The sequence below is a fragment of the Phoenix dactylifera genome, unplaced genomic scaffold (assembly GCF_009389715.1).
Source record: "Phoenix dactylifera cultivar Barhee BC4 unplaced genomic scaffold, palm_55x_up_171113_PBpolish2nd_filt_p 000100F, whole genome shotgun sequence".
NCBI classification, from domain to species: domain Eukaryota; kingdom Viridiplantae; phylum Streptophyta; class Magnoliopsida; order Arecales; family Arecaceae; genus Phoenix; species Phoenix dactylifera.
In genome coordinates, this window is record NW_024067682.1 from 1,258,854 (window position 1) to 1,330,942 (window position 72,089).

Below are 72,089 nucleotides of genomic sequence, written 5' to 3' on the forward strand. Positions count from 1 at the left end.
TTGTACCATCTATTAATAATAAGAATTTATCTTCTGCTTATATTATTGAGTCCTCAAATGTGTGGCATGGTAGATTAGGACATGTTAACTTTGATACTATGCGTAGATTGGTAAGTTTAGATTTATTGCCTAAATTTGATATTGATACTAGTAATAAATGTGAGACTTGTATAGAATCAAAACTAACAAGATCCTCTTTTCATTCAATTGAAAGTGTAAGAGAGAGGAGAGAGCACTTCTTCTATGCCCTAGGTGCCGCCCACAAGTCCCTTTTTATAGACATGTAGAGCTCCTAACATTTAGGAGCTCTTGATATCTTTCCTAAGAGGGGTATCCCCTTCCTCATGGTAAACCCTAATCCATATTAGGTAGGGATTGGAATGCCCTAATGTGGTCAAGCCCTAATCCAATTAGGCTTAGCCCAAGGGTGAACCAATTTGGATCCAATCTAGGTAAGTCCTAATCCAATTAGAACTTAAATCAATTTTGACTCAATTGAACTCTTCAATCCTAATCCAATTAGGAGTCTTATTGATTCATTAGATTAATAATTAATTGTGACTTAAGAAACTCTAATCCAAATTAGGACATATATAATTTTAGTCCTAATCCAATTAGGACTCTATTTGAATCCGAAGTCCTAATTCGATTAGGACTCTAGGAATCCTACTCCAAGTAGGAATCCAATTTTGATTCAAAACTCCTAATCTCATTAGGATTGCAGGAATCCTATTCCAAGTAGGAATTCCAGTCCTACTCCAACTAGGATTCCCAGTCCTAATCCAATTAGGACTCTAGGAATCCTACTCGAAGTAGGACTCTTGTTTCAAGTCCAATTAATTAATTCCCTTTGTTTCTTCTTCAACTGAATATCAATCGAATTGATTACTTGTGATTCATAATCACTTTTCAACCATCGGATCGGTCAATACTTCTAGTGTGTGTGACCCCATAGGTTCTACTCTGACTGGTAGTGAGATATATTATGATCTCTATCACTATATCATTGAAAACTCCTTTCAATGGGTTGGAACGATTCCAACTCAACTCATTAGGGTTTATCGATCATCGAGATAATCCCTGTGAGTCCCACCATCCACAAGTGACACCTAGCAGCATGTAGTGGCTACCCAGTAGAATAGAAAGATGAACCTCTAGGTGTAGTTACCATGTGATACAGTCCTACTATCGTGGATCCCTACAGGACGGAGGTCATGGACAACTCGTCAAACCCCATCGTCTGTCATATGTCAAAATTTATTCGACTCGAGTTCGATAGTGGAAAACTCTTTCTCCACTTTATATTACTGCCCTGGCCAAGATCTTAGAACTCAGTCTAACAAATCACATAGGATCACTCTTCTTCTATCAAGGTCGATAGATTCCTTGTAGGTGCATACCCTACTCCTACAGTGAACCTACTGCAGCCAATCTACACTGCATGGACCCATATAGCTAGAGACCATGTATGTGTGCAGTCAAACTACAATAACCTCACTGTGAGTAGCCGAAGCACCGCAGATCAAAGGACCAGTCACACTACTGCAACATCAAGAAAGTCACTGACGAGTGGATAGACATCCAAGTGACTTCTTGTCTTGGTCACGCTCAGTACCCTTGTTCTCTAACAAGCACATGCACTATCACTTCAGTGTCCCTACACTGTGGACTCAAGTCTCGTCCATCCAGAAGGAAAGTGATCTGTGCACTGATCGGATCGATCACCGTCCTCGTGATGATCCATTGATCAGGAGCATTTAGAAATTAATCACTAATGATACATGGCTCAAATTCTCAACTCTTGAGAATATGCATCATTATCTTATTAATTTCTTGGACGATTCATAGACACATAAATAATATGAATGATAAGATGCCTTTTATTTATTCAGTAATAAATAGTCAAGTACAGAATTATGTCCCTAGAATTAATAATGTGTCAGCCAGATTGGCTTCTAGGGCATACATCTAACAGAAAGAAGTACTGAACCTTTAGAATTGATACATACTGACATATGTGATTTGAAAAATGTTCAAACTAGAGGAGGAAAAAAGTATCTTATTACTTTTATTGATGATTACACAAGGTACTGCTATGTGTATTTACTTAGAAGCAAAGATGAGGCATTAGATATGTTTGTCCAATACAAGGATGAAGTTGAAAATCAACTTAGCAAAAGAATTAAGGCAATTAGAAGTGATAGAGGTGGTGAATATGATGCACCGCTTAATAAATTCTGTCAAGAACATGGCATTATTCACCAAACTACTGCGCCTTATTCACCTCAGCAAAACGATGTTGCTGAAAGAAAGAATAGAACTCTAAAAGAGATGATGAATACTATGTTGATAAGTTTAGGATTATCTCAGAATTTGTGGGGGAAAGCTTTGCTTTCTGCAAATTACATACTCAATAAGTTACCCCATAAGAAAACAAACAAAATCCCTTATGAAGCATGGAAAGGTAGAAGACCTTTCTACAAATATTTAAAAGTGTGGGGGTGTTTGGCTAAGGTATTGGTTCCTACTCCCAAAAAGAGCAAAATAGGACCTAAAACCATTGATTGCATATTTATTGGATATGCAAATAACAGTAGTGCTTAAAGATTTCTTGTGCATAAATCTAATATTTCTGAAATACATGTCAATACAATTATTGAATCTAGAAATACATCATTTTTTGAGAATATTTTTCCATGTAAAAATACAAGTGATACAAGTTCTCATAAAAGAACTTATGATGTTGCAACTAGTGATATGGATCATGAGTCCATTGAAAAAGAAAGAGGCAATGAAATTAGACGCAGTAAGAGGGCAAAGACTGCAAAGTCATTTGGTCCCAATTTTCTAACATATTTATTAGAAAATGAGCCTCAAAGCTTCAAGAAAGCGATGTCCACTCCTGAAGCACCTTTTTGGAAAGAAGCTGTTAATAGTGAAATTGAATCCATTATGCAAAATCACACCTGGGAATTGGTAGATCTTCCACCTGGAAGTAAACATTTGGGTAGTAAATAGATTTTCAAGAGAAAAATGAAAGCTGATGGATCAATTGATAAATACAAGGCTAGACTTGTGGCAAAGGGTTACAAGCAAAAGGAAGGTATTGATTATTTCGATACCTACTCGCCTGTTACGAGAATAACATCCATTCGTATGCTAATTGCTATTACAGCATTGTATAACCTTAAAATACATCAAATGGATGTTAAAACAGTTTTCCTAAATGGTGATTTAAATGAGGAGATTTATATGGAACAACCTGAAGGTACCATTGTTCGAGGACAAGAAAAGAAAGTGTGCAAACTTGTTAAATCCCTGTATGGTTAAAACAAGCACCTAAGCAATGGCATGAGAAATTTGACAAACACATGATCACAAATGGATTTAAAATCAATGAATGTGATAAATGTGTTTATATCAAAAATGATAGCCAAGCCTATGTCATTGTTTGCCTCTATGTGGATGATATGATCATTCTGGGTAGTAATCATGAAATCATTAAAACTACCAAGAGAATGCTATCCAGTAAGTTTGACATGAAGGATTTAGGTGTTGCAGATGTTATATTAGGAATTAAGATTTCTAAAACATCTGATGGACTTATATTATCTCAATCTCACTACATTGAGAAAATACTTGAAAAGTTCAACAAAGAAGATAACAATGTAGCTAGAACACCTGTTGACATAAACCTTCATTTAGCCAAAAATACTGGAGAGTGCATTTCTCAAGTGGAATACTCTCGTATAATTGGTAGTCTAATGTATGTCATGAATTGCACTAGACCCGATATAGCAATCCTGGAGTTGATCATTGGAAGGCAATTATTAGAGTGCTTAGATATTTGAGATATACTCTAAACTTTGGTTTGCACTAACAAGATATCCAGCTGTACTTGAGGGATACAGTGATGCAAACTGGATATCTGATACCAAAGATACAAAATCCACAAGTGGTTATGTATTTACACTTGGTGGTGGTGCCGTGTCTTGGAAATCCTCTAAGCAAATATGTATTGCAAGATCTATAATGGAATCTGAATTTATTACTTTAGATAAAGCAGGAGAAGAAGCAGAGTGGCTTCGACATTTTCTAGAGGATATTCCAATATGGCCAAAACCTATGCCAGCAATATATACATTGTGATAGCCAATCAGCAATAGGAAGGGCACAGAGTAATATGTATAATGGTAAATCTCGACATATCCGTCGAAGACATAATACCATAAGGCAATTGCTCTCAAATGGAATTATATCGATAGACTATATAAAGTCTAAAGAGAATCTTGCGGATCCGCTTACTAAAGGTTTAACTAGAGAGCAAGTAAATTGCACATCGAGGGGAATGGGATTAAAGCCTATAATTAAAGAGTCATCATAATGGCAACCCAACCTAGTTGACTAGAGATCCCAAGATCTAGGTTCAAAGGGATAACCGAATTATGTGTGGCTTAACATAAGCACTAGGGAGACAAGATCTCCAACCTATTCCTAAGATTAACTAGTGCTGCCTGCAGCGTTTATAATTAAGGGTAAGCTTCGCTTTTAATGAACTCTTATATCTTGAAAATCTAAGTGGGATATAGCAGGATATTCCTAATAAGAGTCACCTATATGAGTGTGAAGGGGCCGTTTCTATGAGAATTTTTATAAGGCTGAATTTTCTAGAGCACTCATGAATACCAGGAGTTGTTCAGGGCCAAAATGAATACAATCATGAGAACTAACTGTGTTAGAAAAGAGACTGTGTGAAGTCTATTTGATTCGATTTACTTAATCAGCTGAATAGTTCAAGAAATCTTTTTCACTATTTAGCCAGTAAATCCGATAGCCTTTCACTAGAGAAGGTTCAAGGCCAAAAGCTACCTATCTCGATGCAGAATCTTTTCGCAATGTACTCTCTTAAGTGTCTGCATTAACATTTACATGCATTCAGCCAATTTTCTATTCATGTGGGGGATTGTTAGACTATAATAGGTGAATGAGAAAATAGGCTGCAAAATGACCCACTTGAAATGGTGCTTCTTAGAAGAGGTATGTCTCTTCAAAAGAGTTGCATCTTTTCATTGTATCTTTGTAGGGATGCATCTTTTTATTGCATCTTTGTATGGATGCATCTTTTCATTTAAAAGACATGACTATTAGCATGAAAGACATAACTATTCATAGGGATGTGTCTATTCATTTGAATAGAAAAGACATGTCTCTTTACTTGGTGTCTATTCTGAAAAGTCACCATAAACTCTATAAATAGAGCCTTCCTCCAACCATTCTAAACACCGAATTTTTCCAATTCATCTAGTTCTCTCATTCTAGAGTTCTTAGAGGGCATAAGTGAGTTCATTCAAAGAGAGTACAAAAACTCAGTTTTTGGTTCGCCGTACAAACAAATTGGTGTGCTCCTTTTGTTTGTGAAGAACATTGTATCCTGGGAGGCAGACGCTCACAAGATCCAAAGCACCTGTGTGGAGGGCGAAATTTGTCTTAAGGATATAGTGTCAAACACTAGCCTTAATCTAACATAGTTGAATCTTCAGAGGTCAGATTTATTTATTCATATATTTATTATTCAATTTATTTTATAAATTCACAATACAAACAAACAACAGGAATCAATGATGATAGTACCTCCAACACTCCCAAGTATCTCTATGGTGTTAGGACTTAGGAGCATCGGATCCATTCATAGCATGCAATGAAATTTTCGGTACTTCATCATCTTCATCATGATCTTCCTCTTCATCATCCACGACTTTGTCTTCTTCATCACCTTGATATGCTTCAATCATAAAGAGTCGCTTGCAGCGATGCCCAGGGCCATATTTCTCATTGCAGCAAAAACATAAGCCCTTTTCTTGCCACTCCTTCAATTCTGCGAGTGGCAAGTGCTTCACAGGTAGACTGGAGCGAGTAACAAGGCTTTTTTGCTGGCTGAAATTGGCCTTCCTTGTGTCTCGAGGGTTGTTCTTCCTCAGCTCCAGATTTCGGGCTTCACACAGGCGAGCAAGGCTGATGGGAGTAGATAAATCGTGAGGTCGAGTTGCACGAACAACAGCTTTGATGCTCTCTTACAGGCCATTGATAAAGCAACTAACTTGCTTCTCTTGAGGTATGACCCAACTTAGCCAACAAAGCTTCGAACTTGTTTTGATAATCACGAAAACTTCCTTCCTGGAGCAATTAAATAAGTTCACCAAATGGATCAAAAAATTGAGTAGGTCCACATCTTATATGAAGACCCTCAGTGAATTCTTTCCAAGAGATGCTTTTACCCTCTTGTCGGATCAGCTGGTACCATAGTTGGGGCCCTCCCCCCAAATAGAATGAAGCGATAGTCACGCGATTCTCCACATGGGTACACCCAACAATTAAACAAGTCACATATTTTCTATCAGAGCAGCATATCAGTGTTGTTGCATTATATATTCTCTCCTAAAAATCATACCCCTAACAGGCAATGGGGACATGCATGCAGAAGGGGAAAATAAAAAAATGATGTGCAATATATATTTACGGGCATATGCATGCACATCTAGTGAACATATATATATATATATATATATATATATATATATCAGAAAGAAATGGTGCAAAATGTATGACCAATGCAGGGAATCACATGAATTGTCATAATTTGATCCTTGATTACATCCCCATGCTTGTGAATACATCTAAATGCTGTTACCCGATCATCTCCCTCTAGCTTCTCACATCTTCCCCAGTTGTTGTGTTCAGATAAGAGACTACTGTATCAGTAATGGAAACTATGCTCAAAGAACCACCAAAAAAGCAATGGCCCATAGGAAAGAACAATCAGGTTAGGTCCAGCTGAAAATGAATTTGGAGACTTAAATGGCACTAAGTCATTTATACATTTAAAAACAGAAAGATTAATCTAAAGAGGCTGACTTTACCAATGCGTGCAATTTTCATTCCTGATCGAGCAAGGGCCCTGAGAGCAGATTGAGCACCAGGACCGGGTGTCTTGGTCATGTTCCCTCCTGTTGCACGGAGCTTTATATGTAAGGCAGTAATGCCAAGCTCCTATCCGATTTATCAAAATTAATAATGAAAGATACAAATGAGAGAAGAACGAATAAATCAGTACATGAGGCATAATAAATGATGCTAGCCAGGGCAAATAACAAGAGACAAGCTGAATGGTGAATATCAATTCCTCCAGATTCTACAAGACTCTGGAGGGTGATCAAATAGAAAGTTGTGTAATAATAGCAGTTCGAGCAAGGAAGCTTCCAACCAGCACGGGAATGTTCAGATCAATATAATCAGACAAGCATACTGTGCATACCTTGCATCGCTGAGCAACATCTTGAGCTGCAAGATGTTTCCTACTGTGGATTAGTTTAATTATTGGCATTGTGTAAATTATGCTCATATTTCAGGCCTAGTATATATCAGTCTTTAGAGCTCTGCTCTAGAAAGTATCCAGCCATGTCGCGTTTCGGACTTGAGTGATGGATCCAGGGTGTGACAAATAAGGACCTATACTCCAAATCCCATGGCATGCTAATCCTTGTCAGGGTTTTAAGAGGGAGGTTATAACAGGCCATCGAGTCATACCCCAAGAAGTAATTGAGATCTCCTCCAAGAAGAGCTTCCTACTTGAGGTGGTGGAAGGATAAGATGGGTATATCGTGACGGGCTTCTTTAATTCCGTCGGCAAGGCGGCAATAGGCTACCAAAAAAAAAAATAATACATGGTATCCAGGCCTCGTCATAACCCATGTTTTTTTTTTGGCTTTTTTATGCACCCGGAGGTTTCCAAAAAAAGAAAAAAAATAACGTGGGTATTCACGTCTCAAAGAAATCCATGATTTTTTCTAAAAAAAATTGTGGGAACACACCTCAAAGAACCAACGATTTTTTTATTTTCCAGAATTTTGGCCATAGGAGGTTTAAAAAAAAAAAAGTTTTTTTTAGTAAAAACGGCAGTTCATATAATTCTTGAGTACGGAAGTTTAATTTCTCGTGGGATACTCATCGGGAGGAATTTTGGTTTTCTGGTATTCTAACTGTTTGAAAGACTCTGAGAGTTTTCGGAAAAAAAAAAAAAAAGAAATCCTATTACGAGAGATACTTTTAGGAGGCTAATTTTCCTACGTGGAGGATTTGTGCATGGGAGTAAAGTGGAAGCAAATATTCTTTCAGAGAAAAATTTGAAGTGTGTGGGATGTGTGGCGCACCGTACATCAAAAAAAAAATCCACCAATCTTGGGAACTAGCGAAATGACATCAATAGTATAGCTGTATGTAAGGAGTGAATATTATACTTGAGACTTTTCCGACTGTCCTTTTATATAAAAAAATTTATTTTATTGTTATTTAGATTGACGTGGTGTGCACTAATGTCCCCACAATAATAAATAGTATAATTATGGTGCAGAAGTCAGTCTGCATGGACAGCGATGGTGGGACGCATACGTGGTGCTACCGGAACTATTATTTCTACAATGAATAAGTATCGTAGTATCACATCCTACCAATTAATGGTCACGAGAATGACCAATAGGTATCTTACACCACATCGATCATCTTGATTTTGGACTTGGTCTCCAACGCTCATCAAGGTTTTGTCCTTGGCCTCGTGTCTTTGACCCTCTTCCGTATCCAGGCAACGGTCTCCAACGGTCATTAAGATTTTATCCTGATCCTCATTTATTTCCGACGTCCTGGGGTCTCTTCAGCAACTAGGCAATGGCCGTTCAACACCACGCATTCCAACAAAGGCACTCTCATGGAAAAATATCCGCAGCCCTCGAACTGCTGTAAACCCGGTAACCGAGCCCCGGCTATTTGGCGGTACAGAAAATTTAGCCAAAAAAAAAAAATTATATGCTGCACACGTGTGAGAAAAAAAAACTCTTAATAAAAATTTCCTTTCTTCCAAATTTATTAGATGGAATGCTGACTATACATCGGACTTTCAAATGTAACTAAGCTCTATATAGAGCTCTGCCCATCCTCTTGTCCAATCCATCGGAGAACTAGCTTCAATTTAGTCACAAACTCATCCTGACTCGATCTGTTTAACCTGTTTAGCCCAACCCATCTTGACCCGACCTGTTTACCCTGCAGAAAATAGATGGATGAAATCACCTCTCCTATCCAAGAAACGATTTTCAACTCTGTTTTCCAGGCCGATCCGCCATCCGATCTGGCGATCCCAGGGTTCCAAGCTCTCATTCCACTGAAGAAGGAAGTCGAAATTGGAGAACACCGAGGACCAGAAGAGCAAAAACTTCACAAAGAAGGAAAAAAGGTAACAAAGCTCTTACTTCGTCGGAAGCGGTGGGAAATCCAAAATAAATTGCTGATCCAAAATAAAATCTTCAGAACCTTGTGAGCAAAAATCTAAATCAAGTGAGAAATCCTTGCAAACCTTGCTTAACCTAGATCGATTGAAACCAAAAACAAAACAAAAGGAAAATAAAAAATTGGGACAATAGCAAAATTATGAGAACATCAAAATACTAACCGCGGCGATCTTTGTCTTTCCCTCCTAACTGCGGCGATCTTTTCCTCTTCTTAACCGCGGCGATCTTCGTCTTCCCCTCCTCCTAACCGTGGCGATCTTCCCCTCCTAACCGCAGCGATCTTCGTCTTCCCCTCCTCTCGGACTCGCAGCCATCTTCGTCTTCCCCTCCTTCTAACCGCGGTGATCTTTCCCTCCTCTCGGACTCGTGTGTTTCGGCAGAGAAGGACTGCAGGAGCCAAGGCTTCCAACTCCAAGCCCTCGCACGGCACGGCCGCATGGCGCATGAAGAATAGAAAAGGGCTAGGGTTGTGAGACTGATTATAAACCGTCTGACCTAAGATGGACGGTGGCAGCTCAAATTACGACCTAAACGGGTTAAATGGGTTAAACGAGTCAGACATTTAAAATCTATATCTGACCCAATTAATAAATAGGTTAAACGGTTCAACCTGTTTACGATTCGAACCTGTTTAGGCCAAACCCAAATATGTTTATGGCGGGTCGAATATGAAAGTGAATCCTAGGTTCTTCGGTGTTAAGCATGCAATTTTTTTTTTTTTTGAAAACCATGGCTAAACCTGATCGGGTTGCCTACGTACCCCTTCACAAGGAGGATCAAGCCATACGTAGTTCTTTTTAAGTTTCAAAAATGCAGCGAAAAAATCGAATCAAACAATTGAATTCGTGCGTGCTTACATAATCAAATTTAGAAATCAGCACTGTAAGAACACATAGGATTATGCCGGAATTATTTAAACAATTATGCTAAAACTTTATGCGTGATTAACTATCAGATCTGAAAGTTAAACACTCTATTCCAATTAATCTCTGAATATCCATCGAATAAATTCTGGAGACAACTCCGTGAGGAGCCCCAAAGAAGGGTAAAACCTCAAAAAATCGGACCTAGACCCTGATACCAAAATAAAAGATTAATGTAGGATTAATACCTTTTATGATGGATGAAACTTGTGGATCTTATCCTTGACTTTGTAGCCACGTACACGAATAGCCTCTACGAGAAGTACACGCGGAGCCCTGAAGGATCTTCTTCTGCAATAGTGCTAGCGGCTGCAGAACATATGAAGCTAAAATCTGCTCACTCGGATTCAATCAACCCTTGATCAACGGTCTTGAAGCAGATGAAGGAGAGGTTTGTAGGGAGAGTAGAGGACTCAGATCTGATCTTGAATCTATCAGAGGTGCTCCCTAAAAACCCTAACTCAAAAGGAAGAAAGAAGAGAAAATGTGGCGTGTGGAGGAAGAAGGCTGCATGCATATCTTGCCGGCGCTCATGCTTCTCCCCTTTTAATGCCATTCATTAATCCATTCAAATTCAAAATATAGGTACTGAAAATCTCCTTTAGTTGGCGCATGAATAGGATAAGACAAATTAGATCTCAACTAAAGGTGATTTAAATTCAAATTTTTGAACTCATGCACATGGGGGAGATTTCAAATTTCATGCGGCATGGAAAGGGACTCTTCATGTTGTCGCATACCCTATTCAAAATCTTCATTTGAACCATTCAAATGTTCACACGCCACCTTCTGATGGTTTGAGAAATAAAAAATTATTTAATACATTGCTTAATGTTTGAATTTAAATTCAAACATCATACAATGTTGCCGAGTGTCATTCAAGGGTCCATGCGCCATGTATCGATTTTGAATTTATTCAAAATTCATGAAATCCAATTTTATGTCTTCACTAATTGCCACATCATCTGAACCTAATCCCCTTGGGTTGCACCTAATCGAATTTGGTCAAACCCGGATTAAAACAAAGCAATTTGGTTGAGCTCAATCTTATCAGGTCAAGTCCTGATTGAGCTCAAATTGAATCCAATTTAATTTGACTCATCCAGACTTTGTTAACTCAATCAAATTGAGTCAATTAGCAATCCAATAGCTAATTAGACCTCCAATAATTACTTTAATTATTTTATAGCAATAATTATTTAGGGTAATTTGTCAATCGAATTGACCATATTGCCTCCGAATGATTCTTGATCATTCATCAGCCTTCTTGATCAATCAGAAATCTTCTATGCGTGTGACCTCATAGGTTCAAACCTAAGCCGGTAGTATAGGAACGACTTCCTACACTAATCGATGTGACCATCTAGCAATGGTACCCGACATTCGGATAGGCCGAATATATGCGAAGTAAATATTCTGGAAGGACTATGGTTACCGTATAATTTATCCCTTTGACTCCTAATGCTAGGATGACTTCAGAGTTCTGTCAACTCTGTAATAAGTGCATCCATGATGTGATTCAACTTTAAAAATCCTGTGACTCCTCACAAGGATTACCTAGAACAGGATTTTGCTAAATTAAACACATGGTATTATCTCCTATTTTCAGGAAGGGTCAATTTCATCTTGACTCACGCACCGATTTCGCAAGTATTTGACTGCACCCAGTGACCTTCCATCCCAGAATTAAAAATTCTGCTAGTTCGGTACTAAAGTACAGTGAGTTGCTTGCTAATCACTGTGGTGATCTCAGGTCTGAGGGATACTTATACCCATATCCACTCGGAATATTTCTTGACAGTAGAGCATTCCAGTATTGGTCACGTTCAGTGAAATGTACTCCTACACTTCACCTGTGTGGCATACCAGTGTCTCCACACTCCTTGGTTATGAGGACAACCAACGTATATATCACACAACGACCTAATCTCGATAATGCTGTCGTCCTAGTAACAACATATCATTTGGTCACGAACAAGTTTAAGAACTCAAAGATAAATCCTCCTTTATCATAACATAATTCCTAAGGACTTCATCATATAAGAGTTCATTTGAAGATGAAATGATGAATAATCCCAAATAACACTTTATTAATTTGTCAATTCATTTACAAAATTTAATCATCAATATGCTGACGATTGACATTTAGGATACAAATCCCAACAACTCCCACTTAGCCTAATGCCAATCGGCATAGTATGTAATACCCATCTTCGATTTGTGTTCGTTGAACTCTTTGATGCCGAGGACTTTGGTAAGTGGGTCAGCCAGATTTTCTTTTGTATCAATCTTCTGAAGATCAATGTCATCTCGTTCTATTATCTTCCGAATCAGGTGATAGCGTCACAGAATATGCTTTGTCCGCTGATGTGCTTTGGGTTCTTTTGCTTGAGCTATGGCTCCACTGTTATCGCAAAATATAGGAATTGGACCATCGATGGAGGGTGCCACTCCAAGCTCGGTGATAAACTTCCGCAACCATACGGCCTTCTTGGCGGCATCAGATGCTGCGTTGTATTCTGCTTCGCATGTGAAATCTGCCACTATGTGCTGTTTGGAACTTTTCCAGCAGATGACCCTACCCTTAAGAGTAAAGATATAACCCGATACACTCTTGCTATCATTTCTATCTGATTGGAAACTGGAATCAATATATCCTTCAAGTTTCAGGTCAGAATCACCGTAGACAAGCCATTGGTCCTTAGTATTTCTCAAATACTTAAGGATAGTTTTTACAACCTTCCAGTGGTTGCTACCTGGATCAGACTGGTATCTACTCACTACTCCTAGTGAGTATGCCACGTCTGGTCTAGTACATGTCATGGCGTACATTATAGATCCCACTGCCGAAGCATATGGAATTCTATCCATATTCTCTCTTTCTTGAGGGGTTGTCGGACAATCCCTCTTAGAGAGGTTAATTACATGGCCCATCGAAAGATAGTCTTTCTTGGAATTAATCATGCTGAACCTCTTCAGCACAGTATCAATGTACGTAGATTGGGATAATCCAAGCAATCTTCTAGATCTATCTCTATAGATCTTCATCCCTAGGATGTAAGATGCTTCTCCCAAATCTTTCATGGTAAATTGAAATGATAGCCAGACCTTTATTCCTTGTAATGTAGGAATGTCATTCCCGATTAAAAGAATATCATCCACATACAAAATAAGAAGTATAATAACTGAACCATTTGCCCATTTATACATGCAAGGTTTTTCTTCATTCTTAATGAAGCCATACGTTTTAATTACCTTATCAAAACGTATGTTCCAACTTTGAGAAGCTTGCTTTAATACATAAATGGATCTTTGAAGCTTGCACACCTTAGACTCATCTGTAGATATAAAACTTTCAGATTATATCATATACACCTCCTCTTCTAAATTTCCATTTAGAAAACAGTCTTTACATCCATTTGCCAGATTTCATAATCCAAATGTGCTGCTATCGCAAGCACAATCTGAATGGATTTGAGCATTGCCACGGGAGAAAACATCTCGTCATAGTCAATACCATAGTGTTGATGATATTCCTTGGCAACCAGACGGGCTTTATAGGTCTCCACCTTTCCGTCTGTGCCCCATTTTCTTTTGAAAATTCACTTACATTCTATGGGTTTAATCCCTTCGGGTGGATCAATTAATGTCCATACATTATTGTCCTTTATAGATTTCATTTCGGATTGCATGGCTTTTAGCCATTTATCAGAGTCATACCTCTACATTGCATCCATATATATGATCGGATCTTCGCCGTTTTCATCAAGTTTGACAGGATCTCCGTCCCGGACCAAGAAATCGTAGTATCTGTCCGGCTGACATGATACTCTACCTGATCGCCTTAATAGTGCATCTAAGATGGGTTCTGTATCTGATCTAATCAAATCCGACTCAATTGGTTCAGTGGATGGTGTCGAGTCTTCAACATGTTGAACTTCCGTAAGCTCAACATTAGAGCTATTAGTTCCTTCACTAAGGAATTCTTTCTCTAAGAAAATAACTTTTGTTCTTCAGCAAAGTAGAAGTAATATCCTTTAGTTTCTTTAGGGTAACCAACAAAGAAATATTTGTTAGACTTGGATTCAAGTTTGTCTGTCTTCAAACGTTTGACGTACGCCGAACACCCCCAAATCCTAAGGTGAGAGAGCATCGGCTTACGTCCAGTCCACTTCTCATGTAGTGTTTTATTTACAGACTTACTTGGAACCTTATTAAGAATGTAACAAGCCGACTCAAGTGCATATCCCCAAAAGGATATGGGCAGACTTGCAAACCCCATCATGGATCGAACCATATCTAATAGGGTTCGAATTCTTCTTTCTGATACACCGTTATACTGTGGTGTACCAGGAGGAGTCCATTGGAAAAGAATCCCATTCTCTCCTAGATATGTCAAAAACTCATTGGAAAGGTATTCGCCTCCTCGATCTGATCGAAAAGTTTTAATACTCTTTTCAGTTTGTTTTTCTACTTCATTAAGATACAATTTGAACATTTCAAATGCTTCAGATTTATGTCTCATTAAATAGACATAACCATACCTCGAAAGGTCGTCTGTAAAAGAAATGAAATATGCATATCCGCCTCTAACATTTGTGCTCATTGGCTCACATACATCAGAATGTACTAAGATCAATAAGTCATTGGCTCGTTCACCCTTTCCAGTAAAAGGTGACTTGGTTATCTTACCAAGAAGGCATGATTCACAGATTGTTAATGTTTCACAATCATTAACATTGAGGATTTCCTCTTTATTTAACCTTCTCATCCTGTTCTTGTTAATATGACCTAACCTATGATGTCAAAGGTAGACATCCGTGATATTATCTATTCTAGGGCATTTATAGGACTTGTACATTACATGAATAGACTGTGACAAAATATAAATGCCATTACTCAGAATTTCATTCATTACAGCAACACTATTCCAAATGATATTGCAATAATCATTTTTTATTGATATTTCATAACCATTTTTGGCCAAAAGGCCTACAGAAATGACATTCAATAAAAAGCTTGGACAATAGTAACAATCACTAAGGACATTTACATGAGAGTTGAATACAAGTTTAAGAATTCCTAAAGCTAGAACTGGAGCAGATCTTCCATCTCCAATATTCAGGAATCTTTCTCCTTCTTCAAACCTCTCACTGACCTGAAGTCCCTGCAACGAATTGCAAATATTAAAAGGACTACCGGTATCCAACACCCAGGTCGAATTATCACAAATAGAAAAATTACAAGGCGTTATCATATAAATACCTTGATTGGCAACTGATTGCCCACTTTTCTTAGGCCAGTTCGAATCAAGAGATGCAATGTATAGAGGACAATTTCTCTTCCAATGTCCTAGCTTCTTGCAGAAGAAGCACTTTGCGTTACTCTGATCAGCATTTTTCTTCTTTGTCTGACTAGGCTGAGCATGATGCACTTTTCCTTTTTGATTTTTATTTTTTTTTCTTTCTTAAAGGGACGACGATCCTTGGATGAACCTCTTACTAAGTTCACTGACTTCTTTAGAAGTTGGTGATCATTCTCAAATATTTGTAGTAAACCCAACAATTAGTGATAATTCACTACAGATTTCGTCATACGAAAATGAGTAAGAAAAGGATGGTATGATCCAGGCAATGAATTCAGTATGACATCCTTCCCCAATTGATCATGAAGAAAAAAGCCAAGAGAGCTTAGACGCTCGATCAACTCAATCATGTATAGTACAGATAAGTTATCGAGGTCCCTTCTCTCATTTGGGCGCTAAAGATAGCACAACTAGTTTTGTGCCTCTCTACGTCATCGGGAACACTGAATGATTCATTCAACACTTGAATGATGTCTTCCGGCTGCATGTTCTCAAAACGCCTACTGAACTCATCATTTATTACAGCAAGCATAATGCAACGGACTGTGATACGATCACTGAGCCACTTCTGATAAGTGTCTCTGACCATACCCCGCGCATTAGCAGCAGGCTGCTCAGGTGCTGGATCCATTATCACATAAAGGATCCTTTCATGCTCTAGCACAATCTTCAGTTTTCTAAGCTAATTATTGAAGTTTGGACCGATCAACTTGTCATTATCCAATAATGCACGAAGTGACAGACTTGTGGCCATTTCTGCATAAATTTTTTTTTGGCTATTAGTGTATGAATTGACTAAACACATTAGACTTGGACTTTAGTCTAAAGGTACTCCCACTATTTTATACAAATTGGTAGCCTCTACCTCCAATTTGAAAAATTACTCTTAATTCTTTAGTGGGCACTAGAACCCAATAGATCGCATATAGGCCCGAGTGTGGCTCGGTCTACCCATATGCACCTATTGGTAGGTCCTTAACCAATTGCTTCACCAAGCAACTTTTAGTGATGATTTTGCCCTAGATTCTTCGGCAGGCATGTGGCGCCTCCAACGAATATCCTAGTTAGGTCCAACCATTAAATGATAGGGTTCAGTCTAATCAACTAATAGACGACCAAGCCCGAGTGTGGCTCGGCTCACCTGATCGCCTATTGAAGATACACTCAACTCATCATATATTGAATGACAATTCTAATGCTTGATAAGTATCAGGCGTGTCGCGCCTCCAATAGTTATCAAAATATTGGATCCATTATCACCCAACTTAATGGGAGGCTATGACCTAGTTATCCCCATAACCATTTCATTTTAAGGACCTGATAATTTTAAAGGATTTCATAATTAGGATAGATAAGAAGATCCGGTTAGTCTAATTCTTCCACAAACTTCACCAAATCAGATTAGACTCAAACCGGTTAAGGAGGCACCTAAATCAGTCACACTGATTTTTCTTAAGGCATGGGTCAACTCGAATCATTAAGTGATCCAATCAAAATGTGATTGACCATGTCAGCCAGGTAAGTGAGATCGTTGAAAGGGATATGCCATTAACTCGACAAAGATGAATCAGTGCGAGTAGCTCCCAATTAAAAACCACCGATCAAGTCTGCCAAACTTACCTTAGACACCGACTGGTTAATCAATTTTAATTTGATCACTCAAATGACTCGGGGTCTACCTCTGAGCCTAAATCAAGTTCCATCTTGGTCTAATCAAAGACATGGAATTGATCAATCTACAACTATTGTATTTGACCTAGAGTTGTCTTGACCTAATCTAGTTACTACTTAATTAGATTTGATCAATTAACTCTAATTTGACCATGTTTGATTCCAACCCTAGGTCTAACCCAATCCTAAGAACTTGATTTAAGCTAACCCATATGCCCAAAGAATTATGCAATGTCAATTAGTTGAGTCACAATTCTACTTCATAACACTTAATTCTCAATTAAGTATAGACTTATGAAAGTTTTGATCATTGCATATTTCTTTTTAACTACATATTAATTACAATCTTTCAGTTCTTAAATCTCATTTTCAGATATGAGTATTTGTAATTAATCATATATAATCAGATTTAATTCATGATTAAATCCTTATGATTTATGTTCATGTATCACATATACATAACTTCATGAATTAATTCAAACAACATATATCTTATGTATTTGTTTTTTTTTTAAGATCTGATTTGTTCTTTAAAATCAGAGATCAATTGAATCATTAATTTTATTTAAATCTAATCTAAAAATATTATGATTTTAGATTTGTTTATGTTACAAATCTTAACACAAACATGCATCATATGCATTCAAAATTTCAGATCTTTTAATCATGCATAATCAGCAATTAAATCAATCATAAAAAAATATACTTTAGATCTAATCTAAGCAGGTTCATGATTTCAGATTTAATTGCAAAGATTAAAACATAAAAGTTTAAACACGAACCTGGCTCTGATACCACTGAAAGTGAATCCTAGGTTCTTCGGTGTTAAGCATGCAGAATTTTTTTTTTAAAAAAACCATGGCTGAACCTGATCGAGTTACCAACGTACCCCTTCACAAGGGGGATCAAGCCATACATAGTTCTTTTTAAGTTTCAAAAATGCAGCGAAAAAATCGAATCAAACAATTTAATTTGTACATGCTTACAAGATTAAATTTAGAAATCAGTACTGTAAGAACACATAGAATTATGCCGAAATCATTTAAATAATTATACTAAAACTTTATGCGTGATTAACTATCAGATCTGAAAGTTAAACACTCTATTCTGATTAATCTCTGAATATCCATCGAATGGATTCTGGAGACAACTCCGTGAGGAGCCCCAAAGGAGGGTAAAACCTCGAGAAATCGGACCTAAATCCTGACACCAAAATAAAAGTTAATGTAGCATTAATACCTTTTATGATGGATGAAACTTGTGGATCTGATCCTTGACTTCATAGCCATGCACATGAATAACCTCTACGAGAAGTACACACGAAGCCCTGAAGGATCTTCTTCTGCAACAGTGCTAGCGGCTGCAGAACACGTGAAGGCTGAAATCTGCTCATCCGGATTCAATCAACCCTTGATCAACGGTCTTGAAGCAGATGAAGAAGTGGTTTGTAGAGAGAGTAAAGGACTCAGATCTGATCTTGAATCTATCAGAGGTGCTCCCTAAAAACCCTAACTCAAAAGGAAGAAAGAAGAGAAGATGTGGTGTGTGGAGGAAGAAGGTTGCATGCATATCTTGCCGACGCTCATGCTTCTCCCCTTTTAATGCCATTCATTAATCCATTCAAATTTGAAATTTAGGTACTGAAAATCTCCTTTAGTTGGCACATGAATAGGATAAGAACAACCCAAATCAGATCTCAACTAAAGGTGCTTTAAATTCAAAATTTTGAACTCATGCGCATGGGGGAGATTTCAAATTTCATGCGGCATGGAAAGGGGCTCTTCATGTTGTCGCATACCCTATTCAAAATCTTCATTTGAACCATTCAAATGTTCATACGCCACCTTATGATGGTTTGACAGATAAAAAATTATTTAATACATTGTTTAATGTTTGAATTTAAATTCAAACATCATACAATGTTGCCAAGTGTCATTCAAGGGTCCATGCGCCATGTATCGATTTGAACTTATTCAAAATTCATGAAATCCAATTTCATGTCTCCACTAAATGCCACATCATCTGAACCTAATCCCCTTGGGTTGCACCTAATCGAATTTGGTCAAACTCGGATTAAAATAAAGCAATTTTGGTTGAGCCCAATCTTATCGGGTCAAGCCCTGATTGAGCTCAAATTGAATCCAATTTAATTTGACTCATCCAGACTTTGTTAACTCAATCAAATTGAGTCAATTAGTAATCTAATTGCTAATTAGACCTCCAATAATTACTTTAATTATTTTATAGCGATAATTATTTAGGGTAATTTGTCAATCGAATTGACCATATTGCCTCCGAATGATTCTTGATCATTCATCAGCCTTCTTGATCAATCAGAAATCTTCTATGCGTGTGACCTCATAGGTTCAAACCTAAGCCGGTAGTATAGGAACGACTTCCTACACTAATCGATGTGACCATCTAGCAATGGTACCTAACATTCGGATAGGCCGAATATATGCGAAGTAAATATTCTGGAATCCTAGACTATGGTTACCGTATAATTCATCCCTTTGACTCCTAATGCCAGGATGACTTCAGAGTTCTGTCAACTCTGTAATAAGTGCATCCATGATGTGATTCAACTTTAGAAATCCTGTGACTCCTCACAAGAATTACCTTGGACAGGATTTTGTTAAATTGAACACATGGTATTATCTCCTATTTCCAGGAACGGTCAATTTCATCTTGACTCACGCACCGATTTCGCAAGTACTTGACTGCACCCAGTTACCTTCCATCCCAGAATTAAAAATTCTGCTAGTTCGGTACCAAAGTACAGTGAGTTGCTTGCTAATCATTGTGGTGATCTCAGGTCTGAGGGATACTTATACCCATATCCACTCGAAACATCTCTTAACAGTAGAGCGTTCCGAAATTGGTCACGTTTAGTGAAATGTACTCCTATACTTCACCTGTGTGGCATACCAGTGTCTCCACACTTTTTGGTTAAGAGGACAACCAACGTATATGTCACACAATGATCTAATATCGATAATGCTGTCGTCCTAGTAACAACATATCATTTGGTCGCGAACAAGTTTAAGGACTCAAAGATAAATTCTCCTTTATCATAACATAATTCCTAAGGACTTTATCATATAAGAGTTTATTTGAAGATGAAATGATGAATAATGCCCAATAACACTTTATTAATTTGTCAATTCATTTACAAAATTCAATCATCAATATGCTGACGATTGATATTTAGGATACAAATCCCAACAGAATACGGATCGGATTGGCGGGTCGGGTCATATTTTGCCACCCCTAGTCGTGGGCCCTCTGACCCCAGGCAGCACCCATAGCCATGCTCTCCCTTCGTTTTCCTTGGTTAGAGAAAGAGAAGCTTATTCTCTCTCTTTCCTATCATTTCTCTCTTTTATTTCTCTCTCTACTTGCATTATCTCTCTACTCTCCCTCTAAGGTTGTTGGACCTAGTAAGGATGTTTCTCAGTGACTTTTGGTTCGACTCTGATGAAGGGTCCTGATCTAGGGTCATCGAGCGACATGCCCACCCCCATCTTGCCTCCTGCTGACATTGTTAAATTTGGTCCCCTTCGATTTTATTGAACCACATGTACCCTAGCTTGAACATGATTAGATGAGTTTCACCTTAATTAGATCGACTGGGGTGTTGGGCACTTCCGCTTGGTCAGCCTTATAAGGATGTTAGAATTTAGAGATTTTATTTTTAGAATAATCATGCTAAAATTTTAATGAAAATATAATTTTTGAATATTAGGCTCTGAGAGAAATTTTTGAAATTGATTGGATCGGTTAATTATATTGCACCTACAAAGTAAGTAATATAACTTTTTTTTAGATTTACTAGCAAATTATATAATATTTATATTATTAAGTTTTGAGTCATATTAATTTGATTTATAAACTTGAAGTATAGTATTTATTTGTTGAATATCTCTTATTATGAAATATTAATTTTATAGCGTGGCTATGTATCGACAACTTGCTTGTGGGGCTTATGCGTTGGTACATCGATACCCTACCTTGCCATTGAGAGTTATACGCTGGTACATCGATATCCTACTAGTGGGGGTTATACGTTGGTACCCTATCAGATGTTATTCGTTCCTCATTAAATTGATTTTTAGCTTTTTTATCAATTTTTTTGGGCTTTGGATTAACCAAGATCATGACCCAACTCGAGGTTGATACCACGCATAAGCCCATGGTGGCTTCATGGTCCATCTTGAGGCTAATGTCGGATTACCCTCGTACGCGTTGCGACGATCGCAGCGGAAAGACACGCACGGGGTTGTTTATCTGATGAATGTTCTAGAAAACGTAGATTTCAAAAATTTCTAGAGTTCTCTAACTCAGAAATCTAAAGGAAAGATTAAAATTAAAAGACTAGATTAAATCTAAGGAAAAGATTAAAATTAAAAGACTAGATTAATTTCAGATCTACTACAATTTCTAATTGTATAGAATTTATAAAGATCTAATTTTTATCTTTGAGCAGGTAGAACTTCACCGCTATCTGATGATCATAGAATTTCTAGTTCTCTTGAAGCCGCACAAGCGTCCGGCGTTTACAGGTATCCACACGAGGTACAGATCGCTCCAAGATCTCACCGGGGTGCTAGCTCCCTTGCAGAGATCGCTTTTGATGGCTGATTTTCTCTCTTTTAATCAACTCTTTGATTACTTTGAGAGGAAGAAGAAGGAAGACGACGAACGTCGAAGAGGAGGAAGAAGAGGATGGCGGCGGCTCTTCTTCTTCTTCTTTTGCTCACGCTAAGGAGGGAGAAGGGAGAGAGGGTGGCGGCATCAAGAAGCTTCAATACATTATGCTTCACGCCAGGGCCCTTTAAATAGGCATCTCATGCCCATACAAAAAAAGAATAATTTTAGAGATCAATTACTCCTTGATTCATTCCTCCAAAATCTGCAACATTCCTTACTTAATTCTATCGCAACCCTTACTTAAAAGAGTTTGAAGAGAATCCAAGGGATGTGCATGTGCCATGTGGCAATCCTCATGAACCAGGAGGAGGAGGAGGGGCATCTGCCCCTCCACATGGCGTGGGGCCATTAGAGGAAAGGAGGGGCGGACGCCTCTCCTTTCTTTGTGCGTGTGAGAAGGAGGAGGGGCGGACACCCCTCCTTCTTTTCTTCTTCACTCCACATGCATGGAGGGAGGGTTCCCTCCCTTCCTTCCATGCGTGGGTCTCCTAATCAAATTAGGATTTACATGATCCCACCTGACCAATTGAATTCTAATCCAATTAGAACCTAATGTGTCCTCCAAATTGATTTATATGAATCCTAATCTAATTAGAACTTGAATTGGACTTCATGAATCAAGTTCCTTATCTAATAAGGAGTTCTAATTAATTAGGCCTTCCCATCCTTATCCAATAAGATTAAGTCTAATTTAATTAGGTCCAATTAAATCAATTAAATTGCAATCCAATTGCAATTCCTTCTTCTTTAACTCACTAACTCTTAGCGGGTTAAACCAATTATCAATCAAATTGACAATCAATTCTAATTTCAATTCCAAATTGTAATCCAACCTTCGGAATAATCAAAACCTCTAATGTGTGTGACCCCGTAGGTTCTATTCTGACTGGTAGTGAGATATATTATGATCTTTATCATAATATCATCGAAACTCCTTTCAATGGGTTGAAATGATTTCAACTTTACTCTTAGGATTCATTGATCACCAAGTGAATGCCTTCGAGTTTCACAATCCACTAGTGACACCTAGCAGCATATAGTGACAACCCAGCAGAACGGAAGGGATGAACCTCTAGGTGCAGTTAGCATATGATACAATACCTCTATCATGGATCCTGACATGATGGAGGTTATGGATAACTCGTCAAACCCCATCATTTGTCCTATGTCGAATTTATTTGACTCAAGTTCGAGATTGGAAAACTCTTTTTCCATAACTGCCCTGGCCAAGGTCTTTCGAACTTAGTCTCATAAATCACATAGGATAACTCCTAGTCTATCAAGGTCGATAGATCCCATCTAGATGCAATCCTAATCCGGCAGCAGCCAATCTGCACCACAAGGACCCTTAGGGCTCATGTTTATATGCTCGTCAAACTACAGCAACCTCACCATGATTAGCTGATGCATCGCAGGTGTAAGTACTAGTCATACAACTGCAGCATCAAGTAAGTCACTGACGAGTGGATAGACATCTAAGTGACTTTTTGCTTTGATCATGCTCAGTACCCTTGTTCTCTAACAAACACTTGCACAATCACCCCAGTGTCGCCACACTGTGGACTTAATACTCGTTCATCAGTGATCTGTGCACTAATCTTATCGGATCGATCACCGTCCTTCGTGATGATCCTTCGATCAGGAGCAGTTCAGAAATTACCTAATGACACATGTCTTAAATTCTCAATTCTTGAGAATATATGTTATTATCTCATTAACTCCTAGGACGATTCATGGACACATAATAACATGAATAAAAAGAAGACCCAATTTTATTGATGAATAAAATGATCAAGTACAATTGTTATGTCTTAGAATTAATACAATGCGTCTGCCATATTGGCTTCTAGGGCATACTTCTAATAGTTGATACCACGCGTAAATCGTGGTGGCTTCGTGGCCCAGCTCGAGGCTGATACCACACGTAAGCCCGTGGTGGCTATCCAATCTATGTTCTAGCCCGTGGTGGCTTCCCATGTGTCACCAAGGTTAGTCCAAACCATATCTTATCTATCTGATTTGCTTGTTACTCTTGTCAAATCAATTATCACATATACAATAATTTTTTCTCAAATTCATTTGTTCATATGATCATGTTCTCAATATTTGAAACGTATAATAACCACATAAATATATTTGTACTGAAAATCATATAAAAGCATATCGTCACATGTCAAACCGATACAAATCTTACGATGCAAATCCAGCGATATAACCAATAAACATGTATATATATATATGGTGATTCCAGTACAAGATTCTTACCTCTATCAAAATCCAATCCAACTACAATGTTACCAATTCACACCTAACATGCCCAGTCAATTTAATATCAATATAATACTAACTTATCCTTCATGAGACACTCGCTATATTAATAAATCAATTATTCGGTAATTACCTAATTTTAGAGTTTTAATATTACCCTATTCTCGATTCTTCTTTAATTGAAAATTAAAATGAATGGTTAGGGCTTTATCTCAATTTAGAAATTAGAGTATAAGATCTTGTTGGGCTTCTTCCTGCCTGGATGTCTACATCTCCATATGAAAACCAAGGCTGACTATGAAAAATAGAATCGTATAGAAAGATATATGAGGCCGGCTAGATGACAATGTCTAATTATTTGAATTGGTCAGCATAACATAACTTAATCCATCTGATCAAGAAATATTCAATCAAGACATTGATGATAAATCAAGGGTTATCAATTATGGGTCCAATGGTAGCTGGCAACGGTTGGGTGCATGATGGACAAGGTCAATTAGGTAGTAGGTTCTGATGATTCGGGTCGGTTTGCTCTAGCCAATCAAGCTAGTCAACTCATAAAACAAGAATCAGAAATAGTACAGGTAATACATTAGGGACTCATGATGATAGAGTTTAGCGGTGCTCAACAATGGTTAGGATAAAGCTAGCGCAATGGATGGTTGTAGCGACACTAGTCCAGGACTGGAGTCTACTGGGGTTCATAATGAAAAGATCTAAGACCCTCCTGCTGGGTCCATAGAATCATGCAAAGAGAAAGAAATAAAGAAAGAGAAATCAAGAGAGAGGATAGAGGAGAAAGAAAGAAGAGAGAGAAGCCTCTCTTCTTCTTCCTCAAAATAGGGGCTCTCCCTCTTCTTCTTTAAATTAGGGTGGTGGAGGCCAAGTCAGCCTGCTTTGGTGGTGGCAGCCTAGGGCGGTCCTTTGGGCGAAGCTTTGACGGTGACGGTGGTCGGTCGACACAAGGAAAAAGGGAGAAAAATCGAGAAAAATATGGATTGATTCATGGTAACTCAACCTAGATCATGGCCTATCTCTCTGATCGACGGCCACATGATCTCAGAGCTCTTGGGAGGTGGCGAAGCTTGGCCAAGCCCTGAGTTCGATGGCGGCAAATATGGGAGGAAGAGTCGCCGAAACAGGGTACCCCGTTTCGAGTGAGATTCCGACGATTCGCCGGCCCAAAAGACCATGAACAGTGGCAACAAACTAGGAAAAGAAGAAGAGACAGACGAGTGGCGCTAACCTCGGTCCGGCAACTCTTTTCGACGATGAATCAAGTAGAAGACTCGGAGAAGGATCGTCGAGATCGGCGACGATTCTTAGACTCATTGTGGACAACTTTCAATGGAGGAAGAGTTAAACAGGTGAAATCCTAGAGTTCTAGTCGAACTTAGATTGCTCGGATAACTTCGATTTCCGCCGGAATCGGAGGAGGAAGAAGACTCCTATCCTCTATGCTACATTGTGCCATAGGGCATGGTGGCCTTGGGCCTGGCCTCTTCAGGCCGACCCATAAGCCCAAGTGCCGGGCTGGGCCTGGTCACTTTAGGCCGGTCCATGAATCCTAAAAATCAGGATTATTACATGAATGCCTGATAAATTAAAATCTAGATTTATTATCCAGTTTAAAATTTTTTACAACTTGACCACTCAAAGTCTATGACCTCAACGTTAGGGCGGAGTCACATTGACAGGGAGGTCGATGGAAGACCAGTCAAGCATGGCCTTGGCATCTATTTAGGTTGTCCTCTGCTCTGCTCTTCCATGCCTCACCTGTTATTCAGTAGCATAGCAGCCCCGGCCTTCCTACTCTTCTGCTAAGCTCTTCCATAGCTTTCCTCTTATTCCATAGTATTGCAGCCATGAGCCATCCTCTGCTCTTTCCTTTCCTATTTATCTTCTTTAGCTCTCTAAACATCCCTCGCACTTTTGCAGCGAATTCCATCTCTACGAACCATCCTCTCTCTGGAAACCAAACCATAATCTCTCAAGGTGGCAACTTCGTGCTAGGCTTCTTCCAACCTGGTAACAAATCCAACCACAACTACTACATAGGCATCTGGTTCAAGAAGGTCTCACAGCTCACTCAAGTTTGGGTAGCAAACAGGGAAACACCCATCTCTGACCCAACCTCATCAGAGCTCAGAATCTCTGATGATGGCAATCTGGTCCTCCTCAACCAATTCAAGAAGCAAGTCTGGTCTACAAACCTTACCTCCATAGCTTCCAACTCTACCACTGCTGTGATCCTGGACTCTGGAAACCTTGTTCTTAGAGATGACTCTGACCCATCCAAAGTCTTCTGGCAGAGCTTTGACCACCCAACTGACACATGGTTACCTGGAAGCAAGCTTGGAATGAACAAGGTGACTGGAGAAAGGCAGCATCTCACCTCCTGGAAGAATTCTGACGACCCTGCTCCTGGGATTTTCTCCCTTGAAATAGACCCCAATGGTTCTAGCCAGTATTTCATATTATGGAAGGGAACCAGGCAGTATTGGAGCAGTGGATATTGGAATGGACATCTCTTCACTGCTATTCCAGAGATGACATCAAATTATATCTACAACTTCGAGTACTTCTCCAATGCAACAGAGAACTACTTCACCTACTCTCCTATCGATGAAAATATGATCTCGAGGCTTGTTATGGATGTCTCAGGGCAAGTCAAGGAGCTGACCTGGCTGGATGGATCCCAGCAGTGGATGCTTTTCTGGTCTGAGCCCAAACAGCAGTGTGATGTCTACTCTCTCTGTGGTCCTTTTGGCAGCTGCACTGAGAAGAGCCTGCCCTTCTGCAGCTGTGTGAAGGGCTTCAGTGAGGCTTCTCCAAGCAACTGGAATTTGGGCGATCAGAGTCAGGGCTGTGTGAGAAACACTCCATTGCAGTGCAGTACTAAGACCTCGGGTCGTGGGGATAAAGATAAGTTCTTTATAATGCCTGGCATGCGATTGCCTGTTAATAACCATTCTGTAGCAGTTGCTGGTAGTGAAGATTGTGAATTAGCTTGCTTGAATAATTGCTCTTGTACTGCTTATTCTTATAGTAATGGATGCACTGTATGGTATGGAGACTTGCTTAACTTACAGCAGCAGCCGGACGGATCGGCCGGGGAGACCCTTTACCTCCGTCTAGCTGCTTCGGAGCTGCCAAATTCCAAATCAAGGAAGCGACGATTTGTTGGAGTTGGGGTGGGCGTGGCAGTTGGCGTATTAGCTTTATTTGCAATTGCTTTCATTCTGATTTCAGTACATCAACGGAGACGAATGATTGCTACTACAAAAGCCATGGAGAATAATTTGGTGCTGTTCAAGTATGGTGACTTGCAGCGAATAACCAAAAACTTTTCAGAGAAATTAGGGGGAGGAGCGTTCGGTTCCGTCTTCAAAGGGCTGCTACCTGACTCGACTGTCATTGCTGCAAAGAAGCTTGAAGGTCTTCATCAAGGGGAGAAGCAATTCCGAACCGAGGTGAGCACTATCGGAAAAATTCAGCATGTCAACTTGGTTCGCCTTCGTGGATTCTGCTCTGAAGGGACTAAAAGGTTGCTGGTCTATGATTACATGCCAAATGGTTCTCTAGACACTAAGCTATTTCGAAGCAATTCCATGGTTTTGGATTGGAAAACAAGGTACCAGATTGCCCTTGGAGCCGCTAGAGGATTAGCTTATCTCCATGAGAAATGCAGGGAATGCATCATACATTGTGACATCAAACCAGAGAATATCCTCCTGGATGCCTCATTTGTCCCAAAACTAGCAGATTTCGGCCTGGCAAAGCTTGTTGGCCGCGACTTTAGTAGAGTTCTGACGACAATGAGGGGAACCAGAGGCTATCTTGCACCAGAATGGATCTTCGGGTTGCCTATCACTTCCAAAGCTGATGTTTATAGCTACGGGATGATGCTTTTAGAGATCATATCGGGCAGGAGAAATGCAGAGCAATCAGAAGAAGGAAAGAAGACCTTTTTCCCAGTGTTAGCTGTTAATAAAGTTACAGAAGGAGATGTTCTTAGCTTGCTGGATCACAAGCTGAATGGTGATGCTGACTTGGAAGAGCTTGATCGAGTCTGCAAGGTTGCTTGTTGGTGCATTCAGGATAACGAGTTTCACCGGCCATCAATGGGGCAAGTTGTTCAAATTCTAGAGTGTGCCATCGAAGTTAACATGCCTCCTATTCCAAGGTCACTTTATGCTCTTGCAGAGAACTCGGAGGGCTTGGTCTTCTACTCGGACTTGTCTTCAGGTCAAAGTTTCCAAATTAACGTCAACCAAAACTAACGTCTTCAGCATTCTAGGGGATAAGAAATTGGAGATATTTCATTTTCCCATGTTTAAGTTTGAATGAGTCTGTGCTAATGATAAAAATAAAAGGATCTCTTTTTGAAGAGAAGACTAGATTAGGAAAAGTCATACTCCAAAGACAAGCCGCTTATATATGATTCTCAAGTTTGACCTCAGTTGAATGAAGCTTCCATTTTGTTATAGTGTTGCTCAAAGAATGAATGTTTATAGTGTTGTGTTACGCAACTACAAATTTGTTTTTCCAACTGGGCCTTAAAGAAAACTTTCATGTTGACCGTTGTAAAATTCATTGAAGAATACGCACCAAAGCAAAGTTCTTCATGTAAGTGAGAAACTAGTAGGGTTGCATGAATATGTGTAGTTCGTCAAGTGTTTAAATTTTATTTGCCCGAGCTGTTTTACAAAAATACTAGTACATGGACGACAACACTATTTGATTCGCATTGAAAAAATTCAACAAATGTAAATAATATTTTTATTCCAGTAAATCTTATATGGGTTATAGGTTATTTAATTTGAAAGATTTGAGAAGAAGGGCTTGGTGATCAATTGTACCAAAGCCATATATTCATTCTCTCTTCATAGACAAAGTCATTTACATATTAAGAATACATTCCAAATATACATCCTTTGATATAGCAATCATACAACTAGAAGACTCCTAAAAATAATCCTACAGTTGCGCTACATCCTTTGATATAGCAATCATATAGCTAGAATTGGTGGGCTTGGTCAATCTCTATGTTGGCATCCTCATCTAAACCAAAAACTGAAATGAAAGGTTAAATGGAACGTTGTTGTCTAACACCCCCCCGCAAGCGAATGGGGAGGTCACAAACCATGAGCTTGTCCTTCAACAACTTAAATCGGAAGGATGTGAGGCCTTTTGTGAAAATATCACCAACTTGATCTACAGTAGAGATGTACTGAATACAAACATCCCTGTTTACCACCTTCTCTCTAATGAAATGAAAATCTACCTCAATATGTTTCGTACGAGCATGATAAACTGGATTGGCAGCGAGTGCAATGGCACTTTGATTATCACACCAAACAGTTGTTGGTGAAAGAAGTAGAATGTGCAAGTCCTTTAGTAACATGCGAATCCAATAAAGTTCAGCCACCACCATTGCAAGAGCCCGATATTCGGCTTCCGTACTCGATCGAGCGACAACACTTGGCTTCTTGGCACACCACAAGATTAAGCAAGGACCAAAGAAAATACCATAGCCGGTACTGGACAGTCCATCAGATGGGTCACCAGCCCAGTCCGAATCACAATATGCATTCAGAGTTAGAGGACCCTTGTTGAAATACAAACCATGTTCAATAGTACCTTTAAGATAACGCAAGACCCTTTTAGCATATTTCCAATGTATAGCAGTTGGAGAATGAAGATGTTGACAGAGTTGGTTGACTGAATAGGCAATTTCTGGGCGAGTAAGAATGCAGTATTGAAGTGCCCCGACTATTTGCCTATAATCAGTAGCATCTTCCACGGGTTCATCATGACCAAGAGACAATTTTTCACCAGATACACATGGGGTATGGTATGGTTTCGCCCCAATCATTCTTGACCGATGCAAAATATCTAGGATATACTTGCTTTGCCATAGATGAAGACCATTAGAGTCCCGAGAGGCTTCAATTCCAAAGAAATAATATCCAAGGTTGCCAAGAGTTTTGAGTGCAAAATCTCGCTGAAGTTGTTCAGTTACAGCTTGAATGAACTTAGGACGAGAGCCAGTAATCAGCAGTCATCAACATAAATTACTATAAAGACATCTATCTGCCCATGGTGATAAGTAAATAGAGAACTGTCAACTGAAGAACCTTGAAAACCAAGATCAAGTAGACTAGTAGAAAGTCTAAGAAACCATGCTCTTGGGGCCTACTTGAGGCCATACAGTGCCTTTTTGAGGCGACAGGCATGATTAGGAGTAGCAGGATTGAGAAAGCCCTGTGGTTGCTCGATAAAAACTTCTTCTTCAAGATTTCCATGAAGGAAAGCATTGGAAATATCATACTACAAAATAGGCCAGCCAAAAGAATCAGAGAGACAAAGAACCATACGCACAGTTGCCGGTTTGATTACCGGACTAAAAGTTTCTTTAAAGTCCACACCATCTACATATTGAAAATATTTAGCAACCAATCTCGCCTTGTAACGATCAACACTTTCATCTGCCTTCTATTTTATTTTGTAAACTCATTTGGTGCAAATGTTGTTGTGACCAGCAGGCTGAGGGACGAGATCCCATGTATCATTAGCTATCAGTGCATCATATTCCAGTTGCATAGCATTCTGCCACTCCTGAGACAACATAGCTTGAGAAAAGGTAGTGGGTTCAACAATATTAAGCACACTGTTATACGCATGTACATGATGATTAGAGGCATAGAACATTTGGAAATCAGAAAATTGTCTTGATCGAATAGAACCAGTTCGGGATCAAGTCACCATCTGATGTTGGGTCGGATTGGGTACCTCAGGAGATTCGGTTTCGAGCACAATTACAAATAAGGGGGATGTGGTTGCTGGCCGGGGACTTGGTTCAGGCGGGTGTTCGGTGTGGGCTGTTGAAGACAAAGTGGGTGGCATTTGAGTCAGTGAAGGTGGTTCTTCCTCTAGAGGCTGATTAGGCAGTATACTAATTTGAGAGCAAAAGGGTAAAAGGTCAGAGGACATACCTGACACAGAGGCAATCGGTGTAGTAGAGGAAGTAGAGGAGGTCCATTCTTTTGTTGGAAAGTTTTGTTCGTCGAAGGACTGGGTCTAAGCATCAATAGCCATGATGGTGGGAGGAATATCTAAGGAAAACACATTATTTACTCCTGAAGGCTAGCTTGTGATTTGTGTAGGGTCTCTATAATAGGTAACAGGCACATCTGAAGGTCCTCATTAAAGAACACTGTGGGTTTTTCTCAATCAATTTTGCATAGGAAGACGTATTAGTCAAGATAGGTGTGGAAATCCTGTTAATAAGGTACACAGCTGTCATAAAGGTATCAACCCAGAATTTTGTAGGTAAATGTGATTGAACTAAAAGTGAGAGACCGACTTCCATAATATGTCTGTATTTTCTTTCAGCCAAACCATTTTGTTGAGAAGTATAAGGACATGAAAGGCATTGATGGATACCACAATTATGAAGAAAATCTTGAAATTGGTTTGAGAGATATTCACCACCATTATCACGGTGGAGTTGTTTAATCGTTGTAGAGAAACAATTTTCAACAGAAGATTTAATGTGCAGAAAACATAAGAACACTTTGGATTTTTTTTTGAGAGGGTACAATCAAGTGAATCCAGAGTAATCATCTAGAGGGTCCAATTGCAGTAAAGATTTGGGATCTAGCAAGCCCCTCATTAACCCATGGCCCCTCAAGTTTTGGGAAGGAATTCAGGTAGAGAGAGCCTCATGAAAACTTCATCTATCTCTATTCCACTAACAGACGAGGTTTTCATCAAATGGTAGGTGTTGCATTTAAAAATTCAGGCACAGCTTGGATTAGAGGTGGGCATTGGGCCGAGCCGCCCATTGCCCGGCACGGCTCGGCACGAAGGGGGCCGTGCCAGGCACGGCCCGCTTGCTACAGTAACGGGCCGTGCTAGGCACGGCTCATAAAAGGGGGCCGGGTTGGGTTAAGGATTTCTGGCCCGTAGGCCGAGCCCGACACGGCCCATAAGGGCCTGGGCAGGCACAATTCGTGGGCCAAGCACGGCACGGCCCGCGGGCCAGCTCGGAATGGCCCATAAGGGCCTGAACTGGGCCCGGCACGGCTCACAAGGGCCTGGGCCGAGCCAGGCACGACTCGTCCCCCTTAAAATAAATGGAAATAAAATTTTTTATTTATAAATTTTTTTAATAAATTAATAAATGTTGGAAACTAAGTATTTATTAATATAAAGCCACCTTAATGGTGGAGGGTTTGGCATAGACCCCTACCAGTTAGTAATTTAAATCAAAATAGTACATGAAGGGAGGTTTGGTCTAACCTCCAGAATACAATAAGAAAGGAGAAAAAATAGAGATGACTCACTTTAACAATTATAAAAATAAAAATGTACAATTATAAAAAATTAAGAAATAAAAATAAATGATCAAAATCTTACTAATCATCAGTATTTACTATTCAGTAGTGTTTGTATCATCATCATCAGAGGATGTTGTATCATATCCACTTTTACCTTGAAGTCTCGCCTCAGCATCCAACCAATCTTTGAAGCAGAGAAGCATCTCATTCCATTTAGATTCCATTTGTTCAATAATAGGCATTAAAACATCATCATATCTATGTTCTGCAAATTTTTGACTAATCATATATGCTTGTTGTAAAAATGAACATGAAGTTGAATAATAAATACTAGAAAGAACATTAGTAGCATTATAAAAACTAACCAAAAAATCTTCCAAAATTTTTCCTTTATTCCAATCAATTTCAGTCAATGTAAAGCCTAATCCACGATCATTAATATATGCACTTAATAAGTTTTTATATGGGTATACTATATTGCTAGAAGAGAGAAATAGTAGTAGTAGAGGAGAGAAGAGTTGGTTTGGTGTGGTGAGAATGAGGGAGGAAAGGGGTATTTATAGGACTCCAATTTTTTTCCAAAATACCCCTCAAATTAGCCGTTTTATGAATGTTGGGAGGGGCAAAATGGGTAAAAGCCACAAATAGCCGTTATGGGTCAAAAAAATAGCCGTTATACCTAGCACGGCACGTCTGTTCAAAAAAAAATAGCCGTTATGGCTCGCACCTGGCACGGCCCGTTTGGTCTGTAGCCGGGTGGGCCCGACCCGGGCCGATGCCCATCTCTACAACTAATTTTCTTAATCACTCGAAAGGTTCATGTTTTTGTTTGCATTGTTAATTTAATGAAATAATTAAAAAAAATCGAACATGACGAATTGTATTGAGAACCAATACGCGACGTACGAAAACGCACCCGTTCAGCTATTCTAACGGAGTCGGCAGAGAAACAACTAGAAAATTACAACATATGATGGATGGATGAGATCTCAACATAATATCTTTTTTATTTGAATTACCAACAAACCAATTACATGATTCAAGTTAAATATACGGATTAGGGGCTGCAGGTGGGCATTGCGACCATATTAAAATTCTAGAGGACCTTAAATACAAATATGTACTCTTGAGCGGGCCAAGCACCTGTTGGTTACGCCTGGTGGAGCTAAAATATTTCAATGTTTACGACGACAGATTTGGCATGGCCTGAAAAAAGCTAACTTGATAACTTTTAAAATTAGAAAAAAAAATTAAGACAAGCGTTCGAATTTGATAGCATTATTTAAGAAATGTTTCTTCTGAAAGTTAAAAAGGGATTTTTAAAACTAAGGAAGAATTTTCTAAAATGCAGAAGCAACATCAAATAGACCGAAAGAGATTGATTATAAAATTTACTACAGAAACAATTAATACAAGAAGCTTCATATTGATGTTTAATCAGATCATACCATACCGAAATGGTCAAATCAGAATGATGCAGGAAGCAATTGAAGGCGTTCCAGTTTTTCCAATATAGTCGAAGACACAAGACACAATTCCTGGAACCTCAGCAATCTATATCTATAATTATAAATTAAACATATAATTTGATCATGAGAATTCTGAAGGTGCTTCTACTTGGAACAGTATTAGAGATAGTCATAAAAAGTAACGTACTTCTGTGTCCCCAAAAAAATACATGATAATGAGGATCCAAGATAGCGGCCCAAATACATGGTTACCATCACGGCTAACTCTAGGAGTGCAACCCGTCCACCATGGGAACAGTCCTGCTTGGATTCCCATCTCAAAATTTCAGAGATATAGCATAAAAATGTGACGAAAGGAAAACGAAAACAGGGGGGGTAATCACCGGACACACACCACCCAAACTCTGCTGTCCATCTAACAAGTGCATTGCACATATTCTTTACTAGTGGATTCAAAGCACATTTTACCTTGGGGTGCCTTTTTTTTTTCCTTCTCAATGACATTTGCTGTTAGCGCAACAAAATCTGGGGAATGTCATCATACTCTGGCAAGCACTAAGTTCAAGTACACAAGAACCAAGCAGTATCTAAGAAACAACAGTGCCAAAAGAGAATTAATTCATAAACTTCATAAAGAAATTACAGTCTCTACCAATTAGGCAATATAATCATAGGAAGTGACCAAAACTGCAAAATATCGCTCAAACATAGCAGCTATCCCAGAGAACCACAAGCATTGAGGAAAATGAAAAGGGAACTACAGCCTCCTTCCTCTTCTTCCACCCTTTCTGCGGGTACTGTCCGTAGGGACTGGAGTCACATCCTCTGGAACAATCAAAAGAATAAATGTTTGAATTATTGTCGAAAATGTTACTGTGCCAGCAGAACAAAAAATAGTTCAGAACTTTGAAAGATATCTACGAATTCAGTTTGCAGTCCTCACAAATTTTAAAGGACCACAAGGACAAAATGATATTGTTCATTTATAAAAATGTCATCGATAGGAGAAACACAACAACAACAATTAAACAAGCCACATATTTTCTATCAGAGCAGCATATCAGTGTTGTTGCATTATATATTCTCTCCTAAAAATCATACCCCTAACAGGCAATGGGGACATGCAGGCAGAAGGGGAAAATAAAAAAAAGATGTGCAATATACATTTACGGGCAAATGCATGCACATCTAGTGAGCATATATATATATATATATATATATATATATATATATATATATATATATATATATATATATATATCAGAAAAAAATGGTGCAAAATGTATGACCAATGCAGGGAATCACATGAATTGTCATAATTTGATCCTTGATTACATCCCCATGCTTGTGAATACATCTAAATGCTGTTACCCGATCATCTCCCTCTAGCTTCTCACATCTTCCCCAGTTGTTGTGTTCAGATAAGAGACTACTGTATCAGTAATGGAAACTATGCTCAAAGAACCACCAAAAAAGCAATGACCCACAGGAAAAAACAATCAGGTTAGGTCCAGCTGAAAATGAATTTGGAGACTTAAATGGCACTAAGTCATCTATACATTTAAAAACAGAAAGATTACCAATGCGTCCAATTTTCATTCCTGATCGAGCAAGGGCCCTGAGAGCAGATTGAGCACCAGGACCGGGTGTCTTGGTCTTGTTCCCTCCTGTTGCACGGAGCTTTATATGTAAGGCAGTAATGCCAAGCTCCTATGGAGGAAAAATATCCAATTTACCAAAATTAATAATGAAAGATACAAATGAGAGAAGAAGGAATAAATCAGTACATGAGGCATAATAAATGATGCTAGCCAGAGCAAATAACAAGAGATAAGCTGAATGGTGAATATCAATTCCTCCAGATTCTACAAGACTCTGGAGGGTGATCAAATAGAAAGTTGTGTAATAATAGCAGTTCAAGCAAGGAAGCTTCCAACCAGCACGGGAATGTTCAGATCCATATAATCAGACAAGCATACTGTGCATACCTTGCATCGCTGAGTAACATCTTGACTTGCAAGCATTGCAGCATATGGAGATGACTCATCACGATCAGCTTTGACTTTCATACCACCTAATGGATTAAAATAGTGATAATCATCAAATAATATTTCATAGTAACTCAGACTGAACATAAGTCGCATAAAAAATTACACCTAGTACGAGAAATACAGAAAGAAATAAATGACATAAGTTCTTAAAAACATGAATCTTTCACTGCTTTGTGTTCAAGGCATAAGTCTAATATGGTCAATCGATTATGCGACATAAGATGTTTCCTACCAGTAATCCGGACAATGGTTTCCCTTCCAGATAAATCAGTGACATGCTGCGACCAACATCCGAACATGTCAGCATACCACATAAATAAAGTGGAAAACAGGTCAACCAAGACAAGTGCCACTTACGATAAAAGTGTCATTAAATGATGCAAAAATATGGGCAACCCCATAAACATGCTCTCCTTCTCGTACATTAGGCCCCAATGTGACATTTTCCTCTTTAGGCTCCCTGGTCTTCCTCCTCGACTGTAACCAGGCATCATCAACATAATTATAATCACAATAAGTTAACAAAGAAAACATTCACTATAGCAATGCTCTTCAAGTCAATCCATTGAGGCAAATCAATGTTCACGAGGGAACCAGTTCTAGAGCAAGAAGACCTATTGAACAAATAAGAAGGAAAGTATTAAATATGGAGCACCCTGCTAAGCATCAGATAAGGACAAGAAAATCTACCAACAGATTGCATAAAGACACGTACAAGATTAGTTAAGCATTACTATTTTAATGGGAGAAGCTTCATGACCAGAATCTTCTTTTGGAACTGTATTATGTTTTGTAATCAGACTTTTTAATGAATAAACTTTGTAGAGTTCCAATACAAGCAAAAGAGGATCTTATTTATGGGTTTAGGAAATCTTTAGAAACCCAATCTAAGAACTAAGAGTTCCCATCTAAGAAATGCTCAAAATATAGAAATAAATATCCCCCTAGTTTCCTTTTTAAAAAAATAAAAAATATGAGGGTCATTAAACCTATTTGTGAAAGTACCATGGCCATGCTTTCATTGTTGTGCATTGATAGTAAGAACTTATAGTTAGATGAAGATTATTAATTAGTAATTATTAACAGGGATGTCACCATGCCCCCCAGAGCTAGATGCCATCCAGATCCAATCCAAACTCTAGACCGATCAATCAGGTATAGTCAGACAGATAGGCGCCCAAAATCTTTCAAATCCAATCATAAGTCTACTAAAAATTCACCTAGTTTGGAATATGGGATTGATTTTTTATGAACCATACATAAAACTTACTCATTATACTTTTAAGTTGTCCAGAAAGAGAACTTGATGAGGTTCAAAGACTTCAAACTCGAGATGTTGTCCATAATGGCAATCACATTTAAGATAGAATGACATATAAGTAGGAAAATTTTATAGGTCATCTCAAAAATCCTAACAAAATGCAGTGTCATTGTACAAGCACAATTGGCCTTCATAGACCAGTGTCATGATACCATCTAATTTGAGTCACACAGATCATTCAGATGAAAATGCACAATAATAAGAATCATTGGACCATTGGTTTTATACAAGAGAACTACTAACAAAACAACTTTGATCAAAAGCTAAGGCAAGGAAAGTGCTGAAGGTCAATATATTATATTATATGTACTGAATACATAATTGCTATGATGACATTAACAATTAACATATTTTATCTTATAAACATGCCTAGCCCAAAAAGAGAAAAAAAGAAGAATAAGTAGGGATGTCAACAGTGATGGATAATCAAATATTTTACCCATCCCCGAACTGAATTGTGTAATTTTAACCAAAATTAAATAGGGATGGTTTCGGTGATAAAAATTAAAAACCGTTCGGTTTTGATTTTGGTGAATTCCCTGACCCGAACCCGACCCGAAACCGAATCCGAATCGAACCAGAAACCGAAAATACCCGACAGTACAAATTCAAATTAGAAACTCCATGTAATAATCCGGACCATCCCCTATTCCACTTAATGACAAATTTGGACCGCTCAACGAAGTACGGTAGGTCTTTTTCCTCCCTTCAACTTTGGTTCTTCTTCATGTGAAGATCATGGCCTGGCTCCCTAATCCCACTCTGCCTCTCAAAAAAAGAAAATCCACTTCTTCAGTTCTTCGCATTAAGATCACCGCTCCCCAGCCAGTCCTCACTCCATCTCCACCTCTCAAAGAAGGAAAAACTCTTCTTCACGTTAAGATTGCATCTCCCCAGTCCATCCTCTCAAAAAAGGAAAACCACAAGCCCATTGGAAGCAAAGGTTTGATCTTTCTATCCTTTTTCGGTTTACTCTTGTTTTCCTCCTTCTAGGTTTTTTTGGGTTGGATTTCGGATGATATGACCACAACTCTTCAAACTGAAAAAATGGCACTTGATCTTTCGCCACTTGATCTATTAGGAGTAGAGCTTAACATTGTTTCAGTCGTAAATGTGTATTAAAATTGGCTTCTCCATGAAGATGTCAACTGATTGAGTTGGCAAAGTTGGTTAGAGTTGCGAGTTGCGACCAATGATTTAGGGATCTAAAATCTTTACCCGTTCACTCTCTCAAAAAAAAATCTCCAAAAAAGTACCTATCTTCTACACCAGTGCATCTCCCATGACCCCACACTAAAAATATCAATATGCAGATTTTCCAATATGCGGGCTGCATAGAGATCTCAAACATCCGGGTGCGATCCATCCTGCATTTATTCTCCTTCTTGCTATGATCTTTCTTTTCTACCTCTTTTTTTCATCTGCTCTTAGAACTGATTCTATATCCTTGTATATTCTTATGCCCTTCTGTAAACTTATGGAGTAAATATTCTCTTTATCAATAAAATTTGGTGGCTAATGGAGGTTTGGCCTCCTTTGCCTCCACTTACCTGAAAAAAAAAATGGTTAACAAGTTGTTTTAGTTGGTGGAATCTTTCTTTTGTTTATTTTGGGTCAGTGTGCATTGTTCTGGGCTATTTGCCAGGTGCATGAAGTTTTGTCTTGGGCTTCAACAGTTGAACTACTGTGATATACTTTGGCGTTGGTTTAAAAGTGGTGTGGTTGTAATTCAGCATTTAGTGATTCCGCCAGTGTATCTGAGAGGAAAGTTGTGGTTGGAGGTTATTGCATTGTAGTTGTTTGGTGGACAGTTCCATTGCTTCTGTGTTGTTATCCTTTGTTGTTTCTTTACGTTTGTCATTCGTGTTGTTGATAAGAGAGTCCAATGTGGGGGAAAAGGCACATGGATATTGTCCTTTCTTCTATGTTTTGGTGATTGCCTTGTGCTTTTTTGAAGTGATAGTTCGTTTGATTCTAAGAACTGCTAAAGACATTACTGTGAGAAGGATGCTAGTGCAATTTATGGATGCTTATGAGTTGAACTTATAGAAGGTGAATTTTCATATTCTTGTAGGTTGATATGGCTAGTCAACCAACCAACAACCAAAGCTCACAACCTTCCATGCCACCTCTCCGATGTGTAGCAATTCTGAAGAAGAAACTAATGAAACTTCAAAAAAGAAATCAACTTTTGTGGTGTGGAATCACTTTTTGAAGAAGAAAGTTGGTGAAGTGGTGCGGACACCACCAGATCTTTTGGAGTACTACCAGAGCTGCCCACTATCCCACTCAACGGGGTCGGGTTTCTCCCACCCCGGGAGAGTTGGTGCGGACACCGGCCCTAGATCTTCGATTAGGCACGTGTATAGTCGTAGACGCAGGAGAGCAGCCCACCACCCAGTGACACTTTGGTTGGGTGATGGATTGTGAGTGAGAGAGCTTATTTGTTGGGTATTTGGGTCTTTTCCCCTGTAAAAGTATTTTGGAGATTTGCTCTTGCCATGTTGCCTATATAAAGGCTAGTAGGGCTTGTTAACATTTTGGTTGTTGAATGAAATTTTTTTTCTTATATTGTCTTTGTTGGTGAATTCTGCAGGTTAGTTCTATTTTGAATATTGTGCTGCATCAACTTTGGTATCAGAGCTAGGTTGGCTTTGCCTCTATTGCCAAAGCTTTGAGGTCTAGTTGATGTACAGACCACCCCCGATCCCTCGTAGTCATTTGCCTCACGAGATTTTCGCCGAAGTAATTGAACCACGGACGTCGGATCGTGTCGAAGCTCACTGCACACAAAAAAGGCAACATTTCTTCCCTTCTTTCTTCGTTTTCGTCATTGTCTTTGCTTTCCGTTTCATCCCGAGCAAGTACAGAGGACCCCTTCATCGCTTCCCCCGCCTACCATCACCACCGCGCACCACCTTCGCCATGGCGTGCGGCCTCTGTCGTCGCCGGAGCTGACCCCAACGACGTTGCCGCCGCTCGCCAACGGCAACGCCGTCGTCCGCGATCATTACTGCCTGCCGTCGGCCGGATCTGAGGACGGGGGCCTTGTCCGGGCCGGCTTCGACCAGATCCGAGGAGCGGCCCACCCCCGAGCACCGCCGTCGCCCGGATCTAGGAGGTTTTGCCGCCGGGAAGCTGCGATCGAGCCGCAGAGCCGTGCCCGCCGGATTTCTAGCCTTCGTCGTCTTTGTTGACGAGCCCGACCGAGGTCTTCGTGTCGTCGCCGCAGGCCGAGGTCTTCGCATCGTCGCCGTGGAAGCCGCCGCCGCCTCCTTCCCCCTCTCAATCCCTCTTCGCAAAGGAGGCAAAGAAAACCTAACGGGTAAGTTCCGACCTATTACCCTCCTCTTTTAGCCCGAATCCGTCAGCACAAAAAAAAACACGTGATTCGCATGTGACCAGAAAAAAAAGAGGTGGCCGCACGTGACCCGTAAGTCCCGCGCGTGCCACTGTGTTTCTTCTTCTCCTGCTCCCGAGCCCTTTCCTTCTCCCGCCGCCAGCACCTCCTTCACCGCCGCCGCCTCCGGCCATTCTCAGGTCAGCTCTCCGACGGTCGTCGTCGTCCTCCTCCTGTTTTTGAGAATCCATCTCGGTCTCCGTCCTCCCCGCTTCGAAAAAGCTCACATCTTTTCCCTTTCCTTCCCTCGAGCCTTACCTTCTCCTCCCCGCCCTCCGCCGTGGCCCCGTCTCCCTTCGCCGCGGCCCCGCCTCCCCACCCCACGGCCCTACTTGCACTCCCCCCTCTCCACCACTTCGCCCCTCCACCATTTTTTCTCCCCGCCACAACTGTGTTCTCCCCCGCACCACCTCTTCAATTTTTCCGTCGCCGGTCTACTCTCTCTCCTTCCTCTAAAAGCCTAAGCTGAGAGAGCTATGGCTGAAGAAGCCCTCCCCCCCCCCCTTTTCATTGGGCCGCAGGCCTCCGGGCCCAGCAACCTCAGCTCACACACTCCCCTCTCCCCTTTGTGTCTGTGGACCCATTAGGCCTGAGCCGCAACCCCTAAAGTCCACATCAAAGCAACCGAACTCTTTTGGTCCAACCCACAAGTTGCTGAAAGCAGGTCCCCAAGCTCTGACGAGTCGACTCACCGCATTTTGGTCGTCGCCCTCCACCGGGCTAGGTTTGTTCTCCTCTGAAAGTTTCGTTTGCTTGTTTAAATTTGGCATTTAATAGTTGTTTTGTGCTTGGTGGTTTACCCCAAAAATCCAAAAAACATGCCTCACGCACCTCCACGAAACACCCACACACAAAAAAACCCCGAGTAGTAGCCCTCTTTATTATTAATTGTAGAGCTAAACCCTCGTTGGAAGACCTACGAGGCCCCATGCCATCCGACAAGCCACTGGACACTTGTACTACTTGACTGCAGTGACTTGCTAGCTTGCGTCACTTACTGGTTCCTAGTTTGAAATATTCCTCTGCTAGAGAATAGTTCTGAGCTGTATTGAGCATACACACCGAAATTTAGAATTCATTGCATGCAATAGGTTTGCCTCGGAGCGAATATTATCCTCACTTAGTAGGATAGTACATATTTGAGTTCATTCATCACATGGACCTTTATAGTGGTCGTGTCACCCCGCATTTCGAAATCCAATCTACCATGGATGTCCGCATCGACGCCCTAAGGAAGGCTGTCCAAGATTTGACCACCCAGGCCTGCGCCCGACTCGACTCAGCGGAGGCTTCCCTTCAGAGGATTATGGGATCCAAAGAAGGTAGTGCCTCTCATTTGGAAGGCCCAGAAGTTGAGGATGAAACACTAGACCATCTAGGGTCGATCCGAAGGGGCCAATTTGACACTAGCCCTTTCTCAGGCCGCTATCAAGCCTACCCTCGTCTTAGAGGACAAGGTCCTTTTCCTAATGTCAATAGGGGTTATCGATACAACGTAGAACCCAGAGGGCCTCGTGACCATGTTGAAGATGTGATGAAAGGCATTCGGGTTAAAGCCCCCACCTTTAATGATCGTTTTGACCCAAAGGTCTTCTCAGACTGGTTGCACGAAATGGACCATTTCTTTGAGTGGTATAATTTGTCTGACGAAAAGGTCTGGTTTGCCAGAATGAAACTCATTGGTCGAGCTAAGCTCTTTTGGCAAAACACCGAACAACTTCTAGTAAGGAGACGTCAACCGACAATAATTGACTGGATAGAAATAAAAGAAAAACTAAAGAAAAAATACTTGCCTATTAGCTACCAAGATGATCTCCTTGACCGATGGAATAACTTACGACAATGCACCTGATCAGCTACTGACTACATTGCCATATTTGATGATTACATGATGCGATGTAATGTGCTTGAGGATGAGAGGATGGTCCTGAGTCGATTTTGTCGAGGTCTTAATGACAAACTTAGAAAAGAACTCGTCCTCCGAGAGATGTCCACTTTAGACCAGACATATACATTCGTGCAAAACTATGTGCATGTCTCCAATTCCATATTTGTAAGGCGCTCTGACAATCAGGGCACTCCCACTAGTCCTCATTCTTCGGGGTCCAAACCTTCTGTAAGGTCCTCTGCCACTAAAACCCCGTCTACCGCTCCTGTCCCAAGCCGAGACACTAAAGATAAGAAAATCCTTGGTGAGCCTCCCAAACCACATTCTAAAATTAAGTGCTACAAATGCCAAAATTTTGGTCACGTTGCCTCCTAATGCCCTAACAAATCTTTCGTCATTGCTCAGCAAGAGCAGGGTGGTGACATAGATGACTTAGAGGAACAAGTCTATGAACCAAACATCGATGACATTCAGGACATTGATGAAGAAGCGTGTGAAGGACCTGATACCCTAGGATGCATCCGCACTACACCTATACCATTTGTGCCTTTAAAGAGAGGGTCTGATTGGTCCACCATGAGTGTAGTCCAGATCCTGTGTCCCGTTGAATTTGAGCGGAAAGAGTTCAATGACTCTTTGGTGTCCGCTCTAGTTATCCAAGAAGTTCATTCCCATAATTCAGTTAACAGGTTCCTAGGCATGCATCCATGTGAGGTAGTGCATATTTACAAAGTTAGAAAACCTTCAGGTATTTTACCCTTGTCACCCCATGTTAGGATTCCTGAGTTTGTACATGCATTTGTCCAACACATTCATGAGTTGCATCAGAAAATCCAGAAGCGCATTCATGCAAGTAATGCTCAATACAAATTGCAAGCTGATTCCCATGCTAAGGACTTTCAAGCTAGGGATTATGTTATAGTACGTATTCAGCCTGAGCGATTTTCGCATGGAACCAATATGAAACTGCAAGCTTGTAGTGCTAGGTCATTTAGGATATTGCATCGGATTAGCACGAAGCCTATGTTATTGATCTTCCATCTAATTTTGGTATCAGCTCTACTATTAATATTGAAAATCTAGTTACTTTCAAGGGTCCACCATCCATCCTTGATGACCCTTTCGCTGAGCTCTCTCTTGAGCCCAATGATTCTTCTATTCCTGGTTCCATACCATCCTCACTTTCTTTGCCTCTCCCACCAGCACAAAAAGAACTCATTGATGCCATTTTAGACGAGCAAATCATTTTATCCAGTGATGGAAGCATTCAATGCTTCTTGGTTCGTTGGCGAGGACGACCAAAATCCGACTATACTTGGATCCCGCGCAAGGAGCTACAGCAGATCGATCCGGATTTGTTGGAGTACTACTGGGGCTACACCGAGCCGCTTTCGTCGAGGTCGACTTTTTTCCATCCGAAAAAAGTTGGTGCAGACACCACCAGATATTTTGGAGCACCACCAGAGCCACCCACTGTCCTACTTGATAAGGTCTGAGTTTCTCCCACCCCGGAAGAGTTGGTGCGGACACCAGCCCTAAATCTTCGATCAGGCACGTGTATAGTCGCAAACGCAAGAAGACATCCCACCTGGTGACACTTTGGCTGGGTGATGGATTGTGAGTGAGAGAGCTTATTTGTTAGGTATTTGGGTCTTTTCCTCTGTAGGGATATTTTGGAGATTTGCTCTTACCTTTTTGCCTATATAAAGGCTAGTAGGGCTTGTTAACATTTTGGTTGTTGAATGAAAGAAATCTTCTCTTATATTGTCTTTGTTGGTAGATTCCAACACCCCGTTGGTGGATTCCGCGGGTTAGTTCTATTTTGAATATCGTGCTACATCATGAAGTTATGAAGGCTGTTAGCAATTATTGTGGTAAACACATTGGAGGGGAAAGAAAAAATGGAACTAGCCATTTGCATCAGCCTTTTAAGAATTGTCCAATATGTAAAGGTTGTGCTTAATCAAAAATAGTTGAAGTTTGAACAAACCGGAGAGGATAAAGTAAAGGTTGTCAACTTTTACTTTTGATCAGGTGTCAAGGAGGAAGTTTGCTACCTTGATCATTATGCATGAGTATCCAATTTCTATGGTGGAGCATATTGGTTTTAGGAGATATTCAGCTTTCCTCCAACTGCCTTGTAAGACGGTCTGTAGAAATACAGTTTGGAGTGATATTTTGAAAGTTTATGATCATGACAAGGAAAAGATAATGAATTTGCTGAAGGCAAATCGGAGTAGAATCGCTATCACTGCTGATGTGGATGGCTCAAAATCAAAAGAGAGGCTTTATGGCTATCACAGCTCATTTTGTTGATGATTCTTGGATATTGCAAAGTCCAGTTCTAAGGTATATTTCTTTCTACTTTACATATTATTAGTAATATACTTTATATATTCTTATTTATTCAGGTACATTATTTTTGGTTTTAGGTTTGCATATGTACCTTATCCACACACTGCATATTCACTTTCTAATGTATTGATGAATACTTTCATTGATATGGGATCTTGATAAAAGGCCCTCCATATTAACAGTGGACAATTGCACTTGTAATGATGCTATTGTAGATAACCTATTGGATAAACCTGATAGGAGATTGCTTATGGTGCATGGGTGTTTCGTTCATATGTGCTATTGTGTGAATATTCTAAATTTGATTTTTAAGGATGATTTAGAAGTGATTGGAGCTGGTCTCGAGTGGATTCAAGATAGTGTTCCATTTGAAAGCAACATCAAAAAGAGAGGAAAAATTTGAAGAAGCAGCTTGCCAGCTGCAAATTTCAAGTACTAAAAAGTTGGTACTTGATTATAAGACATGGTGGAACTCTACTTTCTTAATGCTTCAATTTTATTGATTTGTATGGATGTCTTCTCTCGCTTAAGACTACATGAGCCCTTATACATGTGTTTGCCTACAGAGGAATATTGGAATTTAGTTGCAGACATGTATGAAAGGCTAGAGTTGTTTTACAGTGTGACTGAGATTTTTTCTAGCACTCAATATCCCATTGCTAATCTTTTTTTGAAAAGGTTTGTGACATGAGATTGGCCTTGTATGATTGGTCTGTAGATTCAAATGAAGTGGTTAGATCCATGGCAAAAAAGATGTTGGAAAAAATTGATAAGTATTGGAAACGTGATTCATGGGATCATGGCAGTGGCAACTGTTTTAGATTTGAGATACGAGTTGACATTGTTGGAGTGTTATTTTGCAACAATTTATGGAAATGAAGTCAATGATGAAGTTGATAGGATTCACCAATTATGTTATGCTATGATTCACCAATTTTGTTATGATTTACTCAATGAGTACCAAGATAGAAGTAGGCGTGAGAAGGAAGTTGGTACTTAAGATGAGTCTAGCCACAGCTCATCTTCTATTTCGGAGGTTACTAGTGGTAGTGTCAGTGACAGGAAGAATTTTGCTGTCATTTATGATCAGTACATGATCAAAATGATGAAGTCTGCAACTAGTGGGCTGTGAAGTCTGAGTTAGATCATTATTTGGAGGAGGATACCTTGCCAAGAACAAATGACTTTGATATATTCGTTTGGTGGAAAAGTAATAGGCTCAACTATCCTACTTTGATGATGATAGCTAGAGATGTTCTTGCTATTCCTGTCTCTACAGTTGCCTCAAAATCTGCATTTAGCATTGGTGGTAGGTTTGTGAGTCCACATTGAAGAAGACTTCATCCGACTACTCTAGAGGCATTGATGTGTACTCGTGATTGGTTTTGGGCAAATTTTTATCAAAAAGGTAATTTCTATTAAATGTCTTTTAATTTAGTTGAATAGTTGTTGATATGCTAATATCTAATGTAGTTGTCTCATTATATGTTTAATTGTAGATTCTTCTACTACCACATCCTATTATCATCTAAAGATGACTCTTATGTTGACGAGGTAATCTATAGAACCTTTCTTGATATTAATAAAACTGTAGACTTTCAATAAATAGTTGTAAATTAAATTTTCTTATTAATTGAGCTTGTTTTTCTTGTGTTTTTTCCCCTTTTCTTAGGCATAATATGTTCATGGATTGGTGAAGGCCCAAATGAAACATTGGATTGTTCCCTAAAATTCACTTGTATTAAAAAATTTAACATTATATTTTCTTTAACGTAGTTGGCCTTGCTTGTAATTTGGATTATCGTGTTTGATGAATGGTTGTATTATTATTTTTGAATTATTCAATTTGTTGGACGGTCGTGTTATTATTTTTGGATATATTTATTAGATGAGTTCGTATGAATTATATTATGAAAATTATGAATGATATCTTTAATTTAGTTATTTATATGTGAAAATTTAGAAATTAAAAAAAGTTAAACGGTTTTCGGTTTTTCGGTTTCGTTTTCACAGTTTTTTCGGTGGTCACTATGATTTTTTTATTTCAAAAACCGTTTGGGTTCAGTTTCAATTTCGGGAAGCAGTGGTGGATTTCAGGTTCGTTTTCTATTTTTTCACTAATTGCACCGAATCCATCCCGTTGACATCCCTATGACTAAGAAGATTACAATGCTTATGATCATGAAAGAAAGATTAGCAATAGAGAAGGCTAACTTTCAAGATGCTACTCGAAAAAAAATCTCATGAATTTCTTGAGGAAAACACATATTTACAATTCATGTTTCTCATTAGACGGGTTCCTAAATTAGAAAAACTATGAAGACCAAAAGAGATTGTAATGTCAAAATGACTGATCATACTTCATCAAATACAAGATTTAACAAGTAGAAAATTCCAGTTCCGTTAAACTAGGAAATATTTTGTTCATTCATACCCATAAATTCACGAATGTGAAATCATAACTTCTGGTTTGAGAATTCGAATAAAAGAATAGCATATTTCATTGCAACAATGGAACACTAGTCTAATGCCTACTTCTATGAAAAAATATGAGAACAAAAAATGGGTAGAGGGCCAATGAAGGACAATTCAATACATGTACAAGGACAATGCTCTGCAAATAGAACACAAAGTAATGGGATAATATCTACCACTTTGGTATGTCAGAAGGAATTCAATACAGAGCCCAACTGAATAGCTATAGATGTGTTTGGAACTATTAAGAGAATATCTCTTATTTGAAATAAAGGTGTTTTAGCAAAAATAAAAATTAGTGATTCTTGACACACATGGCCAAAACAATACAGATGGTTTTAATGCTTAGTATTTGGCATTTAGATTTTGTCTTATGAATATGCTTATGAAGGATGCTGCATTAATTTATGGCCTATGCAAAGCTTACAAAAAAAATCTCATGTCAAAGCTGACACTTTATTATACTTAACAGAACAACCGCACAACATTATCACTACCCTGTAAAATAAGCCCAATATTTTTACTCTAAATCCTATGACTCTCATCCCATGACACCTACAGCCAATTTATATATGTGTAATCAAATCTCCATCTATAGACAGAACTAGCCATGATGCCACTTTTTGGGGAATATGAGTCGAAGCAATAACAAGAATATTTCTAGTGGAACATCTTTCACAATCCCTGGAGAGATAGTTCTCTAATAGACCGAGACAGATTTAAAGTCTAACCTTTTTTCAGTCTATACAAAATCTATCTAACGATTAGTCAGGAGGGGAATAAGAACGACCAAGGAACCAGCCCAAATTCCTTCAAGATGTGATGACAAATCAAGCTTAGATAAGAGTCCATAATTCTCCCCATTTTTCTCTAAACCTTGCATGCTACAAACGTTCTCACAAGAGAGGGCGAGCAACACATACTGAGTTATTTGCAACAGCTTGAGGGCTGTTACAAGACATCTGAAATTCGACACAAGTAAATACTTCCACAAGACTTAAATATCCATAATGGCGAACCAAAATACCAATCAATATTGTCCCAACCTTTTTATGATATAATATTATCTCATCACCAAGTAAACAAATCCAATGGTCATCAAAGTGACAGAATGTTGATGATCAAAATCAAGGCCATCAAAATCTAGCATCATTGTCACAGGCTTAATGAGTTAACTCACTAAAGCAAGTTAACACATTCTTGAGTAAGAAATAGTCCACATCTTCTTGACACAATCACATTTTAATCAAAATTCCCGCTTTGCAGCCATCAAGTTGCTTCTGCAAAACTCAACAAACCATGAAAATTCTCTTTAATTTGCAGATGCATTGGATATTTAATATGTGTTCTAGACAGGAGATCAAACTTGCGCACCATACAGTGACCAAGTATCAGATTACTAGTAATTTACAAGAAATTAGCTTGATGACACAACTACATCCCATTGCCCTGTTCATAAGAAACACTTGCAACAACAAATGAAAATATAAGGAAAAAGAGAAAAATTTAAAACATGTTGATGCTATAACTTGGATACTTCTGGGCCAGACAACTAAAAATCATGCATACACTGTCCATGATTGATAATTTACATACCATATCTTGCAGAGAAAACAGACACAACATTGACTAGTCTCTTTATCTACATGAAGGGATGAAGCAAAATCATGCAATTGATCCCAACCATTCCTCTGTTAAATTTTACATCAATTGCTATACGAGTGGCTACCAAGAGCAGACAGTCTTCATATCTTGAAGTGGTCTGTCTGGTTAGCTATTAAAATCCAATATAGTGGTAACTACCAAACTTTACAGTCATATATCTCAAAAAGTACCATCAACACAAACTGTTGTACAAGATCGAAGATTTGAACTACATCCGTCTTAGTTCAAGCAATAAATCGTTTATTTCGGCTGGGAACCAAATAAACAACTATATATTACACAACAATGAAAACCTCAAGTTACACAGATAAAAGTCTAGCAAACCCAGTGAAAAAAACACTCAACACTAACAAACCAATATTAACCCCTATCAGAATGTCCCCATTCATAATTCTTACGAAGGACCAAATCATGAAGATAGAGTGATCTGCTAAGCTACGAATCTACTCAAACTGATGTTTCATCCGAATTAACATCACAACAATCGGAAAGCTTGTTTCTTATGGTGAATTTTTGTCGAAAAATAGAGTGAATACACTAAACTTGAAAGAAAACAAATCGAATATAACAAAATCAAACAAAAATTAAAAAAAAAAAAGGACAAATACAGATAGATTATAGATTGGATAATGAGAGCAGATTACCATAATTGGATCGCAGAAATAGTGATTAGATCGGGTTCTGGGGTTTCGAGGTTGCCTCGCAGCTCCCGGATTTTGGCCGCAGAAACCCAAGAAAGAGAGGAGGGGAGGAGGCGGAGAAGACGGGCAGTTTATACATGTGGGAGGGGGAAGCTAGGGTTTATGGGACCGGGGAAGCCGAATACCGGTTTTGCCCTTGCCGGTTTGGGCCTACCCTGGGAAATCTTAGACCGGTTGCTTTGGCAGATTTTGACAGCCACTAATGTGATATGTAGGATATAGATCTAACTGATTAATGCCAAATATTAGTAAACACAATATTAATATATTGGTCAAGATACATTGTTTGCATGAAAGCATTAAAAATTTGGCTGATGTAGAGATATGGGTGCTAATTTTACGCTGGTGAGTACGGGCGCAAATGGGTTGGATTAGATCGGATGATGAGTAACTCCGACCACTACAATTTTTGATTCAATGGGTCATTCGGGTCGGGTCATGTCCATATATAATCCGAACCCAATCCAAAAAATTTGGATTCGGTTCGGATCCGATTCGGATCAACCCATCCATAGCTTCAGGACTTGTGTTTGCACCCTGCGGGCTGTAGCCCGCGAGCTCAAATAATTTTATAGATTTGGATCAAGTCGAGTTGGGTCGTAGAATTGAAAATCCAAAATTATCCAAATTTCAAATGGGTTGGGTCGAGTCTGAATTCAGTAAACTCAGACCCGATCCAGAAAATGGAATGGGTCCAATTGTAATAACTGACACGGCCCCACGGGTTCTCCAAAACAGGTCGGGTCGGGTCACGAGTCAACCCGACCCATTTGAAGCCTCACTGATGAGCGCAATAACCATACAAATTGTTTGCTTGTTGGATGTTTTAAGATCAAACAATTGATGACACCTTATTTTTTGGTCGCACTCTATCAAAGGCATAGTCAAAGTAGTATTGTTTAAATTTTGAGGAACTAAATTATAAAGCCAAAATTCTGTTTGAAGAAAAATCTTGTTACTTAATGGCTGGTATTGATTTAGAAAAATTATTGATCCATTGATGGGCACCAAATTGAAAAGAAAAGGACTATCTTACTGTACTCTATAGTAGGTTGAGCCTCCATTTGATATTGATTCTGCTTTGTAAGGGGTTCTGAAATTTTTATTAGACCGAAAAAGCTCACATTCTTTTTACTTTTTTCTCTCACAAGAGGCAAAGACTCAAATGGGAGGAATGTGAAGTTTGTACAACTAGTCATTAGTTAGTTATTTATTATATTTTACTGAAACCGATGGATATTGATAAATTTATATTTGAATTATTGAAGAATTAATGAAAGTGGATTAGTTTAATTGTTGGTATTGTGTGAATTATGCTCATATTTAGCATATATCATAGTCTCTAGAGCTTTGCTCAAGAAAGTATCCAACCATGTCGCGTTTCAGACCTAAGTGTTAGATCCGGGGTGTGACAAATAAGGACGTATACTCCAAATCTCATGGCATGCTAATCCTTATCGGGGTTTTAAGAGGAAGGTTATATATAAGCCATCGAGTCATACCCAAAGGGGAGAGAAGTAATTGAGATCTCCTCCAAGAAGAGCTTCCTACCGGAGGTGGTGGAAGGATAAGGTGGGTATCGCGACGGGCTTCTTTAATTCCATTGGCAAAGCGACAATAGGCAATGAAGAAGGCCCTATTTGAGAGAGCTTTTGGAGGGCCAAAAAGCACTTTCTGGCCCTCCAAAGCACTTTTAGATGAAAAAGAGTGTTTGGTAAAAATTTCGAAAAACTGTTTTAGCTTTTTCAGAAAGCTAAAAATAGTTTTTTCGGAGAAGCTCCATTTTTAAGCTTTCCGAAAAAGCTGTTTTGAGCTTTGTCGGAAAGCTATTTTTTAGACCAAAATACCCATAATAAAATATAACAATTACATACTTTGTCCATTTATAAATCTAAAAATATACTAGAGCCCTAACAAAGAGCCCCTACCATAGATTAGACTTTCTTCTATGCAAAAAGAAATATTCTTGTTTCCTATTATTATTTTATACCTTTATTATTATATTATACTATAAATATAATATTATATTACATTATATCATAATACATTAATATGTTATGTTAAATAATTTAATATTATATTATATTATGAAAAAATAATTTACGCTAATAATTATAATATTTTATATCTTTATTATTGTATTATACTATAAATATAATATTATATTTCATTATATCATATTACATTAATATGTTATGTTAAATAATTTAATATTATATTATATTATGAAAAATTAATGTATGCTAATAATTATAATATTTTGTACCTTTATTATTATATTATACTATAAATATTATATTATATTACATTATATCATAATACATTGATATGTTATGTTAAATAATTTAATATTATATTAAATTATTATGCTATAGTATACAATGTTATATTACTATATTATAATAATATTATATTAGATTACAGTAATACTATACTATATCATATATTTATATATTAATATATGTTATATTTTATTATGCTCTGTTATATAATACTATACGATGTCCTTTATGGTAATTTTGTCATGCAAAAGTACTTTCTCAGTTTATTTACCAAACACATGTTAAAGTGCCATAGTATTTTACAAATATAGTTACTAAACAGCAAATAGTTTTTTATAAAAGCTCTACTTCAGAATGTTCTACTTCCAACAGCTCTACTTTCAAAAATTTTATTGCCAATAGCTCTCCCAAACATAGCCAAAGTGTTCTTCAACCCCCTCATAGTATTGTGTTACGCAGCAACAAGATTTGTTTTTCCTACTGTGCCTTAAGAAAAACTTTCATTTTGACCGTTCAAAAATTTAATAAAAAATACGCACCCAAGCAAAGTTCTTCATGTAGGTAAGAAACTAGTAGGGTTGCATGAATATGCATCATTCGTCAAGTGTTTAAATTTTTATATGTTCCGAGCTCTTCTACAAAAATACTGGTACATGGACGATGACACCATTTGATTCGCATTGTAAAAATTCAACAAATGTAGATAATATTTTATTCCAGTAAATCTAATATGGCTTATAGGTTGTCTAATTTAATCCATAAATCTTATTTTTCTTCTGTTTTATCAGCTCAGAACTTTTGGCCATAACTAAACCTTTCATAGTAAGTTGACTCTTATGAGCCCAAAACTTTTTGACTAGACATGTCTAAATTTATTAGCTTAGAATTTTTGAATACACGTTGATTCTTGTCAGCTTAAAATTTTAGACCATTCGTGAACTTCCACTGGGTAAACTCATCCTCAAATCTATGAAGCAGAAACTCAAAAACCTCTAGATTCCTAGACAGTACAGATAATTCAAATTACATATATTGGGCAAAACTTGGACGGTGTAAAACTTATATATTGATTGTGTTGTCACAGTGGAGGTTTGAGAATAAACAAGTAAACGAATTTGACTTGGAAATTTTTGCCTGTACCTTGACTCCTAGCAGCTTACATTTTAAGACTAAAACCTCTCCTGGGTAAAGTTGTCACGCCCCCGGCCCGAGAGCGCGAGCCGGGGGTCCGCGCCAACCGCCGCACACCCGTAGGGAACTCTCCCCACGAGCATGCAAGGCATCTTAACCAAACATCTCAGTTATATAGATAAAATAATTCAGCTGAAATAAATGCAATCTTATTCCATTGACTGACACAAATTATAAAGTTTCACAGTTCTCAATGCGCAGCGGAACAATAAAGATAGAACATTAATTTAAATAAAATCTAATCTAAGATAACTTGTGTCATAATTCTTGTATTCGCTCTCCCATATTGTAAAACCCCGGATCGAGCTAATTCTTCGGATCTATAAAAACAGTAAGAAATCGTATAATGAGCTAGACAGCCCAGTAAGTAATAAACACCTTAACTAGTCAATTCATATAATAACATAAAATATAAATACAAATTACGATGAATCAACATAATAACATAATCAATTCCTTTTCAAGCACAAATTCATTGAAATCCGTATCTTTCAAATATCCACATACATAATCATAAATCTGATTCGAAACAAATCACATTCATCTCATCAGCCTTTAGCTACGACCACACTTATACCCTGTGGCTAGGCCAGAAACAGAACCACATTTATACCCTGCGGAGTGGGCCAGAATACCACACTTATACCCTGTGGTGGGGCCAGAATTGCCAATGCATAACCCCCTATTGGCAGGGTCCAGAACATAGCCAGGCTGAGAGTTCTAAATCTGATGCACATCAAAATTCTTTTGTAACATAATAGATATATCATAATCCGATCTAAGTATGCATATACGATGCAAGAACAATAATATAACAATAGTCCGAAAAATATTATTCCAATTCACATATCCATTTTTCATTCAAAGCATTATCTCGTAAAATTCATAAATCACATATAAATTCATTAACAATTTATTCGATGCAAAAATAATATTATATAAATGAAGAGTCTAGAGAAGGCAGTTCATTACTTACATTGAACGCGATCCACAACAAATCCAATTAATCTCACAAATTCCTCGCAGAACCTAATATCCAAAAATCATATTTTCTTTTAAAATTAATCACAATATATATAAAACTTAAATTTTAATATTCTTCTAGGGCCGACCCTGCAGAAGTGTCTAGCCCCCCCCAGGTTCAGGTTCGGATTCGGGTTCATACCCGTAAACCACCCTTTCCCTTTATTTATTTATTTATTTTTTTTTCTTTTCTTTTTCTTGCTTTTCTTTTCTTTTATTTTCTTTTTCTTTTCTTTTCTTTTCTTTTTCTTTTCTTTTCTCTTTCTTCTTTCTTCTTTTCTCTCCCGACTCTCTTCCTCTCTTTCGGCGAAACAGGGGGTCCCATGACCCCCCCTTCTTCTTCTTCTTCCCTCTCGGTCGGACTCCGGGGCGGCCATGGTGGCCGGCCCCGACGGCGGCAGGAGGCGGCGGAGCAAGCCCGACCACCCCTTGCGGCTGGCGGCGGCGAGCACGCCGGCGCTAACGCCTCTAGCCGAAGCGAAGCATCTCTTTTTGGGCCAAAATCCGGCGATCGGCCGGCTCAAAATCACCACCCACCATGGCTAATCACCAAGCAAGGAGAAGGAAAAAGCTTACCTTAGCCCCGACGAAGATCCGGCGCCTTCCTTCCTCTCCGACGGCGATGGAGGAAGAGGAAGACCCGTGCCGAAGAAGACCCACCTTTTTTAATGGTTCTCTCTCTCTCTCTCTCTCTCTCTCCCCCTCTCTCCCTCTCTCTTGGCCGGCAGCGGCTCCTCTTCCCATCCCTTCAAAGAGAGGAACCTATCGGGGATTTAAAATGGGAGAGCGACTAGAAGAACTGAAGCACAAGTTATCCTAGATTAGGCTTTATTTAAATTGATGTTTTATATTTATTGTTCCGCTGCGTATTTAGAACTGTGAGACTATATAATTTGTGTCAGTCAATGGAATAAGATTGCATTTATTTCAGCTGAATTATTTTATTTATATAACTGAGATGTTTGGTTAAGATGCCTTGCATGCTCATGGGGAGAGTTTCCTACGGGTGTGCGGCGGTTGGCGCGGACCCCCGGCTCGCGATCTCGGGCCGGGGGCGTGACAACTTTTATGGTATCAGAGCATGAATGGATAAATTCTAAGATAAAAAAAAAAAAAATCTAGACTTGACACGGGTATGTTGAGGTTTAAATCAGAATGTGCAGAGAAAATATGGTGAATGGAATTATTTGAAATTGGTCAGACAAGACGACTTTGACTTGAAGAGTGTTATGACTTAGTTTGGAAGAAGTATAATTTACTCTTGAACTACATGTACGAAAATTTCGTGGACGAAATTTCTTTTAAGGGGTGGAGGATGTGAGATCCCGAAACTGGGCCCGGTCCATTGACCGGCCCAGCCCAAATTTTGGCCTCACGTGCGTCGCACGTGAGGGCGTGTGAGAGGGGGGGAGCCATCCCGAAGAAGCCGGCTCCCCCATTCTTTTTAGGGCTCCTCCTCTCTTTGAAGGGATGGGAAGAGGAGCCGCTGCCGGCCAAGAGAGAGGGAGAGAGGGGGAGAGAGAGAGAGAGAGAGAGAGAACCATTAAAAAAGGTGGGTCTTCTTCGGGATGGCTCCCCCCCTCTCACACGCCCTCACGTGCGACGCACGTGAGGCCAAAATTTGGGCTGGGCCGGTCAATGGACCGGGCCCAGTTTCGGGATCTCACAAAAGTCATCTTCAAATTTATGGATTATGAACTTATAAACCTCTAGAATGGTGGAAGAGAGGATGACATTTGGCCTAGAGGATTACATTTGGCCTAGAGGATTCACTTTTCTTTTCATAATTCTACAGGATAGAAGCTCCATCTTATGCATAATTCATCCATTTTTATAGAACAAAGAATTATATCGATCAAAACATTATACCATTTCCTCACAACAGATCAAAGTATCACCTAAACACCAATTAGATGTGAACATGAGTAGGATAAAATTATTAATAATGGGAAAAGTCTATGGTGTCATCTTGTGAGGACCCGTGCAGACGTGTGTTTAGTCCCACATCGGTTATTCGCTGGGTAGATATTGGGTATTTATACAGGATCAAGGAACTCAAATAGTAACTTCCGGCTAGCCATTTTGGGTGAGGTCCTGGGTCGTTACAAATGGTATCAGAGCGGACCCGGCCCATAACCTATGTGGACTAGGGGACACAACAGCACGGATCGAAGTATTTAGTCCCACATCGGTTATTCGCTGGGTAGATCTTGAGTACTTATATAGGATCAAGGAATCCAAATAATACCTTCTGGCTAGCCATTTTGGATGAGGTCCTGGGTTGTTACACATTTGGTCGTAATGGGAAAAGTTCTGGATTGTTCTCACCTGCTTCTACGTGTCTCTCTTCATGACAGGTTTGGTGTCCACTTCATGGATGAGCATCTTTAATAGCCCTCTCTGGACCATCCGGAGGAAGAAAAGGACACCTAATTATTAGGAAACCAACTTGGAATCTCACTAAACAAAATAATGCAGCTCTCCAATTTTCATGGCCATTTCATATATGGACGATTACATTTGGAATTTCATGTCGGAAAAACAGATTCTCAGTGTCGTCTCGAACCTACTGTTGTCATGGGAGATACTAGTACCTAGCAAATGGAAAGGGAAGTATATCGAAGTAAGAAGCAAAATTCGAAATATTGTGCACATAGTGTCTACCTATAACCTCCATCTAAGTTGTTAAAAAAGAATGTAAACAATGATACATTGCCTTGGTATTCTTAATTCCTGTAAATCAAAAGTGGTTTGTAGGCTTTCGAATGTAACCAATAAATATTATTTAAACTGTACCTAGTCTTTTTCAGGGTAAACTCATCCTCAGATCTATGAATTCGAATTAGTCAATGAAGCTCTGGAACCGTGGACATTACTAATAAATTAAATTACATAAAATGGGTAAAACCTGTATACCTTAAAATACATAGTAGAAGTTCGAACAAACAAGTGCATAACTTGGAAATTTGATCATACCTTAACTCTTGTCAGCTTAGAATTTTAGATTAAGACTTCCACTAGGTAAAAAATACCTCTAGAACCAGATAAATCAGATCACATAAGTGGTAACATCTGCTAACCTACAAATGTCAGCCGTGCATGGGAGGGTGCTCAATCATGCACGGAGCATTATTCAAAAAATGTTCAGCATGCCTTCTCTACCACTAGATCACTTGGCATAATGCTAATAGAAGTACCATCCTGTGCATAATTCATCCACCTTTTCCAGGCCAAAGAACTTTAATAGATCGAAACAATATTACATCATTTCCGCCGAAAAGATTGAAGCATCACCAGAATACCAATAAGACAAATTTCAGTCGGACAAATTATTCATAAACTCTTGAATAGTTTGTGTCACGCCCCGAACCCAGCACCCGGGTCCGGTACGCGACCGGCCGCATGAGCCCTAGAGCAGTGCCCTAAAGATCGTGCAAGGCCTAAGATAAACAAAAATCCAATAAATCTACAATTAATTAATTAATTCAAATTGACAAATCCAACATGTCCAGATAATCAAATTGGTTCAATTACAAGATCTTCAAATGCTCATCGACATTAAAGAAAGATAAACTAACTAACTAACTAATAACTTTGATACTCGCGCTCCGCGCCCAACCCATCCATGCTTATGCATTCTGCAACTCTGAAAAAAGAAAGAAGGGGGGTGAGATTTACAGCCCAGTAAGAACCCCTACGCATCCACACCAACACAATAATAATATAGATTTGAAAACCACAAGAAATTGATGCACATGTCATAAAATCATAAACCGGCTATCAACAAGCTCAAATAATCAATATAAGTATATACGTAAAACATTAATGAAAGTCCAGCCACACAAGAATGATATAGCATATGATAGCTCATAAATCTTCATTACTGTTTTCAATGTGTTGTCCAAGAAGATAACCCAAGAGGGGGGGTAAATTGGGTTTTAAGTAATAATTGCAAATTAAAACTTAATGAGTAACTAATTAAGATTATTGCAGGCAAATTAATTAGATTACTAGTTGTAGTGAGTGGAGAGGATGGAAGAGATAATGAACCAATTACAAACACAAGAGGTTTTATAGTGGTTCGGAGCTAACCCTTGCTCCTACGTCCACTCCCCAAGCTTCACTTGGGAGTTCATTATAACTCCTAGGATTACAGCCGGTTGTTTTACAAGTTCACAACCCAACTTGTTGTTTTCACGAGATCACAACGAACTCGGTCGGTTTTTACAGGCTCACCGACTAGAACCACCCGATTGTTTTTCCGGGATCACAATCGAACCCTTACACCGTTGGTTTTAACCTTGGCTCACCAACAAACCTTACAACCCTTGATTCAATCCCCTGATTGAATCAAGTAAGAAAATAGTTTGGAAAAAGTTACAAGGAAAGCTTCTTAATAAGCAAATATTAAACAATATGAAAAGAGAAGAGTTAGAAGCCCTCAAACAGATTTTGAAAGAGGAAGAAGGGGCTTCTCGAACTATGAGTCTCCTCTTTGAATGCGCTAAAGATTTGATGTCAGAAGGAGAGCCTTGAATGCGAAGGAAAGAGTTTGTTGGATGGAGTTCAATGCGCTTCTTCCTTCTTTTTCTTGTATTTACTCTTGAGAGCCTTTTGTAGGTGGAAATCACTTTTTGTTTGAATGGAATAGCTCTCTTAATGTCTACTACTGTTCACTTTGGCTATTTAAGCAGTCCCCTTTGAAAACTAGCCGTTAGACACTAATTTGTGGCCGTTCTACACAATCTGCAACTCCTAACAATGTATCCGTTGGGGTCGGAGTCGACTCGCTCGATCTGGAGTCGACTCGGCTGTTGCTGGAGTTGACTCATACTTCACTGGAGATGACTCGCCCACTGTTCAGGATTTGAATTAAAGTGCTGTCCCGTTCTGGAGTCGACTCGGCCAAACCTGGAGTCGACTCGCCAGTATTCGGAGATAACTCGGCCCTCTAGAGACGACTCGTTCTCAGGGTTCCAGAGATTTATTTTTCTGCATTTCTTTCTCGAGTCGACTCAGATAATCTTGGAGTCGACTCGGCTCTCAGAGCTTGAAAACTGATCCTCTGTCTTTGGAGTTGAACTGCCTTGGAGTCGACTCGGATTATCTTAGAGTCGACTCGGCTCTCAGAGCCCGAAAACTGATCCTCTGTCTTTGGAGTTGAACTGCCTCGGAGTCGACTCGGATCGTCTTGGAGTCGACTCGATTGACTTGGGGTCGACTTTCGTATTCTCGGAGTCGACTCGTTCACAGAGTCACTTTGTTTGATTTTCTCCCTTTCAGTCTGCTTTCCTCTGAGAGTCGACTCTTGCTTGTTTAGGAGTCGACTCGCCAAACGTTGGAGTCGACTCGAATTCTTCTGGAGTCGTCTTGGTAATAGGGTCCAGAAAATACTTCTCTGTTTTTCTGTCTGTTACTCCTTGGAGTCGACTCGGAACTGTCGAGAGTCGACTCGGTAAGCATCGGAGTCGACTCGAAACCGTTGGAGTCGACTCGGTGACAGGGTCTGAGATTCATCTTTCTGTCCTTCTGTCTGTTCTCAGTCGAAGTCGACTCGTAGTGTACCGGAGTCGACTCGAGCATGTGCCAGAACCTCTGAAACACTTAGAGTCGACTCGAAATCTTCCGGAGTCGACTCGAGCTTCAGACTTTGGCTTAAGTGAGTTCAATACTTAGCCAATTGACTTTGAACCAAGGCTCGATGCTCTTAAACATAAATTCACAGATATTTGCCTGAAACACTAGATTGAATTCATTAGTATAACATAAGAGGGGGGGTGAATTGGGTTTTTCTAAATTTTTGGTGCTTTAAAGGTTTTCTTAGTTAAGTGCAGTGGATGCTTTCTTAAATTATTTGAATGAATTAAACTAGAGCAAAGATGAAAGAAAATGCAAGAATAAACATAAGAACAAGCACAACACAAATACAACGATATATAGTGGTTCGGTGCACCCCAAGGCACCTACGTCCACTCCCCAAGCATTCTCTTGGGAATTTTACTATAACCCCTCGGATTACAGTAGGATTGTTTTTCGGGCTCACAATCCAAAACCTTTATAATTTGGTTTTCCGGGATCACTAATAACCTATGTTGATTTTACGGGCTCACCAACGAACCTTCACAATTGGTTTTACGGGCTCACCAACAAACCTACGTTGGTTTTACGGGTTGACCAACAACCTACGTTGGTTTTACGGGTTGACCAACAACCTACGTTGGTTTTACGGGCTTACCAATAACCTACGTTGGTTTTACGGGCTTACCAACAACCTACGTTGGTTTTACGGGCTTACGAACAACCTACGTTGGTTTTACGGGCTTACCAACAACCTACGTTAGTTTTACGGGCTTACCAACAACTTACGTTGGTTTTACGGGCTTACCAACAACCTACGTTGGTTTTACGGGCTTACCAACAAACCTTACAGCAAGAATAAAGAATAAGGAACTAAAGCTCCTAAATGAGCAAATAAAACAATTATGAGCTACAAAGAAGAGTTTAGAATATAGTTATCACTTTAATAAGGCTCTTCTCTTCTTTGTCAATATTGCTTCACTCTTCAAGGGTTGGTGGAGCTCTTAATGTCTCTTGGAATCTGCTCAACCGCTTCCTTTTGGCTCTTTGAATGAAGCTATTGAATGAAGCTTGCCTTGCTAGGATTTTCTCTTGAATGCACTTGATGTATTTTTCAAAGCTTGCTTCCTCTGATAAATACTCCCTCTTAAATACTTCTCCAACCTCCAAATAAACCTTCCTAACCATTGGATTGAAGAAACTAGCCGTTTATAGCCGTTGGGAGTCCAAAAAGCACTTCTGCACAACTAGCTGTTATGCTTCTGCCCGTGCTTGGGTCGACCCAAACTTTCCTGAGGTCGACTCAAACCACTGTTCATCAGACTTGGGTCGGCTCAAGCTTTTCTAGGGTCGACCCAACTTTCACTGGGGTCGACTCATGCTACATTGGGGTCGGCCCTCTCAGGAAACACAGAACCTTGTATTTCAACCTTCCTTCACTTGGGTCGACTCAACTCTTTTTGGGTCGACTCAAGGATCAGTTGGGTTGACTCAATTTCCACTTGGGTCGACCCTCTCAGGGATTCCAGAGACTTGTTTTCTTGAGGCTTGAGGATGGGGTCGACTCAACTTTCACTTGGGTCGACTCAAGTACTGTTTATCCGTGCCATAAGTGCTAGAATGTGCCAGAATGTTTCTAAAACGTGCCAGGGTCGACTCCATCTCTTCTAAGGTCGACTCCTACTCTGTGCCAAGTGTTCTAAAGGCGTGCCACTTCGTTCCAAGGCGTGCCAAATGTATTGGAGTCGACTCCAAACTAATTGGGGTCGACTCTAACCATATTTTTCTGCACTTTGAAGGTTAGTTATGCACATTGAAACAACAATATGATATTCGAAGCAAATTACGATGCATGGCACAATAAAGTTTCATACCCTTAACAATAGAAATTACCAAATTGCCCTTTTAGGTATTTTTAACGTGAAACTTTGCCAAAATGGATTCTTGAGCTTTCTACCATTCTCTATTACAAATTTTATCTCGTTATCAATTCTTGAGAGTGGTTTTGACCATATATTCTTAATGTATCGTAAATGTATCGAGGGTGTGTCATTTATCAATGATGTATCGAATATTTCTTCCTTACTCACTTATGTACTGGATTAATTGAGTTAATAGCATTAGCACTTCCATATGGCCTCAATGGCTTTGTAAGCATCAAAATAACACTAGGATCCTCAATCTTTCCCTTTTTGATGATTACAAAACATTGAGTATAAGCAAATTGATATTCATGTGAGAAGTAATGTTTAATGTATAGAAAATGCTTTTGGTGTAAAAGTTTCAAATAGTCCAATTTAGAGAATGTATCAATGAACCAAAAGCTCCCCCTATCTTATCCAAGTAGAATGCCTAATGAATTTTAGCTTTGCTCCCCCTTAAAACAATAGTTTCAAGCTATGTATCGAGGCAAGAAAAATCTCTATGATTATGTGCCAGATTCAGATTTTCTCTTTGTCAAATGTCTCCCCCTTAAGTGTATAATACATGTCTCCCCCGTAAGTATACAATATATACCTTTTATATTTTTTTCCTTATACAGTCTTTGTTTATAGAATTATCTTTCTTATAGAATTTGCTTCTAGTTTTTCTCTTATACTTTCTCCCTCTTTTTGTCATCATCAAAAAGAATGAATAGCAATGGATAGTATTGTTATGACAATCACAAAGATCATAACTCAAGAGAAACATTGTCTATGCCAAAAGCACTATGTTTTAGAGAAGAAATACAAACTACCACAAAGAGCAAATATAAGTCAAAACAAATACAAAGTCTGGAAGATACTTTAAGAACATACTTCATGATAATGCTTTAGAGTTAATCAACTTTAACATTAATCAACATATTTCAATCTAAGCTGATTGATATTCAATTCAAAACATAAAGCATTATAGCATATACTCAAATATTTCTTTTTCTTTTTGACAATATCAAAAAGATTGCAAAATAATGAAATATTTAGGCACAAGACAATATTTCATTCATTGCATGCCAAATTATTGCAAGAATATAAATTATGTGACTCAAGGCAATACTGTCAGGGCAAGATAATGAGTATAGATCAGAGCCAATTAAGATAGTTTTAAAATTATGATTGGATCACATCAAAATCAAGGATGAAAAGTTTGGCTTTAAAAATGAGACATTTAAGATGTGAGCCAGAAGAGATCTCTAAATGTAGATTCCAAAGATAGTTTTCAAATCAAGTGTAGATGAAATCTTTTTCAAGTTATTTCAAGGAGTATCCAGAATAATATTCAAAGAAGGCACGAATTAAAATTCAACACCTCTCTTATATATATATATATTAAGTATATAGCAAGATGAGAGCAATCTAATTAATTTTCAGAGTATAGTATAAGAGCAGAAAAAGATCAAAACTTATATATTCGAAAAATATAAGATTATGTTGAATCCTTAATTCTTAATGACTTCAAAGTTCTTTCATGATATAAAAGTATTGAGGCATAAATACCAAAACATAAATTTATGCAATGTAGGATACATAAAATTCAAGGTTTTGAAAGTTCTTTTAGAGCTCTTTTAAAGACTTTATTTTACTCCTTTAAAGATCATAGCATCAAAATCAATTAAAATAAATTGGTTCAGGATTGAAACACTAAAGTGCAACCCAATAAGAACTCATAAGTAGATTCCAAGATAAATTTTTGATATTAAGACAGATGAAATCCTTTTCAATTAATTTTCAAAAACAAATGATTTACTGATGAATATAGATGGAAATCCAACTTTTAAAAGATATTCAATGAAGCACAAAGTTTAATACCACTTTACATTTAGTATTCTTTCTCTCATCTTTAGATGTGAATTTACACGATTAAGTTCTATATGATCTCTCCCTCTGAAATTTTCTTTCTCTCTCTTAATTAATTATCCCATTTGAGAGTTTAGAGTTTGAAGATAATTTTCAATAAAGAGATTGAGTATTTAAAGCTCCCCCTCAAAAGATGCATTTTCTTTTAAACTTTCTTTTCTTCTTTAATATCAAGAATGTAGAGTGATCCAGAATTTTTCAAAATTTATAGCAATCACTCTTTTTAATCTTTCAAGAATAAATTATATTTCTTCTTATTTTTTTTAAAAATATGTATGGAAATATTAATCAGAAAATAATTCTTTTGAAGCTCAAATTTCTTTCAAAAGTAATTACATTTTCTTCCCTATAAGAATTATTGGAGTGAGTTGAAATATTTTAAGCTTTAGGATCATTAACTCTCTTCTTAAGAATAGCTTTTCTTTTTAATGATAGAAGCATTTAATAATGCAGGAGTGTATATTCAAAATATTAATTTCTTAGTCATAGTTTTTCAGCAATGTATATATGAAGCATGATAAATCTTTTTAATATCAAAATAACATCATATGTTTAGAAATATTTGTTCGCAATCAAGATCATTGAAAAACACATCATTTAGACCAATTTTAATAAACTTATAAGATAGAAAATGATATGTTTCAGATGCGTATCGGAGCAAACAATTAAGGCATCAAAATTAATTCTATTTTTCTTAGACCGTAGTTTTCATCCAGGAATCATATTGAGTTATTCCCCAAAATGATGCAATCATTGAAGCATATAATGAAAGTTACAAAAATGCAATGATAGAAGTATTTTTTAAATTAAGTTTAAGCTTTTATACAAAATCAGATTCTGAATTTCATAAAAATTTTCAAGGAAGCTTTCAGGATTATAATTTGAGATATGCATCTTCTACATTGTAGCTCATCTTAAATTATTAAGATTGAAAACACATATTTCAAGAACATTAGAACACATCCAGAATCTTTGTAATTCATATTGAATTTTGGTACAAATTGGAGGACATTATGTACTAATGTTGGGTACGTTGAAAGATAAATTATAATCAATTCATTTTGCCTAATTTGCAAATTTAGATTATCCTTTTTCTTTTATTTTTCAGAAGATATTCATTAAAATAGAAGTATCATTTTCTTCTTCTTTTTGTAAATATATTCAACTTTCAGATTTCAAAGGTGATCATGAACGACAAATCAAAAATTTCTTTCAAAAAATTTTTAGAAAAATTCTTATGTAATTTTTTAGATATTCAAGCATTGGAACCGATTTAATAAGAAATTTTGTTTTTGATCAAAAGAGTACAAGAGAAATCCAAAATATTATTGATGAGTATAGAATGCAAGTAAAGACAATTTTCATTAGGCTTTGGAACACAAGTTATTTTGAAGTCAAAGGTGAAGCAAAAACTTGTGTACAAAGTTAAAGCCTATTCCAAATTATGAGTGTCATAAAAAGAAAAATAAATTTGCTATTGGTAGAAATATATTTCAATCAAATTATTCAAGCATGGAGCATTTCAAACTGAATATTAAAAACATATAATTCAAAGTATGCAAAACATAACAAGCATGTCATGAATCAAAATCAATTCTTTTCAAATAAGATTCCTCTTATTTAAATACAATTTAGCACTGATTTTATTCTTAAGGTGTGTTTTCAAGTGATTGAAACTTCATTTGCTTTTTCACAACCTTCTTATATATTTTCATTTATTTATCATTCATTCCCCAATTTTTTTTTTTAATTTCTTTCTTTAACCACTCAATGAACATTTTGATTATCTTCATTTATTTTTCGGTTTTACTTTTCTATGCTCTATATTCTATTTGCTCCCTATCCAGTGGAGTTAGAAGGGGCACGAGGTACTACCACTAGCCTCTCTCTTGTGCCGTTCCTAATATACTCTACACCAAATAGTTAGGTCAAATAGTGCCGGATACTACCACTAGCCTTTCCATTGGCCCCATCCCTATGATGAGCAATATAGAAAGGTTAAACTGTTCTCTTCAACAACAAGATATTCACTCCAAACTCTTCCTATTTAAATATAATTAATTACGAATTTTATCCCTTCCAAAAGAATGCTCACACAAGTCTCACAAATATGCTGAATATATTATGCTTGCTCTGCTTTTTCTTAAGATTGGAGTATTTACTTAGCTTTTACTTCTCCCGAACAATGTTCATTTTCTTTTTCTTTATTTCTCTCTTTTTGTTATTTTCAAGTAATTACATGAAAGAGCAGAATAAAAAATTAATCTAATATGCTGCATATAAATGTATATCATGCAAACAACATTTTCATTATGCCCAATGATTCATAGTTTATCATAAGTTATTTTGAATTAGAGATTTGAGGCATAAACTTGTGTATTTCATGGTTATGCATTATACAGAAAAAAGTAAACTTCAATTTAATCACACCATGAAACAATTATCACTAGCATGAGAATGAAGCATGATATCAAGATGATCAGCAATTAAAGGTTTAATCATGCTACCATATAATTTCAGACTGTTGATTTTGCTCAACTAACTCACAAGAGAAGGGTTTAGATTATCAGTGCATTTAGCATTCTTCAAGCCAAATACCTTTTAGATTCTTTACACCCTTGGCTGAAGAAAATCTTTCTTTTTTTGTTTGCAAGGGAATGTTTATTGTATCTTTCATCGAGGTGTCCTTCAAGTTGAAATTTCTTGCTCATAAATCCTGTATCATTAGCAAAATCTTTTTCTTTTCTTGAAGGCAATTCATTAGGTTCTCTAGGATACAAAAACATTCATACAACATATTTCTTAACTAGATAACTCAACATGAGATATGACAATAATTGAATTTGAGTCACTTTACTCAAGAGATTGCCTAAATATAAGCAAGCACAAGTCACTTGAACTAAAGAGATAACTTCATTAAGTAAAATGGTTCAAGAACAAGCATGTGAGGCAATAGAAAGATTCATTAAAGTTAAATCAATTTTTTTTTTTGTTTTCAGAATCAATTTAACTTAGATTCTATTTGCTTAGGATAATTATCAATAAAATATACACGTTGAATTTTAATCAGATTATCTTAAATAGTTGTTTCTATCAAAATTCTGATTATGATTTAGCTTTCAACACAGATACTCTTGTTTCAGGAAGATAAGCAATCTTCTTTTAGAGCAAATAAGAAATATTTTTGACTTATGAGAGATAGTTCAAGAAAATTAATATTCATGCTTTAACAGATTTTTATGCTCAAATTAAACATGATGAGTTAGAATTAATGAGTGGAATTTGAGATCATTTTATGAGAGGGTATTAATCATTCAATCAAGGATACAATGATTATGCTCAATGAAGTTTTAACATGAAGGCATGAAATCAACATCAAATGTTTATACTAGAGAGGAAATTTAGATTTTGTAAACTTGAAGAAGAAGGTTATATATATATCCATTCATTGTTTTCTTTATCATGATGCAAGCACTAGAAAGTTTCATGCTAAAATCGTTGAGATAAGATTTAACATATGAGGCATTTAAAAACATTGATGCAGAGAGTATCGTAATTTCATAAAAAGATAATTTCGATACACGATGTAGAATGTTAAATCTTATACTAGATTTAATGAATAAATTGAGACTTATCTTTAATTATGTGTCAACGCACCCATTTGTATGAAAGTTTCATTTGTTCCATGGGTAGCTTGGCACACCTACATCTACACCCTCATATTTTTATTTTGGGTACCCAAGCTTGCTTGGGTCCTTGAGGGTTAGTGCATATGGTTCATTTTGGAACCCAAATGTCACGACCCCCGCCCCGTTCCCGGCGGGCCGTCGCGACGGTCCTAGGGTGCGGGTAGGCATAAGGCCACCAGCCACCACGTAGAACCCTATTACCTATCAATCATTATTAAATTCTGAAAAATTTTGGCATGATGCATGCACAAAATGATCACCTTTCCTATAGTGACCTGTCAGGATTATCTCAATACATACAACACACTACCTGTCAGAGCAGCAATCACATAATCTGTCACAATATAACCTGGACAACACATGTATCATCACAGGCATACAACTGATCTGCACATATATATATACCTGCTCTCCAATCCATCCATGGTCAAACCCATATCCACAACAGGATCTATGACTATAACTATACACTATATACAACAGAAGGTTTATAATACACCAAAAGGTATAAACCTCTATCTAGATTATACTATACTATACTATGGAGCGGCACAGCAAGCAGACAATCTCTAACCCTGCTCCTCTCTATACAATACCTGCCCTGCAATCAAAAACACCAAACTGGAGAGTGAGTATATGAATACTCAGTGAGTGGAGTAAAGAGTACTATGCACATGAGACAGAATATAATCATGGCTCGAGATGAAATCTCAAGATCAATAACAACATGAACATGAACTCAACATAGAGAATATAGAGTAAATCATCAATATCACCACAATCAATATCAACTCATCTGAAGCATATATGGAATAATCAAGTAAACATATATGCTACTCATGAATATGCTCAACAGATCATAATGCTGGAACATACAAATCAGGTGTCAATATGCTGAAATCATCACTAGACAGCTGTCGGGAGGTGGGTTTTACGCCCCAGGCGAACCAGCAACAACTCCTTACTGTCACATGCATATGCAGGATAATACACCATATCGATAATGGAAATGCTAGACAGCTGTCGGAAGGTGGGTTTTACGCCCCAGGCGAACCAGCAACAACTCCCTACTGTCACATTCATATGCAGGATAAGACACCACACTAATCATGTAAATGCCGGCTAGTATCCAGAACAGAAATCCATCTCACATCTACATACTAAACGGCACCTCGCGGGAATTCTACATCCGCGGAAAGCCATACTGCACCTCGCGGGGTCTTACTATGCCCGGCGGCAAGCAGAATATAAGTCGTAGGACCGGCCGATCCTATGCCTAGGGCCGTGTCCCCCCTAGGAAGGGACTGGGCTCCGCCCACCCAGAAGGCTACTATGTGCACAAAGGCCGATGTTCAACCCCATCGACTGTAGGTGTCCCGCAGATACTGCCAAGCCATGCATAAATGCCATAATGCACCCTTCCAATACTCTACTAAAAAGGAGTATAATCAAGATTACCACTCACTCGATCATGACCCAATCATAAACTAACATCAGGGTTAGGAGTGAGGGTCAAGGAAGTGCAATACAACTCAATATACCACTAAAAAGGCTCTACAAATCTTTGAAATGGAGGAAATGAAATCAATTTACAAAAGAAGTTATTTCACAATTTGGAACCAATTTAATTACTCATAAAAGAGTATAATCAAGCTACGACTCACAAGTCTTTAAAATAGAGGAAATGAAATCAATTTACAAAAGAAATCATTTCACAATTCGGAATCAATTTGATTACTCATCAACCCCTCGTAATTCCTCTCAATGTTCCCTCAAATGCATGTACAGAATAATCAAGCATGGAGAATCAAGATTATAGAGGAATCTACTATAATATCAATCAATATGCTCAAGTGGAATCAATTCACACTTGGTGACATTCATGAAAATGAATTAAGGATGCTTATGGTGCAAAGTACATGACTCCCACTCACCTGTCAATCTGGCACAGCCCTGATACGCCTCCAAAAATCTACAGCTGGCAGTGGAAAACTTCTTCCTCTTGTTCCCTAGCTTCTTGTCCAACTGTGACATGCATTTACAATACATTTAGTCCTGTATCAAGGGCTATAATCTACGTGCCAATTATAATATAGGGAACTTTAATTGATTCAACTCTCCTATTCCCTAAATCTTTTCTTTTCTTTCCTTTTTTTCTTTTTCTATTAATTAACTTATCATTTATGTATACCAGGGATTCCCTTGCATGAGTACAAGGTCCCTTTTAGCTTGATCTAGGCTTAATACTCTATTATAGCATGAAATTCCTTATTTTCCACCCGGATGAACAGTAATCCGGACCGATAGCCGGTTACTTCATCCCGGGTTTGATCCACTTTTCAGACTCCAAATTTGATGAAATTTTTACCTAACATTCTACACTCATAGAAAATTCCAAAGAGGTAACATGCATTGCTATCGGAGGTCGTTTGACCCCCTAAATAATTCGCCGAAGTTGGAACTTCGACACAGTTTTTCCGTAGTGCCGGAAAAATTTGTCAAAATCCGATTCTTCCTCTTTTAACCGCCTCTACAACCCTTATCCGACCCCTCTAGACTATATCCACCCTTTGTATAGCCTAATGTCATCAAAAGACTAGATAGGGACGGATATTTACCTTTTTCTTTTTGGAAATCGAGGTCCTTGCGTAGAGGAGAAGGAGATCTACATTTTTCCCTTCAGCTGGAAGTGCACCCGGGATTCCTTTCCCTTTCTTTTTCTTCTTCTTCTTCCTCTTCCTTTCTTCCTTTCCTTTCCTCTTCTTCTTTTTCTTCCTCTCTGTCGCCTGAGAACCCCTCCCTTTCTTCTTTCTGCTTCATTCCCGTGAGCCACCAACCACCCCATTTAAATCACATCAAAGCACTATTCACCTTTGTTTAATATTATTAAATTTCCATTTTGCCCCTAACACTTCAACATATCTACAACTATGCCATTATCTTTTGATTCCTTCCAATTTTACCCCTTATATCAATTTTAAAGGACTATTCTATCCCTTTTTATATATATAAAAAAATTTTTGGGGTTATTACATCCTTCCCTCCTTATATAAAATTCGTCCTCGAATTTAAAAGAGTAAATTACCTGATTACTCAAAGAGGCTCTTCATACTTTGCTTCGACTCCCAAGTGTTAGATGTATGCCCTAGAAGCCAATTTGGCCGACACATTGTTGATTCTAGGGACATAATTTTGTACTTGACTGTTTATTATTGAATAAATAAAAAGGCATCTTTTCATTCATATTATTTATGTGTCTATGAATCGTCCAAGAAATTAATAAGATGATGATACATATTCTCAAGAGTTGAGAATTTGAGCCATGTATCATTGGTGATTAATTTCTAAATGCTCCTGATCAATGGATCATCACGAGGACGGTGATCGATCCGATCAGTGCACAGATCACTTTCCTTCTGGATGGACGAGACTTGAGTCCACAGTGTAGGGACACTGAAGTGATAGTGCAGGTGCTTGTTAGAGAACAAGGGTACTGAGCGTGACCAAGACAAGAAGTCACTTGGATGTCTATCCACTCGTCAGTGACTTGCTTGATGTTGCAGTAGTGTGACTGGTCCTTTGACCTGCGGTGCTTCGGCTACTCACAGTGAGGTTATTGTAGTTTGACTGCACACATACATGGTCTCTAGCCATATGGGTCCATGCAGTGTAGATTGGCTGCAGTAAGTTCACTGTAGGAGTAGGGTATGCACCTATAAGGAATCTATCGACCTTGATAGAAGAGGAGTGATCCTATGTGATTTGTTAGACTGAGTTCTAAGACCTTGGCCAGGGCAGTAATATAAAGTGGAAAAAGAGTTTTCCACTATCGAACTCAAGTCGAATAAATCTTGACATATGACAGACGATGGGGTTTGACGAGTTGTCCATGACCTCCGTCCTGTAGGGATCCACGATAGTAGGACTGTATCACACGTTAACTGCACCTAGAGGTTCATCATTCTATTCTGCTGGGTAGCCACTATATGCTGCTAGGTGTCACTGGTGGATGGTGGGACTCATAGGGATTATCTTGATGATCGATAAACCCTAACGAGTTGAGTTGGAATCGTTCCAACCCATTGAAAGGAGTTTTCAATGATATTGAGATAGAGATCACAATATATATCTCACTACCAGTCAGAGTAGAACCTATGGGGTCACACACACTAGAAGTATTGACCGATCCGATGGTTGAAAAGTGATTATGAATCACGAGTAATCAATTCGATTGATAAGAAGTTGAAGAAGGAAAGGGAATTAATTAATTGGACTTGAAACAAGAATCCTACTTCAGATAGGATACCTAGAGTCCTAATTAGATTAGGACTGGGAATCCTAGTTGGAGTAGGACTGGGATTCCTACTTGGAATAGGATTCCTACAATCCTAATGAGATTAGGAATTTTGAATTAAAATTGGATTCCTACTTGGAGTAGGATTCCTAGAAATCCTAATTGGATTAGGACTTCGGATTCAAATAGAGTCCTAATTGGATTAGGACTAAAATTAAACAAATCCTAATTGGATTAGGATTCCTTAAGTCT

At 38.4% G+C, this 72,089-nt stretch overlaps 2 protein-coding genes across 2 annotated transcripts; one reads left to right on the forward strand and one right to left on the reverse strand.

Moving 5' to 3' along the window:
• Positions 1–26,069: 26,069 nt before the first annotated feature.
• LOC103696364 (G-type lectin S-receptor-like serine/threonine-protein kinase At2g19130) lies at positions 26,070–28,980 on the forward strand. The gene has a single exon (XM_026800859.2). The coding sequence runs from the start codon at positions 26,141–26,143 to the stop codon at positions 28,556–28,558; it is 2,418 nt and encodes an 805-aa protein (XP_026656660.1). The 5' UTR covers positions 26,070–26,140; the 3' UTR covers positions 28,559–28,980.
• A 5,633-nt stretch (positions 28,981–34,613) lies between these two features.
• Positions 34,614–50,034, reverse strand: LOC103696363 (40S ribosomal protein S14-like). The gene is made up of 6 exons (XM_008777959.3): positions 49,889–50,034; positions 36,498–36,617; positions 36,373–36,418; positions 36,078–36,163; positions 35,670–35,799; positions 34,614–34,914 (listed from the first exon to the last, which is right to left on the reverse strand). Exons 1-6 carry the CDS (start codon positions 49,889–49,891, stop codon positions 34,847–34,849), a joined length of 453 nt encoding a protein of 150 aa, XP_008776181.1. The 5' UTR covers positions 49,892–50,034; the 3' UTR covers positions 34,614–34,846.
• Positions 50,035–72,089: the final 22,055 nt, after the last annotated feature.

Excerpts from the sequence above, each read along its gene's own strand:
- LOC103696363 (XM_008777959.3), bottom strand. Across the intron at positions 36,164-36,372 it reads AACCATTGTCCGGATTACTG|GTGGTATGAAAGTCAAAGCT; the intron begins GTAGGAAACATC and ends TTAATCCATTAG. Across the intron at positions 35,800-36,077 it reads ATGTTACTCAGCGATGCAAG|GAGCTTGGCATTACTGCCTT; the intron begins GTATGCACAGTA and ends TTTCCTCCATAG.
- LOC103696364 (XM_026800859.2), top strand. The coding sequence starts at position 26,141 with ATGAGCCATCCTCTGCTCTTTCCTTTCCTATTTATCTTCTTTAGCTCT.